At 44.7% G+C, this 72089-nt stretch overlaps 2 protein-coding genes and 1 pseudogene across 6 annotated transcripts; 1 reads left to right on the top strand and 2 right to left on the bottom strand.

Moving 5' to 3' along the window:
- Positions 1 to 6295, bottom strand: part of LOC149324539 (uncharacterized) — a 25512-nt pseudogene extending 19217 nt beyond the window's left edge.
- A 14365-nt stretch (positions 6296 to 20660) lies between these two features.
- Positions 20661 to 37972, top strand: LOC149324538 (uncharacterized). Its single transcript, XM_089565435.1, has 3 exons — positions 20661 to 20810; positions 26514 to 26834; positions 36509 to 37972. Exons 1-3 carry the CDS (start codon positions 20735 to 20737, stop codon positions 36802 to 36804), a joined length of 693 nt encoding a protein of 230 aa, XP_089421561.1. The 5' UTR covers positions 20661 to 20734; the 3' UTR covers positions 36805 to 37972.
- A 9140-nt stretch (positions 37973 to 47112) lies between these two features.
- On the bottom strand, positions 47113 to 65439 carry LOC149324537 (uncharacterized). Of its 5 annotated transcripts, none has more exons than XM_089565436.1 (6): positions 65061 to 65439; positions 64222 to 64303; positions 63577 to 63651; positions 56770 to 56900; positions 51063 to 51171; positions 47113 to 47180 (listed from the first exon to the last, which is right to left on the bottom strand). In XM_089565436.1, exons 1-6 carry the CDS (start codon positions 65074 to 65076, stop codon positions 47135 to 47137), a joined length of 459 nt encoding a protein of 152 aa, XP_089421562.1. In that variant the 5' UTR covers positions 65077 to 65439; the 3' UTR covers positions 47113 to 47134. The 5 variants fall into 5 exon arrangements, with proteins under 5 accessions (XP_089421562.1, XP_089421564.1, XP_089421565.1 ...); XM_089565438.1 differs by having other exon boundaries at positions 64222 to 64300; XM_089565439.1 differs by having other exon boundaries at positions 47113 to 47185; positions 65061 to 65437.
- Positions 65440 to 72089: the final 6650 nt, after the last annotated feature.

Raw genomic sequence — 72089 nt, 5'->3', positions numbered from 1 at the left:
GGCTACGGTAAAGTTTTGAGGCGCCACTTCTTCAAGGCGCAAGTAGGTTGCATCAGGAGGCCCTGGAGGAGAATATTAATGCTTCGTGAACAAAGACGCAGGCAGTGTTTGAAAAACCATGACCCTTTGTGGCTGTTCTGCAATATATGAAGTTTCTTTTTGTCAGCGCGTGAAACGAACAGAGACAGTGATGGCAGGACAGAGCTCGCCAAGAGGCCACGGTGTACTTAAATGGACATGGACATCTCTCAGTGAAAAAGTGTACAGGATATCAAAAATTGCGCGTGCTTTTCTGGATTACAAAACGTTCCGCATGACCAAAAGCTAGGAGCAGTGTTGTTGTGACGAACTATAACTAAATGGTTGATATGCGATATTTTATGAGCTATGTCATGTAAGTTCAACTTTGCTAAGTGGGCCGCCTCAAAAGGAGGCAGTAAGCAAAGATGAGAATTTATTTATTGGGGATTATAGCTTTTGTTATCAGGATGATAAGTACCACTTACTTTACAATGGGCGTTCGCATTTGAAGCATTGGCCATGATGGTTGCACCTACGCATGAATGGGTAACAATTTTTTTTTTGGTTTGGCAAACTTATAACAATTTTTTTTTATGTGGAAGAAGTATGTTAGAATGGAACTAAGCATCCTGTGGTGCGGTGCGTTTGCTGTCCACATACGAACAGCATTCGCCCTGTGTTCGAACCACAGCACATGTGGTTATTTTCTCCTTATGTGTCGCCTTCGCAGCCGGCCGCTTTATTTATTTATTTACAATACCCCTAAGGGCCCTCTCGCGAGGGTATTACACAGGAAGGGGGGGGGGGGATCAAGCACGAAAATACGGCACAGGCACTTGTAATGAAATACATGTAATAACGAAGTATGAAATAAATCTAGTAATGTACACAAGTAAAACAACAAACAACGCAGAACACAATAGTTAGGAGCAACTACTCAGATATCGCTCCCGGTGCGCGAGTGAGGGGATGTTGTGATACCCAGCTGCCTGTGGCTTTACCACTGCAGCCTGGTCTATTGCTACGCAGGCGCGCAAGATGTCGCGCCATGCACTTATTTCAGTATGCCGTCATAAGCTGTGTTCCAAAAAGTTTGTCGCCGTGTTGTTGCTGCGACCATGCGCCCTACCTGATCACGAAGAAGTTGGGGCGCTCGACTGCTGAGCCCGATGAAGCTGCGGCCTCGTTTCGATGAATGCGAAATCATGGCGTCCAAGGGATGGTTTGTTGGTCATTGATCACCATGTAGTTGAAATTGTTCTGGGACTCTGAACTACGGCACCTCTTTCTCAAGTAACTAATTTCGTCCTCTTTTCCAAAACAGTCCGGTTATACACGCACAAAAAACGAGACTACAGCGCCGTTTTAAAAAAAAACCGGTGCGTTTTTTAACCAAAGCCATAGCTGCTGAAAGCATATGGTCACGTGATTGAGGAGTTTTTATAGAGAAGTAGCACCCGCGTTAGCCGCTAACCTTTGCCTTGGGAGCTGTCGTTGTAAAAGCGGTCGGTTTTTGAGCAATCGCTGCACTTAGTATCTGTCTCTTCAGGCCGCCATTGTCGCTATTTCGCCACAGCGGGGCGACACAAGTCTGTTCAATCTATCTCTCTGGTTTTCGGTTCGCTCGGTTCTATTATCACTAGGAGGGGACAGTTGCAGGCTAGGAACGAGTTCACAAGCCCGTGCGCATTCTCTTCATCTCTTGCACATTTACATGAATTTCCCTGAATTTCCAAGGTAGCGGGATTTGCTTACCAGCTGTATAGTGTACTGCTTACTGTACCACTAAAAAAAAACACCTCTATAATGTGAAGAGAAGGGTTCTTCATACCGTACTCTGAATTCGAACTTTGGGCACCATAATTGCTGCGTTCCAAACGGATGGACCAACCCCGGTGCTTGGTTACTTACAGAAAAACAGTGCATACACGCATAGTAGACGTCGTGTGGGACACTGTGTCTTAGGACGCCGCCAAGGGAATATAAACGCACCTCGAAAGCCTTGTGAACATGTCAGTGTTATAAGCAGCCAGCAAAGCCTCGAAAACAATATGTCTTATAGTGCGTGCTCACTGGTGAAGGGCGCTGTTTACTAACATATGAAAGGCGCAGAGCTGCAATGGGAACGGTGTGCCACCAATAGACAGCAGCCGTTCCCGTCGGGTGAGTGGCCACGGTTTTTCTACTAAGGCCGTTCAAACATGGCGCTTCCTAGAGTGAGCTATAATGAGTGTCTCGTGAGCCGATATAACCGCCTGTTTCAAAGACGGGTGGGGTGTCCAGGCGGCCGTGGACAGTCTGTCACTGTCTTGTGACCGCCGCCCCTCACCATTTCAAGCAGAAGTACGTTCTCTCTTTGCTGGCGTTCGTCACGACCGTTATTTTAATAGTCAAATGTCACCTGCCTTACTGGCAGTGTTGTAGGCGTTACCGAAAAAAAGTAACTAAATACGTTACTCGTTGCACTAAAAAAAAGGAACTCGTTACCGCCCTACGTTACCTACAAAAAAAAGGTAATGCGTTACCGTTACCGTTACTCAAAAAAAAAAGTATCGCACGTTACTTTGCCGTTACTCTATGGCCATAAATTTCAATCAGTGCGTATTCGCTGTAAGAACTCAAGACAACAATTTTATCAAGCTCATAATTTATATAATTCCAACTTCACTAAGAAAACATAGCTGAACTAAACAAATTTACAGTGATTCTGGTGTGCTTCTGCTTACGAAATTACGCGGAAATTGTGTAGCAATAAAGAAATGCTTAAATGTCATAGTTCCGGAGAAAATATATTTGCGCACGTAAAGAACTTTTTTTTTTACTTAAACCTGCATAATTATCGCAAAAATACGAGTGTTTACGTCAAGGTGTTCTTCACTCGCTTAGGAACTCAATAACTAGAAACGTAGCCGCAGTTGCAGATAGAAAAAGCCGGTTGGCTGCAATCCCCTTTCCTATGCGGTACCATTGTACTCTTTCGACGGCTCTCTTGGAGCCGTCTTGACGTGAAGTGGCGACATTCCTGAGTTTACTCAGAAGAGGGAACTGCCTCCACCAAGAATGCGCGAGTGTGGCCTGGGAACGAGACCTTTTGTTTGGAAAACAAGCTTACGCAGCAACTGACTTATAGATTTCTGCAAATGGTCCATTGGTGGCTCGGCGTGTGTCCACTCTTTAGAGACTTGTGTGTGTGTGAGTGGTTTCGGGGTGAAGACGAGTGTGTGACTGCGTGTTTGTGCTTTTTTTTTAGCTGAGTGCGTTGTCAAGGGCAGGTGTTTTTTCGCATGCATGCGAGCCGCAACAAGGGTCGTCGAGAACACCGATAGATTTAGTTTATTTGCAATATGATTTTCGGCGTTTACTTTTTTTAAAAAAGAGGCGGAGGGGGACAATTAAAGTAAAAAGTAACTAGTAACGTGACACCTCACGTTACCGAAAAATGTTAACGCAAGTACGTTACCCGTTACAGTTCCAAAATGGTAACGAGTACGTTACGAAGTTACCGAAAAACGTAACGCTTTACCGGTAGCGCCGTTACTTGTAACGCGTTACCGACAACACTGCTTACTGGGTACCTTCGAAGTAACTGTCAGCACTCTAAAACGGAAGCAGCGAGTTAGCGCAAGAGTTCCGATGTATTAGTGGATCCGTAACAGTGCCGGCTGAAGTATTGAAAATTGCCAATATTCTTAACATTTAAAAAATTAACCGATAGTTATGTGCTGAATAGACGGTTAGCTTGTACTTCCGTTTACATTGTTCTGTAGAGAATGCAAACAATCTCTATACTACCCTTCGATGAGACTTTACGCCGTTCAAACCTGTGTGTTTAACATGGGCTGCGCTCACGCTGTATGCTTTCACCACGGATGCGAAGGATTGTTTTAGCAACTAAGGTTCAACAACGGCCGAAAAAAAAATTTATCAAGAATGAGTTATTGCCTCTTTTCCGTGCGTTGCCTCTGTTTCACGTTAGAGCAAACTAATGCTGTGCCATTTCGTTGTTTCGACGTCGTGGTGGGTTCCGAGCAGCGCCGGGCGTAAAAACACGCATATGAAAGTACAAGCACAGCTTTTGACTGTGAAGGTGCCATTTAGAGAATACAGTTCTTTACCGGCCTCAAAAGACAGCAGTGCTGCATTTTCATCCCAAGGCATGTCTCGGAGGAGAAAAGTTTATCTGGAAGGTGCTGTCTCCAATATGGTTTTATGTGTGCACTGGGTGACGGATATATCCCAGCAGCTGGTCACTACTAGTCTTTTAAAGTCAATAAATAAAGCTGCGTAAGTTGTTCTTTCCTAGAAACGTAGCTAGCTGCCCTTTAGGACGGAATACTTGAAAAAGTTTCATATTAAGTGCATGACTTTTCAGACCAAAAAAACGCCGCAGACTAGGCCACACGACCTGCAATAGAACTCGGTTTCATAGGGCTAGGGCACTTGTCTGCTTTAGGTGTCCTGCCTAACGCTTGTCTGCTTTAGGTGGCACACTAGGTATACACGAAACGCCTACACGATCAAGCATAAAAAACGGCGTTCTGTCAAGGTTAGAAAATGATGTTTTACTGTCATGGGTGTCACTTTACACGTGAGCATCATGTCATGATGATTGCTCCACATATGTTGTGCATTGCATGACGGCGAATATGACGTCCAAAAGTACTCACCTTGAAGTGCAGCACATTTGATGTCATGACGAAGTACGTATGTTGCTTAGAGACTGCACGCAGATCTGACCACAGCCGTCGATATATTCGAGGTCACTGTCCTAATAATACGCCTTCGGCTAAGACAAACGTCGAACTGGATTTGGAGAATAAACCCGGCACGTGGTGAGTGAGCGAGTGGAGAGAAGAAACGCAACTTTGATTAGAAGGAATAAATTTACTAATTAAAATGATTTACTGCGACCAGTATAGGAAAGAGAACCAGGATTCGGAGGAAGCATTGTGGGCAGCTTTTGTATGACTACTTCTCTTTGTCTGACTCTGCTCGCCGTCCGTGGCTACGTACACCAAGTATCAACGTCAGGGCAACGTCAAGTTCATTTCCGACCTGGCCACTTCCACAATGATCGCTCGGCAACTCTCTCGGTTGAAGTTGACTATACTTCGCAACTAAACATTCTGACAGGTCCTAATGCATGCTGCAACCATTGCACAGATTGCACAGATTTAGCAGGGAACGATATCAGATTGGTGTCCGCATTAGTCCCTGAAAATTTCTTTGCAAGAACGGTGTTTGAATGCATCTGGCGTGAATGCTTGTTCAGATAATGCTTGTGCTTCCTTCTGAACACTAAGTGGTTAAAAAAATGATCGCAGCTTCTTTGGAAGATTGAACATGATAACTGCAATGAGTACGCTTTCAACGCATGAAAACATATTGTTAACTCGCAAAGCATTTTCTTGCCGTTCCAGTCGCCTCGCGATTTTAATCATGAAGTGTGTCTTTAGAAATCTGGATTTTTTTATGTGTCACAACTGCAATATTTGGAATGAGAGCAGAAGAGCGGTTGGAGAATTTAATTTACTTAAGTACATCATCTGCGGAGAAGGTGAGGAGCCGTATTGGCCGACAAGGCTGGAAGCAGCACTGATTTATATGCTCTTGAGCGGGCTAGCTTAAGACTTTGAGAACATACGAAAAGAAGTTTTCCTTGTATAAACTGGGTGTTACGGATAGCTTGTCGTTGGGTACCAGGGTCGGAAAGAATTCCGGCATTGATGTAGAATGATTTACCTGCTTACTTATTTCTGTCTTTACTGCATGATTGAGAAAACGCACGCTTTTTCAAGTTATATTGCACGCTACGTTTCGAATCACCTTGGATGCTACTCTTCACCACATGCTCTTTTAATATACATGATATGCTCGAGCCTGCGCTGGGCGCCAATTAAGATTTGAGTCTGATTTCCCACCCAAGAGGGTTTGTGATATTAAAAAAGATGTATAACCGCCGCTGTTTGCAGCTGGAGATTTCTCCTGAAATCAAAATATTTTGCTTCCGTGCTTCTCTTGGTTTTTACTTCGCAGGATTTCAGGAGCGGACGGGAGCTCATTATCATGCTATGTCCTTTCTTTCAATCAAGAAGAAATCCTTGTGAACCGCATCTAGTATTTTATTTTCAAGAGATTAATTCATTTGAGCCTGAGGAAACGCGTAATTCTAGACAAAATAAGTGCTACCCAGCTCACCATGTTGAAGCCCTGAAGTCAACGGAGATGGTCCCGTAAAGACAACGCACGCAAGTACAAGAATCTTTGATGCCATTATTGGCGTCGGACGGCGAATGATTGTCTTCGGCTGTTATTTCGTTCCTGTTTTTTCGTCTTGCAAGACTGCCAGCAAAGTGACCGGTGCGATCGTGTCGGCATGCTTGAACTGCGATAGTGGCCTCCTTTATCATGAGTCGGCACCTATAACAGCCTCTTGCTGTAGTATCTGCATCGTGAACGGGAAGAGGTATTTTCTGACGAATGTTTACAATGCACTTGAGAAAAACAGGAGGGTACTGCGTACTTCAGTCATATGCACAATGACCTCGTATTGATGAAATGTGATTGGGATACGATCGCAGCAGAACATGCTTGTAGACCGAATTTCAGTGCAGCATCATACTCAGAGTGGCAGATAAATAAAGTTCCTCGTGCTAACTGTGCGAAACTTTCTTCGTAAAAAGTGTTTGCGAAATGTGTCCGAGTGTAAGTAGTGTTGATTTAAACGCTGACTGCGCGTCAAGACTCAGTTTTTGTTAATGCCGGTTGGATCACATCTCAAGTAAGAATAGTCTACACAGTTTTCGATCCCTCAGTGACAAGTCTTCTTTATTTTGGTCAGGAATTCTGTCCACATTTGTGTATTCTACCTGAACCTTATTATAATCTCTTACACCAGCCGTATTAAATTGGTACCGAGGTGCTGAAAGTTGTAAGGAAATATTTCTATCCAGGGCCGGTAATGACCGCAGATACGGATCACAAGAGTGAAATATCTAGCAGAATAAGAATAGGATAGAGCGCGTATGTCAGGTTCTTTCAGATCATGAATAGCTATATATAATATCCGTCAATATTAAAGTCTACAACAGCTGTGTCTTGCCGGTACTCACGTATGGGGCAGAAACGTGGAGGCTAACGAAAAGGGTACAGCTTAAGTTAAGGACAACGCAGCGAGCGATCGAAAGCAAACTGATAGGTGTAACGTAAAGAGATAGGAAGCGGGCGGAGTGGGTGAGGGAACAAACGCGGGTCAGTGACTTCCTAGTCGAAATCAAGAAGAAGAAGTGGGCTTGGGCAGGGCAAGTAGTCCGAAGGCAAGATACCCACTCGTCCTTAAGGATAAGGGACTGGATTGCAAGAAAAATAAAGCGTAGCAGGGGGCGGCAGAAAGACGTGTGGCCGTATGAGATCAGTACGTTAGCGGGGACAGGTTGGCCGCGACTGGCGCAGGACAGGGTTAATTGGAGAGATACGGGGGATGTGTTTGTCCTGCAGGGGGTTTTGTCACATTGTTGGTGAGGAATATTATGGAGGTTGAATTTCGCAGCAGGAGTTGCACGCAGCAGCGATTTAGACCATGCCTGTCATGTCTCTGGTACGCAGATAGAGCGAAATGTACTTCGAAAAGAAAAGCAGAGATAGACATTCGCGTATTTACTGGCGAAACAAATAAGAAGCTTTTATTTATTGCGCTGTGCTTTCAACTAGGTGTTTGTAATGCACTTTAACATGCAAATTTCGCAGCTAAAGTAATGTGCCAATTACCATTGAATATTTATTGTTATCAACAAAAAAGTGCTGCCGTGGAATTTCAAATTTTTGCGCCAACAAATGTGGTCATCCCATCTTATTGCGCGAAATCTTTGACGGTCATTTCTTTGTCCAGATAAGCGGGGTTTTCAAACAGTGCATTACTCTATGTCTTTATTAAATTTTGCTGCCGGGAGTTTAAGCGTTTTTCATATATATTGTGAATGGAAAAGGCTCTTACGTTGACCTTTGGCGGAGTGAAATGGGTCAGCATTCGATAGAGTCGGAATATCATGGCTAATGGTTTGTATGGCTTTTGAATAAAGAGGAAAAAGAACTAAATAGAGGAAGAGGAGGAAGCTCTCATGACAGTATTTCTGCTGCTGCGTTTACTGAGGGAGAAAAAGCACAAGGAACATTTCATGGAGAGAAGAAGAAGAAATTTCTGGAAATGAATACCTTCTTCTTTTCTCGCAAGTAATGGTGGTGCCAACATTCAGCCTATACCCTATTAATTCTCCTTTTCCTCTAAAGCTCCTAATCATTCCAACAGTTCACCGCCTGTGTCTTGGCCACTTCCCCGTAGTGGGTATGTGCCATTCTACTCGAGGCCTACCAACATGGCTTCAATTGCTTGGTAGTGGCTGAAGCTGGTAGAATTCAATGGTGTAGTTTGATTTGGTTAGAGGGTTTAACATTCCAAAGTGAATCAGGCTGTGAGGGACGCTTTAGTGAAGGGTTCCGGAAAGTCCGACCACCTGGAGTTCTTTAGCGTCACTGACATCGCACAGTGAAAATGTGTGGTGCAGCTGCAAATGCTTACGGCGACATTTGAAACCCTGAAGATAGTGTATAATACAACTCAATTATAATTTGTTGCTGGCCTGGTGGGTTCATGGATTTTGGTCACAAGAAGGTGCAACAGAAAACGGACATTAGAAACGTGGACTGGATTGCTTGATGAGGGGCGCAGACTAGCTGTCTTTTGTTATTGTCGCTCTATCTACTGCGCACAAAAAGAAGCGAATTTCTGATTCTGGTAACGAAGCAATTAAATTTTCTTTGCTGTTCCAACACTGAGTTGAAAACATTTGACGTGCCAAGAGGAGGCGCATAAAAAAGTTCATTAGATTTGCTCACCATACAACCTCATATTTCTAATAGAATATTCGCCTGCAAAAGAAAAGCATCTCCTAAAAAGCACAGCCGAGCTAGGAGTCAAAGAGTGCAGATAGCTCCACAGACGCGTCGTAGTGCTGAAACCGTGCCTGAAAACTAATGAGCGGTACTGGTTATAATGAATGGCGACCGTATGTGCGCCCGCCAAACTCGCACCGATGAAAATCTGCAGGCTGCAGGACACTCAGCCGTAATCCTCGTGGCACAATTTGAAAGATTTACTTTGTATCCTCAAAAAACAGCAGTGTTATTTTTTTTTCAAAGGTAGCGCACTAGTGAACAATGTTGTGAAGAAGTCTGTGGTATATGGGGATTATTCAGTGCGCAACACTGCATAAGCAAACAGAAGAACATGTTCCCTTATTTTTGTACACGCAACAGCTGTATCATTTGAGGATCGAGGTCTTCATATGTAGAAGCAACTAGCAAGTGCGAGGATGTGAAAGTTTTTCTTTGACTGTTCTTCCTTTGTGTTATAATACATGCACTGTGCACGGCTTATGCTATCATTAACTTTTTCTCCCGGCAGAGAGGTACTCCAACAAAGAAAAGCATTCTCACTAATGAACGCACTAATGATTTGCTGGCAATTAATTCAGTGTCATGCCTTTCATGCTCTAACATTTACACAAAAAGTATACACTTCTTAAGCTATCAAGGACACATTGATGATAAGAATATGTCAATGTAAATTATGAGTTTGATTTCTTCCTTCGAATTTTATAAACGAAACCAGCACATGGTCATCTTTAATAATATTCGTAATAGTCTATTTGATTTCTATTTCCCCTTTCTTCGGTCCAAAGATGCAAAGAATGAAGGACCGATTGTTCTGATTTGGTCCTCAGCTTTTCGTACTCCAGAATAAATAGTCGTCAGCTAAAACCGAAAGTACTAAGGACAACTGGACAACACTGTTAATCTTGTTAAAAAGTTAGAACATTCAAGACGCGCATTAAAGGCATGACGTCATAGCGTATTGGGCTAATTGCTATGTATGCAGAAGGTCATCCTCTATTTGATACTTTCATCGATCCCTGGGTGTCCTCATACTCTTCCTAGCGCAATGGTACAGCGGTTAAGCGATGCGCCACTGACCTGGGATGGCAGGCGCATAGCGGTACGCTTGGTGCGGTGCATGTTGCTTTTCTCGAGCGACCAATCATCAATTTAGCGGTCACCTACTGAGGTGGGCAGTTTGCTTACTGTCCGAGGGGCAGGTTGTGATGGCCTTGCGATGTCACGTGACATAGGTGGTCAACCTGGGTTTCTCTCTTGGCGCCACCTGCCAGACATGCTCGTGATGTTGCACACACGGCGATACCCGGCTTCACCTAGCAGCGTTAAGCTGTCGCTTCAATATCGACAACGAACAATAACGGAGCTAAAACACACCCGTGTGGAAAACCAGAAAATATTCTTAACGAAGAGGACGAGCACACATCCAAATGCGCGATGTGCATGTGACAGTGGAGATAGGCTCCAGTCAGTTTCAGAACAGTGCCACTTATTGTTGGTAATTTACTGCCTGAAACTTTGTCGAAAGCTTTTGGGGAGTCGCTTCAAGCCACATCGACTTACTGTAGGGCATCTCCAGCAAAAGTTAATATGTTTGGTTTCGATGAGATCCATCGCAGTAGATAGGACTTTTCGGATGCTTTGATGGTGCTGGGAAAAGAAACCGTTGTCGTATAAATATGAGAAAGTGCTTTCTTACAATACCCTCTAGAGCTGTCAGCAGACACCAGTCAGAGAATCTGGACGATGGGTTTTGCCAGCGATTGTTTACCGCATTTAAAAACAGGTGTTAGGACAGCGCTATGCCAATCTTGTGGAAATGAATGGGTGTGCCATGACTTCGAAAATATTACATTTATGCAAAATGACACCCCCCACGCATACCACTTCACGAATTGCGATGGTATTTAACTGGACTGCCAGTTTTCTTGCAATCAAAAGTAGCAGTTTTTAAACACGCCAGTCTAAGTGAAGAGCAGATCTCTTATCCGTCACGAGAATGTAGGCAGACAGTCGTTAGTGCAACCTTTCTGTAACACTCGTATATCACTTCGTACGTCCGTTTGAAGTGAAAAGCGTGCAGGTTTTATTTCCTGCTGTTTCCCTTTAAATGAGCAACCTCTTGCTGTAGCTCTTCGTTTATCTTGGCTAGTTCCTTCAAGAAGGTTTAGAAAGAACGTTGTTACACTAACCTCCAAAAGCAACATGTATATTCAGACGCAGCTCTTCTTCGTCGTCGCCAACGCAAAGTGAGGGCCTCTGGCAATCGGTGGCGGGTTATGTAGCTTCAGCGTTGTGACGTCACAGCGGAATCCTTTGGTTTTCCGTTGGTAGCGTTGGTACACGCCTCCGTGTTTTTGATTGCTTCTTTCCGTCGGCTGTTTCGGCACGTGCAGGGGTTTCGTCCAGCGCAAAGTTAAGCTCGTGCAATGTGCAAAACGCAAGTGGTATATTCAGACGTTGCTCTTCTTCGTCGTCGCTAATGACAACTGCACATGAAGTTCTGTAGGCTTCACACGACGAACCAACAGCTGGGTATCTCGGGTTTACACGGACCCTACTCTGCATTCATAATAAATGATACTAGAGGTGGGGTTACGAAATGCCTAAAGGTGCACCCCCCGCCCCCCCTCCCCCCCCCCCCCCCCAGAAAGAATATGCACCGGAACACAACCAATCTACGAAGGAAAAGAGAGCAGAAGGATTTCAGATCCGCTTCGAGGAAAAACCTGAGGGAGATGTCGCGTATGTAGATGCCGCGGAAGATTGCCACGGAAACGCCATTGCGGCTGCCACTCCAGGTAGCAGCTCTTCGGAGACGGCAGAAAAGACTGCTGTAGTACTGGCCTGCGTTGAGACAGACGCGATATATGTTATAAGCAACACCACTTATTGGTAAATAGGTAAACTGTTTTTTTTTAAGAAAAGGAAATGGCGGAGTATATGTGTCAAATCACGGTGGACGCTTGAACCGCGCCGTAAGAGAAGGGAAAAAGGTTGGAGTGAAACAAGAATGAGAGAAAGAGGTGCCGCAGTGAAGGTCTCCGGAAAAACGCCGGAGGGCACGGCGGAAACCGCATTGGAGGTTGAAAGGGTTCTTTAACGACGCGATTTCGGAATTTCCCCATTCTACAAGGAAGGCATAATATATTGAAAATAAAGAAACCTGTGAGACCCTACTGCGCAGCCCGGACCCTAAGCTAGAGCCCTACCTTGTCCGGCCGGCTCAAGACGCCGCCAGGGAACAATGCCTCCCAGCCTGCGTCTATGCGGCGTCCGCACTCCCATGGCCTTAGTGCTAGAGGGGGGGGGGGCAGTTTGTGTATACATTCTCACTGTTTATTTTTTGCTCCTTACTGTTTTTTTTTGCAGTCCCTTGTTTTCTGTTGTACAGAATCGAGCCGCTGCTTCTGTGAAAGCGGTGTTATGTCACGAATGCGCTTTTTGTTCACGCTCAAAGACGCCGGCACCTGGCTTTATTAGTTTGGTTGTGACAAGAGTTGCGACCAGCGTTATTTTGAGTTATCACAACCACGAGTGACTGCGTCTAGACTTTTGGATTGGAGATTTTTGTGGCTGTTTTGCCGCCTTATCTCTTCGGTTCCTTGCCAGCTTTAAATTGAGAGTCGCCGAGAATGGCAGGCATTCTGTTCGATGACCGCCAAGCATGCTCGCTGCTACGCCGTTGCCGAGTCATTCAGGTGTTTGTGGGCTCAGGACCGCCCAAAAAGGTTTGTTTTGGATGTCCATTTCTCTGTCTCCCTGACTGCCGTACCACAGTCACCCCTCCGTAACAACATAATGCGAATAACTGAGACGACGTTAGGCCACTCTGCTGTACAGACGACTTAAGTGGAATCGGTTTCTTAAACTCTTCAATGCCGATCAACTTGACATCTTGCTTGATGCACATGGTTGATGTGAACCTGTGTCCAGTGCCACCAGCTGCAGACGGAGAAGACGGGTTTGCGCTAATATCTTGTAGAACATGTAACACAGTGATATGGAACGTTAGCCTTCACTAGTCCTCATCCGGTTATTGTCTGTGCTTTTCGGAATAAGCACTGCATGCCAGCCATAAAATTTGGGTGAGGGGGGGGGGGAGGGTAAAAAGCCTGCATAATAAACTACTATGAAAACCTCGAACAAGACGGGCATCAGTGAAAGCGCCAGTTTTTTGTATAACTAGATGTAGAAGTTATCCGACCAGAAGATGTCAGGCCCTTCAGAGCCGATATACCAAATTTGACGTCGTGCTAGGAGAGAAAAACCTCTCATACACTAGTCACGCTACACCGCCTCAAAAGAGATGCTCATAATGGCCAGAGATAGACCCGAGAATTTCCTGGGTGTTGCGACGACTTCCGAAGTAGAGACCACGGCATCCGACCTGTGTACAGCATAGCTATTGCTATTGCTTTTGAAATTTGGTCACCATGCATCAATATGTTTTTACAAAATCAACAATATATTTCTAATTTTCTTGCCGTTTTCTCGCGGCTTTTGCGGCACCCTCATTGACTGCTGGTCCAGGATGTTGTCATTGATGTGAGGAGACATTATTAAATTGAGAACCTAAAATTACTCAGCTGGTGCCGACAATTATAAACAATCAAACAGTGTCTCATCGTTGGCTAACTGATATAAGCGAGCACATGATTCAACTGAATGCATAGACAGACTGATCGAGCCGCTCAATTTATTTGGATGATGGAGAAAACGAACAGAGAAAAGTCAGTATATTGAAACGACACTCGGGCAGCAGGCCGAGAAATTAGTCGTCCAAGAAAACCAAAGCCGGCGCAACAATCTGTTGGTTTTTAGTATTTTAGAGGAAAATGATGAGTCAGAACTTGGCTTGAAGGTTGCTGTCATAGGCTAATTGTCTCGGGAAAAGCTCCTAGTTGAAGTCAGAAATCGTATAAAAAGTTCACTGCTTTCGTGAGAAGAACAAGCAAAGATCAGACACATATAATAAAATATTGTGACGACAGCGACAACAGCAGGTAATGAAACTGAGCATAAAAATCAGTGAAAAATCTGTCAGTATCAGCAATATGTATGTAATGTATGCGTTAGCGTACAAAAAAGTAATGGGCAAATGCTTCCGCTGACAAAGAAAGAGCGAGAAGGTCTTGTGCAGCGACGGAAACATCAAAGTGGGTGACATATTTTAGGTCTTGGACCCCAAGCGCTGCGGGAGTTTGCTTTTGAGCTACCGAGATGTGTAATTCAGTTGAAACATTAAGATTATCGTGATTTAATTCTTCCATTATTGCTGATAAAGTAACTAAGATGTGTATTGCTGACGGAAAGTAGTCATGGGCTCAAATTACAGGGTCTGTTCTGAAAGTAGTAGGACTGGTTTTTTCCTGGGCGAACGGGCGGACGAGAGGTGGTCTGCGCGTGCAGGATCGTTGAAGGGGGTTATTGGGAATGCTGGGGAAAATCGCCAGTCGGCTCTCGGCCATTGAAGAGAGGAGGTCGCTTGTACTGTGAACCCCTGTCGAAACTTCTCGTCACGCAGAATAGTCGAGCGTTTACTCCATCAGCGATACGCGATCAAACTATGAGTAAATCTTGGTAAAACGGGCATGAAGACTCATAACATGATTAAGGAGGCCTACGGTGACGCTTCCATGGGTAGATCAGGTGTTTTTTGAGTGGCACAAGCTTTTCCGAGAAGGTAAGGAAAGAGTGGAGGAAGACGACCGCTCCAGATGCCCTTCGACCAGCAAGACCAACGAAAATGTGTAGCGAGTGAAACATTTACTTAACAGTGATCGTAGAATGAGTATCAGAGAATTGCTGATGACTTGAGCATTCCTCAAACCGAAGTTTTTGAGATCGTGACAAAAAACTTATCCATGAGGAAATCGTGCGCGAAGTTGGTGCCGGGAGTGTTATCAGAGGAGGAAAAGGCCAACCGGTAGGACCTTCTTCATAATGTGAATGAGGACCCCGATTTCTTGCCCAGCAAAAGGCGGTAACGCTGCCTCAGCCCCCCTACAGCCTCGAGTTGACCCCGCCAGACTTTTTTTTATTCCCGAGAATAAAATCGACGCTCGAGGGGAAGCATCACGGATCGGTAGAGGTGGTTCAACAGGCCGTGACGAGGGAGCTAAACAGCATTCCGGTCCAGGCGTTCCTGGAGGCGTACGAAAACTGTAAAACTCATTGGCAGCAGCGTGTGGGTGCGGAAGGGTGCTACCTTGAAAAATTGTAATCGTGTGTCCTATTCTCTTGAATAAATTTTTTTTTAAAAATCAGTCCTACTACTTTCAGAACAGACCATGTATATTCTCTGCAAAACAAGGCAGAGCAACGGTCTGCCAATTCACTGTATAGCGCCCCCAAACCACCAAATGTTTAGACGGCATAGAGACACTATTTGCTCCCGTAACGATTGAATATGATCTCCCGTGTACAGGGTGGTGCATAATTACTTAAAAGAATGCTGTACATCTTGTTGTAGCAGTGACACTGGACTTATCACCTCAATTATTAGACGAACTGAGTATTCTCTGATGCACTGATTTTGGGCACAGTGCAATACAAAAACATGATCGAAGATTTTAATCTGCTAAATATTTACTTGTACAGTTTGCTACCTGGGTAGAAATTTCTATTCGTGAAATACTGCTACAAAGAATGTTCTCACACAGTCTCGAGCAAATCGTTAAAAAAGACGGGGGTTACACCTGAACCTAGGTTTGAGTTGAATTCGTTGTTTATTTCACACATACTAGGTGACTATTCAGTCGTTGCCTAAAATGGGTTATTGGTTCATAAGATGGCTTCCGTGGAGATTGCTTAGTGTAACTAGCCGCGCTCAACTGTTTATAAATATTCAAGTTAAAGAAGAGGAACGGCGGCCAGCATTTCCATTGTGGATTCACAAGCCTGCGCTTGTGAATCGGTTGACAATCTGTGGCGGCACTTGCAGCATCTTATAAGATTTTTCTGGTAGATTTGTCCGCACTCGATTAGAGAACATAAAACCGCGCAAATCTTCAGATAATTCTACCTATCACACAATCTAAAGGCAGAATAAAGCGGTTACGTGAGATTCCGGGTAGCCAGGAACAGGTATCCAAATTACGAAGATCATTAAAGACGTCTTTAAAGAAATCAAGAGAAAGGTTTGTAAACGTAATATTATGTAACCTTATTAACATGTCGCCGAACATGATTTTTTGTTGCTCAGTGACAAGAAAGCCGCACAGTTGATCGAAGTTAACAGTGTAAAATTGGCGCAAAAACAGAGACCATATCAATTCGACTATCTCTTTGAGTCTATTTTTCAAACCTAGTAGGAAAGGTTGCACTAACGACTGTCTTCCTACATTCTAGAGACGGATCATAGATCTGCTAGTCACTTGGACTGGCGTGTTTAACAACTGATACTTTTGATTGCAAGAAGGCTGGCAGTCGTGTTGAAATACCATCGCAATTCATGAAATGATAGGCGTGGTGGTTATCATTTTGCATAAATGTAATATTTTCGAAGTAATGGCACATACATTCATTTCCACAAGATTGGCATAGCGCTGTCGTAACACCTGTTTTTAAATGCGGTAAATGATCGCAGGCAAACACCTATCGCCCAGTTTCTTTGACTAGTGTCTGCTGTGAGCTCTAGAGGATATCGTAAGAAAGCGCTTTCCCGTGTTTTTTAAGACAGCTGTCTTTTTTTTCAGCACCAGCAAAGCATCCGAAAAGTCCTCTCTACTGTGATTGAACTCATGGAAAGTACTCATATTTACTTTTGCTGTAGATGCTCTAGGGCAAGTTGATGTGGCCTCAAGAGACTTCCCAAAAGCTTTCGACAAAGTTTCAAGCAGTAAATTACCAACAATTAGTGACACTATTCTGAAACTGACAGAAGCCTATCTCCACAGTCACATGCAGATCGCGCATTTGGATGTGTGCTCGTCCCCTTCGTTAGGAGTATTTTCTGGTTTCCCACAAAGGTGGGTTTTAGCTCCGTTATTGTTCGTTGTATATATTGAAGAGATAGCTTCACTCTGCTAGGTAAACTGGGTATAGCCGTGTGTGCAACATCACGAGCATCTGATGTTGCACAGACGGAGAGGCAGGTTGGCCATCTAGGTCACGTGACCTCGCAAGGCCATGACAACATGCCCCTCGGGTAGTAAGAAAACTGCCCACTGATGATTGGTCGGTCGGGAAAAGCAACATGGGCCACACAAAGCATACCGCCTTGCGCCTGCCATCCCAGGGCAGTGGAGCATCGCTTAACTGCTGCACCATTGCACTAGGAATTGTATGAGGACTCTCAGGGATCTATGAAAGTATAAAATAGAGAATGACCTTCTGCCTACATGGAAATTACCCCAATACACTAAAACGTCATGCCCTTTAGGCTTAGCTTAAAAGTTTCCTCTTTTTAACGAGATTACCAGTGTTGTCCAGTTGTCCTTGGTACTTACTGTTTTAGCTGGTGGTTGTTTATACTCGAGTACAAAAACCTGGCGACCAAATAAGAACAATCGGTCTTTCATTCCCTGCATCTCTGTGGCGAAGAAATTGGAAATAGAAATCAAATCTTCCATTACGAATGTTACTAAAATGAGAATGTGCTAGTATTATTTCATATATTTCGAAATAACAAATCGAAGACATTATTTACAATGACATATTCTTAACACCAATGTGTGCTAGATAGCTTCAGAAATCTATGCTTGCTGTGTAAATGTTAGACCATGGAAGGCATGATACTCATTTAATTGCCCGCAAACCTTTTATGCGTTCATTAGACAGAATGCTTGTGTTTTCTAGAGTACCTCTCTGCCGGGAGAAAAAGTTAATTATAGCATAAACCGTGAACAGAGGATGTATTAGAACACAAACGCAAAACAGTCAAAGAAAAAGTTTCACACTCTCGCACATGCTAGTTGCTTTTACATATGAAGACCTCGATCCTCAAATGATACAGCTGTTGCATGTAGAAAAATAAGGCAACATGTTCTTTTCTTTGCTTGTGCAGTGTTGCGCTCTGGGCATACACAGTAACTCATTCAAAATTCGCCGTACTGATTACGGCTGAGGGTCGTGCACCCTTCAGATATTCATCAGTGCCAGTTTGGCATGGGCACATACGGCCGCCATGCATTGCAACCAGTACAGCTTATTAGTTTTCCGACACTGGTTCAGTACTGAGGCGGTTCTGTGGAGCCATCTGCAGTCTTTGACTCCTACGTCGGCTGTGCTTTTTAGAAGATGCTTTCTTCTGCAGGCGATTATTCTATTAGAAATATGAGGTTTGATGGTGAGCAAATGTAAAGAACTTTTTTTTTGCAATTCCTCTTGGCACATCACAGGCTTTCAAATAAGTGTTGGAAGAAGGTAGAAAATTTATTTGGTACGTTACCACAATAAAAAATTCGCTTCTTTTTGTGCGCATTGGATACAGCAACAGTAAAAAAAAAAGCTTGTCGGCGCCTCTCATGAAGCAATCCTGTCCACCTTTCACTTGTCCGTTTTGTGTTGCGCCTTCTTATGACCAAAAACCATGAACTCATCAGGCCAGCAACGAGTTCTAATTGAGTAGCATTATACGCTATCTTCACGGTTTCAAATGTCGTAAGCATTTGTAGGTTCACCCCACATTCGCACTGTGCGATGTCAGTGCACGCTAAATAACTCCAGATAGTTGGACTTGCGGAATCCTTCACTAAGACGCCCCTCATAGCCTGATCCGCTTTAGAATGTTAAACCCTCTAAACCAAAACAAACTCCACCTTTGAATGTTACCAGGTTCAGCTACGACCAATGCAATGGACGACATGTTGGCAGAACCATTACTTGTCAGAAGACTAGAAGGTATTCAGTTCCAGAAATGTTTGTTGTTCTTCCCCCTCAGTAAAGATAGCAGCGGAAATACTGTCTTCTTCTTTTTCTTCTCATAAGAGCTTCCTCCTCTTCTTCTATTTACTTCTTTTTCCTCTTTATTCAAAACTCATACAAGCGATTAGTGATGATATTCAAACTCGCTAGATTTCTGACCTAGTACCCTCCGGCTTATGTCAACGTCAGCGTTTTTTGCATTCAGAATATCAACGAAAAACGCTTCAAATCCCAGCAGGAAGAGGTAATAAAAACATACAGTAATGTACTGGTTCAAAAGCTCGGTTATCTGTACAAGGAAATCAAGGTCAAGGTTTCACGCAATAACTTAAGATGGCGACATTTGTTTGGACAAAAATATTACATTCCACGGCAGCACTTTTTTGTCAATAAAAATAAAACTTGAATGTTGATTTGCACATAACTTTAACTGCAAACTTCGCATGTTAAATTGCCTCAAAAGCACCTAGTTGAAAGCACAGCACATTAAATAGAAGCTTCTTATTTGTTCCGTGAATAAATTCTTGCGTGTCTATATTTGCTTTTCTTTTCAAAGTACATTTCGCTCTATCTGTGTACAAGAGACATGAAAGGCAGGTTCTAAATCACTGGCGCGTACAGTTCCAGCTGGGAAATTCAGCCTCTATAACAACCCTCACCAACAACCTGACTAAACCCACTGGAGGGCAACGATATCTGCCATATCTGTCCTATTTACACTGTCCGGCGCCAGCCGCGGCCACCCTGTCCCCGCTAAGGTACTGATCTCTTACGGCCACCTGACATTCTGTCGCCCCCTACTACGCTTCATTTCTCGTGCAATCCTATTCATTACTCTTAAGGACCAGTGGTAATATCGACTCCGCATTACATGCCCTGCCAAAGCCCATTTCTTCTTCATTTCGACAGGATATCACTGACCCGCGTTTGTTCCCTCAGCCGACTTCCTGTCTCTTAACGTTACACCGATTAGTTTGCTTTCAATAGCTCGTTCCGTTGCCCTTAACTTAAGCTGTACCCATTTCGTTATTCTCCACGTTTCTGCCCCATACGTGAGTACCGGTAAGACACAGCTGTTGTAGACTTCAATCTTGACGGATACTTTTAAACAACTTTTCTGAGAGAGCCTGCCATATGCACTATCTTCCACTCTTATTCTTCTAGTTATTTCACTATTGTGATCCGTATCTGCGGTCATTACCTGCCCTACCCCTCCTGCCCCTCACAACTTTCAGCACCTCGCTACCGATTGAATACGGCCTGTGTAAGAGATTATAACTAGGTTCAGGTAGAATACACATAAGTGGACTGAAGAAGGGAAAGAACAGTTCTCCCTGCGGGATGGGAAACTGTGTAGACTATACGTACCTGAGATGCGATGCGACCAGCATTAAAAAAACTGGGTCTTGATGCGCAGTCCTCCTTTAAATCAACACTACTGACACTCGAACACATTTCGCAAACTCATTTTACGAAAAAATTTCCGCACAGTCAGCACGAGGAACTTTATCTGCCACTCTGAATATGATGCTGGATTGAAATCTGAATATGATGCTGCAATGAAATTAGGTCTGCAAGCGAGGTCTGCTGTGATCGTATAGCAATCGCTTTTCGCCAATATAAGGTCATTGCGCATATGTCAGAAGTACGCAGTACCTTCCTGTTTTTCTCAAGTACACTGTAAACATTTGTCAGAAAATACCTCTTCCCGTTCTCGATGCAGATAATAAAGCAAGAGGCTGTTATAGGTGCCGACTCATGATAAAGGAGGCCACTATCGCAGTTCAAGCATGCCGACACGATCGCATCGGTGACTTTGCTGGCAGTCTTGCAATACGAAGAAACAGGAACGAAAGAACAGCAGAAGACGCACATTCGTCGTCGGACGCCAATAATGACATGGAAGATTCTTCTTCTTGCCTGCGTTGCCTTTACCGGACCATCTCCGTCGACTTCGGGGCTTCAACATGGTGAGCTGGGCAGCACTTATTTTGTTTAGAGTTAGACGCCGCCTCCGGCTCAAATCTTTTCAGTTCTTCCGAAAGAAAAAAAGATATGAAGCGCGGTTCACAAGGAACTCATCTTGATTGAAAGAAAGGACACATAACAATAATGAGCTCCCGTCCGCTTCTGAAATCGCGCGAAGTAAAACAACCAACAAAAGAACGGAAGTAAAATATTTTGATTTCAGGAGAAACCTTCAGCTCGAAACAGTGGCGGTTATATATATTTTGTAAAATCATCAGCCCTCTTGGGTGCGAAGTGAGACTCAAACTCTAGTTGGTGCCTGGCGCAGGCTCGAGCATATCAGGAGTGTGTGAAATGAGCGTGTGGTCAGGAATAGCATCAGAGGTGATGCAAAACGTAGCGTGCAATATAACTTGAAACAGCGCGTGTTTTGTCAAACATGCAGAGAGGACAAAAATAAATAAACAGCTAAATTATGCTATATCTATGCCGGAATTCTTTTAAGACCCTGGTACACAAGGCGAAGTTCTCCGTAACAGCCAGTGTATATGAGGAAAACTTCTTTTCGTATACTCTCAAAGACTTAAACGAGCCCGCTCAAGAGCATATAAATCGGCGCATCCTTGCCAGCCAATACGGCTCCTCGCCTTCTCCGCAGATGATTTACTCGAGCAAATTAAATTCTCCACCCGTCCTCCTGCTTTCATGCCGAATATTATCGTAGTGATACGCAAATAAATCCAAATTTCTAAAGACACACTTCACGATTAAAAACGCGAGGTTATTTAAAGTGCAAGAAAATTCTTTGCGGATTAACAATCGGTTTTCATGTGTTGAAAGCGTACTTATTGCGGTTATCATGTTCAATCTCCCAAAGAAGCTGCAATCATTTTTTTAACCACTTCATGTTAAGAAGGAAGCTCAAGCATTATCTGATGAAGCATTCACATCAGATACATTGAAACACCGGTCTTGAATAGAAAATTCGCTGGGATTAATTGAGGCACAATCTGATATCACTTCCTGCAAAATCGATACACCTATCTGTGCAATGGTTACAGCAAGCATTATTACCTGTCGGAATGTTTATTTGTGAAGTATAGCCAACTTTAACTTAGAGAGTTGCCGAGCGATCGTTGTGGAAGTGGCCAGGCTGCAAATGAACTTGACGTTGCCCTGACGTTGAAGCTTGGCATTCGGTGTCACGAACGGCGAGCAGAGTCAAAGAGAAGTTGTCATAGAAAAGCTGCCCACAATGCTTTCTCCGAATCCTGGTCCTCTTTCCTAATCTGGGCACAGTAAATCATTTAGATGAATAAATTTATTCCTTCATTTTTCGAAGTTGAATTTCTTCTCTCTCTCACTCACCACGTGCCGCGTTTTTTCTACAAATCTAGTGCGACGTTTGTCTTAGCCGAAGGCGTAATATTACGACAGTGACGTCGATTATATCGACTTCCTTGGTCAGATCTCTGTGCAGTTTATAAGCAATATAGGTACTCGGTCATGACGTCAAATGTTCTGTACTTCAAGGTGCATATGTTGTTTACTTTTGAACGACATATTCGCCTTCAAGCAATGCACAACACATGTGGTGTAATCATCAGGACATGTTCGCGTGTCACGTAACACCCATGACAGTTAAACTTCAATTTCGAACCTTGACAGAACGCCGTTTTTTTATGATTGATCGTGCACATGTTTCGTGTATAGTACGCAGGACAGGAGTCCTGACAAGGGTTTCCTACCTCGAGGAAACCAACAGAGTTCTATTGTAGTTCGTGTGGCCCAGTCTGGGGCGTTTTTTTTTTGTCGGAAAAGTTATGCACTTAGTAAATAATTTTCAATTATTGGCTTGGCGAACTAAATGCCAATTCATAAGTTGTACAGTGTCGTGAAGGACAGTTAGCTACTTTAGTACCGCTTACGCAGGTTTAGTTATTGCCCTTAAAGGACCAGTGATCAGCTGCTGGGGTATATCTGTCAACCAGTGCACCCTTAAAGCCCGATTGGAGACAGCATCATAGAGAAAAACTTTTCTTCGCAGAGATAGGTCTTAGAATGAAAAGCAGCACTGCTGTCTTTTAAGGCTGGTAAAGAACTATATTCTGTAAAAGGTACCCTCCCAAGCTTTGCATGTACTATCATATGCGTGTTTTGGAGGTCCGCTAGGTGGCGCCGCCCTCGTTAGCTGGCTGCGTATCGTGCTCTGCATGGAGGAAGGAAAGAACTAAGGAGAGGCCCTGACGTCACTTTTTGTGAAGCCGCCCCGCAACCGGAAGTTGGCTCGGCTCTCCTCACTATCTTCTTTCTACACCGAGCTATGGGGCGGGGATCGCGCGCGGCTCGCAAGCGCTTCGTAAAAGAAATTAAGGTATCAAAAAAAACCGCGCCGCTCGCCGCTACACTCCTACACCTCCCTCCCCGCAAACAAGCACCTAGACACAGACCGGCGCACAGGTGCGGTGAACCTTTCCGACGCCAGGCGAAGAAAGACGACATTGCGCGCCGCTTATAACGCAGCTCACCATCCTCCTCAGGCTACCGTACACCCGCCGTGTGGCCTTCAAAACGCAGCTCAGCATCAGCGAGAGCGACTTCACGTCTCGGTGCTGTTTGGTGAGGTGCAAAAGTTCGCTGATCAAAACAATCAACGCTTCTTCGCGCGTCGAAGCTCGGTTCCGGAGTGCCACCTTTTCGCGAGATTCATTCCAATGCATCGATCGCTCCGCGTAACGACACCAAGTTTGACGAACAAAATATCGAATGAGCGCCATTTAAAAGCAATCTTAGATGCGTGCGTAACGTCACGACGCCAGGCATGTAGACTTTAGCACGCAAGGCCGAACACACCGTGCCGAAAGCTCGTCCACCGCCACCGAGAAACACTCGGGCCCCTAGCAACAACGACGCTAACGACGTCGTACGCCGTTGCTAGTGGCCCGAGTTTTCTTAGCAACAACGACAACGTTGCTAGTGGCCCGACTTTTTAAGCCTAAATTTTGACGTCACTTCCGCCACATTCTTGTCAATGCATTGGGAATACGAAGAGCCTCTCCTTAGTTTTCTTTCCTCCATGGTGCTCTGTTTTCACCTGCCCCTGGCCTGGTCCAGGGCCTTGCCCGCCCCTCGATTTGCTCTCCATCGCGTCAGGAAAGCTTCCACAACACGTGGGCACCATTGGCATCACGGCCCGCAGTCGCGCTGGCCCTCCAAGCGCCTCCAAAACTCAGAAGCGACACGGCGCCTCGCTAACCATAGCCCGCCGCGCCTGCACCTCTGGCATGCAACGTCTAAGGGCCGTTGTACGATCGCTTTTGAGCGGATCCGCCAGGCAGGCGGACTGGCGGACCGCCCGAACAGACAATAGGCATCCGCCCCGTCCGGCGGGCGGAAGGAAATTTGGTCAACTTCAACTTTCGGGCAGATGAGCAGATCCGCCTGGCGACCGGATTGCATCGATTGGCTGCTTTTTACGTGACGTCTGCCTCCGCTTCTGCCGGTGCAAGATGGCCGTCCATCGACTGAACTAGAATCGAGGCATAGCTGGTGGCAGCTATGCCGCGAAGCATGTTATATTGGCCACATGTTGATAATACGAGTGTTCAGAGCGACTGTGAACTTCTCCGCGTGCAGCAGCGGCGAGCGACAGTTTCCCGAGTTGAATGTTGTGATCATCGACGCTGATGGAGTTGACAAAGCGCCTCTTCAAACCTACGCAAGTCCTACGCGTTGGCGGTGTCACGAAGTGTTTATACGGAGCTGTTTGTGGTTGTTGCAAGCGTTCCTAATGTGGTTGTGAACCGCATAGAAACAGAGCGAGTGAACGCCATGATTCGTCTAGCAACCAAGGCAGCCTTAAACCTACCCCGCAGCACTAGCACAGCCAAGCTCCTTGAATTAGGCATGCATAACACCATTCAGGAACTAGTAGACGCGCACCTTCAGACACAGTATCTAAGACTTGCCGCGAGCGCAACTGGCAGGCATATCCTCGCTTCCCTTCGCATCAACATTCCCGCTAATCAGACATCCCTTATAGCCATTCTTCGACACATTCATACCCCCCTCGTTGTGAAACCCCTTCCCCGGAACATTCATCCCCAGTACCACATCCCTCGCCGCATGGCTCGCGCTAAGGCCCTACACAAGTATTACGGACAAGCCCAGGACGCCATTTGGGTAGACGCCGCGTGCACAACTCATGAAGCTGTAGCAGTTGGTTACAATCCAGCCCTAGCACAGCCCCTCACACACCGCCTTCCCTCTGGCTGTACGTCTGAGGAGGCAGAGGAAACCGCCATCGCCCTAGCCCTTGTACATTCCAATGCAAACTACATCTTTAGCGACTCCAAAACGGCTCTGTGCAACTTCGCGAGAGGCGGGATTCACGCCCCTGCTTGGAAGTTGTTGAACACCCCCTCCAAAAACTTACCACGCAGGGTAGAGCTCCAGTGGGTGCCGGCTCACTCTGGGAATCCAGGAAACGAGGCTGCCGATAAATTGGCCCGAGGTTTGATTTGCCGGGCTCAGGACGGCCTCGGTCCAGGTTTCTCGAGAGAGCGGGCGCACACCTTTGCAGAGCTCACGCAAATGCCCCGCTTGGACCGTCGGACTTACCCTCCTCCACACCCCTCCCTTACCCATTCCCAACAGATCCTCTGGAGACGCCTCCAGACCCGCTCTCTCTCATCCCCTCAGCTGCTATCTCTTTACTGTGGCACCTCCCCTGCATGCACCCTGTGCGGCGACCCTCACGCCACACTCTCCCACATCATTTTCGGCTGCCCTGCTGATCCTCCCCCGCAGGGACAGCCCGCGTTATCAAGTTGGGAGGACTGGGAGGTCGTGCTCTCGTCTCCGGACCCGCCATCGCAGCTTGCTGCGGTGCTTCGGGGTGCCGACGTCATGGACAAACACCGCATGAACGTTACGACGTAGAGTGGGACCGTGCGGTGGTCCAGGGACCCAAGGGGGGTCTAAACACACTTGCCATCATAAAGTTTTTCTCTCTCTCTCTTGTGGTCTGTTTGTGGTTGTTGCAAGCATTCCCAGTTGCCCCTTTATCATCGCTAAACAACGCGAGTATGCCAAAGCTGCATACCTCCGACGCCTAGCTTTGCGCCGGGCCACTCAACTTGCCAACGCCACAAAAAAATGGTTACATATTCATGCGCAGGTGCACGAATCAAGGCTAATGCATCAACTGCGAACGCTCATTGTAAAATAAGTGGCACTGATCATCCTTAGAACAAAAGCTGTAATCTCCAATAAATAATTTCTCAGATACGCTAACTGTTTCGTGGTGAGGCGGCAGACTTGGCAAAGCTGAACTTATATGACATAGATCATAACATCTCACATATCAACAATTTAGTAATAGTTGTCCACACATACACTGCTCCCCCTTTTCGCACGCCAATATTTTGTAAGCGAGAAAAGCACGCGCATTTGTATTACCTTGTCTACTTTTTCACTGCTAGATGTCGACGTTCAAATAAGAACAGCGTTCCCTGTTCGAAAACTCCGCCTTGCGATCAGTGTTTCTGGTTGATTCACGCGCTGACAATGAAAGCTGATTGTCAAAGCTGAAATCAAAGCTGACAAAAAGAAAATCCATGTATTGCAAAACAGCCACAAAAGATCACAGTTCTTCAAATACTGCCTGTGTCTCTGTTAATGAACATTTTAAAATTATCTTCCAGGACCTCCTGATGCAACCTACCTGCGCCTTCAAGAAGTGGAGCCTCGCAGCTTCACCGTAGCCTGGAAGCGGCCGGAGGGGAACTATGACTTTTATTGGATAGAAATGGATTACGAAGAAAGCGGCACGTATGGCTCGAAACATTACCAGTGGGGCTCCTGCGCCAATGGTATCCTACTTTCTGCCAATCAGTCACAAGTTACTTGCAACAACTTTAATACTTGCACGAAAGCCAGGTTCACACTGCACACGCTCCTCAAGGGGCCTGCGCGGAGTGCTTCCAGAGGAGTCTCCATTGAAGGCATTTACATACCAGGAAAAGGTAAAGAATTTTATGTAACTTGAATGGAACTTTCTTGATAAGCATCAACGAACATAGCCACAACTGATTGTGTAGACTAGCTCCTCATTCCCGAGATATTTTTTCGCCAAGATGGGAGAAATGTCCTACGCTGCTGTCGCTTTCACCATAAAATTCTCTATCAGAGCACAGGCTATAAAGACTGTAAATGCTTTACAGGGCGTCAGCCTTAGGCGCTTCGCGTTTGGCCTCCATGTATGCGCACCGCAAGCAAAAAGTACCATTTGCAAAGGCGTAAAAGCGCCGGCACACTGGCTATGAAACGTCTCTCCAGGGAGGCCTTTGTGGTTCTTTGTCGCTATCGCAATGGTAGCTTTGGTTCTTTTTTTGGAGTAAAAGCTCCACTTTTTTGCGCAGAAACTTTGAAGGCCGTGATGCGCTACAGGTATTGCCCAGAATGGGCCTCAGATAATAAAAAAAGCAAAAACTGTGGTGTACGTAGGAATCGAAATGTGCTAAAGTAGAAGCCTGGACGAGTTGGCAGGCACTCTGGCAACAGGTTTTGCCACACCTGCAAACATTACTACTGAAGAAGACAGGCACGACTCCTAGCGCCATCTACTGTACCGGTGGGGTTACCCTTTCGCATGATGTGCGCCGTGTGCTCGAACTGGGACCTAAGTTCGCTGTCAGCGGTCGTGTTGTACCTTTCATTCCGTCTTCCTTGTCTTGTTTGCGCTGTTTTAGAATGAGGAATCGTAAGCTGGCCTCCTGCATGCCAGACGAGGACGCTTACAATCCACCACGACGTTTTTTTGTTCTAACACAATATTTACTATACAAATCATGTATGTACAAAAAGCGGGTATATAAAGATTATTTAAACGCACGCAGCTATTCAATGAACTGCATTTGCTTGACAGAAAGCAACAAAAATAAAGGAGCGCCAGGCATAGACACCGCATCAACAGCGGAAAGCAGTCTGACAGAAAGTCTCATTTATCATAAATTTCCCTTAGTGGGAGCATTAGTCGAGTGAAATGTCTTCTGGCTGAGACAAGAGGCTCAGCGTTGTGGTTCAGCCTGCGCGTTTTCCACAGGCTATGAAGTCCAATCAAGAAAAACGTCATGTGGTTCGCAATAAAGCTGAGTAGCCGCAGGTAACCAAAACTGTAGGATTTTAAAACAAAGTCTTTCTTGACCGTTCTGTGCAAAGCATTGCGAAATAAATCCGATGCTTGCAGGTAATCAAGCAGTGTTCAATTGTTTCCGATATAATGCACAGACGGCAGTTAAAAGAAAGCACAAAAAAAATACCGACGATTACGTTACTTCCTAATGCGAAATTTGAGCGCAGCAAATAAGCTGTTTCACCTTTTCGATAGTGAGTCAACCCCAGCTGCGGAGTTGGTTTCAGGGACAACGCCGCCGATGCCGACACAAACAATATGATACCCTCGCTTCCGCAGCGCTAAGAACCAGGTCTAGCCGTGGGAAGGTGGTCACGTATTCGTCGACGTGCCGGGGCCTACGTGAAATAACCGGCGCGTCGGCAACTGAAGAGCACCCTATCCGCGACACAAGAACAGGGGGGGGGGACCCTTTCCTCCTCTTTCTGCATGGCGGCGACGGTGTTCTATGCAGTCACGTTATCTTGACTCTCTAGCGGCGTCAGCGGCATCCAGCGGTATCAGTCGGTCGCTGCTAGCGCTGGGGGGATGAAAGGGGGGCGGAGCTGGTTACGAGGCCGACGACAACGCCGACGACGACGCGAAACCCAGGAACGGACGCCAAAGAGCTGCGCTCTAAAATGTTTTTGCTATAGAGCCACGTGTTGACAGGTAGAATTTCGGTGTGTAATTTGTAGAAAAACTTTTTGGTGCAAAGAGGGATCGGCATCTTGCACACTCGCGTTACCCCGTCATAACCCTTTTGGCCAAAGTACACAGATTGATAGAATGGCTGCGGAAAGAGCTTCGTTATCAAACCCCTTTACCGTCTCTTACGCAAAACACAAAATAAGTTCTTTTTAGAAAATCTAACTGCCAGAAATTAATCAGAAGCACATACTTCACCCATAAATTACAGTAAAGAGGGGAGCACAGTAAAATTTGAAGAAACCGCTAAGTTTGGAAACAGGGATATGAAATGAACCTGCAAGAACGCTCTAATATTCGGATAGCAGCAATCACTAAAAAAGAAGAAACGGGCAACTAACTGTCTCACATACAGCTGAACTAAGCCCAATGCCCCTGCACAGACAGGCCTGAAAAGATTATCACGTTGCATCGCCTCGACACTGGATGCCCAAATAACAGTCGGAAATATTCGGTGAAAAAGCTGGTTATGATGTTTAGCTCAGTGCGATACCGGGAGTGCGCAATAAATGTTTCCGGCCAGAAAGGTGTTGCAGGCCTGAGCAGGACCGAAGACTCTGAGAAAAACGTTTGACGACTTGAACCGGCTCCTTCCAGCAATGCGCACTTCGCTTAAATGCATGGAGTGGAACCCCGATATATTTAGGCGGCACACACGAGAATTCTATTTCGGCATAACAAAATGGTTTTGGGCGCCTTGAACGGAACCACACGTAGAACTTTTGGGGCTGAGATGAGTCACCCCGCCACTGCTGTTTGACTGTTCGAAGTGAATCAAGGCGCGTCTAGTGTGTTCAGAGAAGTCTAAGAATCGTATCTTCGAGATATTTACTGCAGCGTGCATGAATAATTTAACTATGAGCTTGTCAATTGCAGATATTGTAATTAATCGAGTAGCGAAGTGCGTTTTCGGTGTATTTCCTGCGTGCATGGCATGCAGTCGTAGCGCCCTCATGCGGCACCCACTGAAACTCTAACAAACAATGTACGGCGATTGCCCAGCGGATGACTTACAAAACTACCTTCGAGTTATGTACTTAGGCGTTCATGAATAATTTTATTATGAGCGCGTAAATTACAGATGTCCGAATTAGGCGCGTATCGAAGAACGTTTCTGGTGAAAGTTTCCGGTGCCATGGCTAACCAAGCCTAACCGACCTTTTGCTCCAACTAACCAGGTTCTGCCGAGTGGAATCAGAGCAGAATTTTTATTTGGAAGGCGCCCTGGCAAGTATGCACAATAGCTAAAGTTATGCGGTGCACAAGAGCCGAAAAACAGAACAGAACACGACAGGGAGACGCTGCCTTTTAAGAAATATGTAGTATACTTTACGCAACAACGAATGATTGTTTAAACAGAAACTGTGTCACACCTTCACAAATAGAAGCGCCCCATCTGCACAGGCAGGGTAATTTAGGAAACGGAGTTCTCGCTTGCTTGTACTTCCAGCCTTTTCAAGTCACACCTTGAATTTTGACCAACAGCTTACGAGATGAAATTCAGTGCTCTGCATTGAAATGTGGTCTAGAGCACAATTTCCTTTTTTTCTGTCCTGGTTCGGTCTTGAAAACCTTCGTCATAATCCTTTTTTTTCTTAATTTGGTTTAATATTTCGTCATTTTTTTCGCTAAACCTGGAGCCGGTAGGGAAGGCGGTTGATGATAATAGTTATTCTTTCCTGTGTGCTTTTTGCGTGACTGGCTGACCGATAATTACGCTAGCTAACTTCTGAGCGCACTGTTTTTCTTTAAGGCATGCATAATTCTCCGTTATACTATTTAAAGTCAATAAGCAAAACACAAAGAGTGAAATTTGAAAATTTGTTCAGAAGTAATTGCAAATTCTATGTTTATACAGAAGGTTACAAAAAGAGGACCCAGAGTTTGACACTGTAGCGGCATCTGTATGCCCAAATGCAAAAATAACAAATAGCACCATAGAGCAGCACTGCATATTGCCACCTAGCATTGCCAGGTGGCGCATAGCTGGCGATGACGAAGTAGGGCTCGCGCCGTGTGGAATCTGTCGCCTTTGCTGCCCCAGCTCGCGTGGTCTTGTCTGTCTTCGCACTTGGTATTAAAGCCCCCTTCGTCAACAAGTACGTTACAGTATCAACAGAAAATTGTTAGCGATATTTAAAAATACAGCATAATAAGGTTCATTAAACAGGAGCAAAAAGAGTGAAGTTTCGATAAGAAATAGATATAATGTGGAATAAAAAAGCTTCATAATAAAGAATAACTAACGAAGGAACAGAGTTTACATGTAAGTGAATACACAGGAGGCAGAGTTTTTATACTGTAAGGCAATGAATTCCATACTTTTATTAAACAAAAACCGGCAGTCTGAATTACATAGTTCGAACTTTTATTAGCGCAAAATCATTGTGGGATGCAAATTAAGTGGGGTCTAGGTTGATCAGTTCTTGGATGTGTATGTACAATAGGATGTAACGTTTATTAATGCGAAGGCATAACTAGCCTATGACGCAGCTTTCTTTCATCAAAACTGTGTCCGCAGCGATTGTGGGAAACTATAAAGAGATATCGTTTAAAAAGTGTTGTAATCGAAGGAGGATGATGTGAGAACGCGGCGCAAAAATTTTGGTGCCGATCGGATCATTAGGTAATAAAATAGAACCAAGAAAGAGACCATAAGTGGCCGTTGTCGGCTAGGAGGGGCGCAAAATTTGAATCGCTGGAAGTGCACTATCACGTTACACACCATGTGATGTACCACGTTGTTGGTCCACGTGACCTAAACATCGGGGAGCCAATGTGCGGCGCGAAATTTGAATGTCCCATGTAAATACCGAGGTGAAACGAAAGGGGCTTTTAGTTATTCGAAATCTAATCAATAATTAACAAATGATAGAAACGCCAGTACTAGATGAATGAGAATTAGGGTGCATTACAGTGAATAAATGCCAATTAATTATCAAGTGAGGTAGATTAATGTGGGTATAGTGTGACCTAACGACAGATTGCAATCAATTAAAAGGGAATTAGAGTAAATAAATTGTTAATTAATTTTTAATTACGTGTGAATTTGTATATTCAATTCCGAAGTAAATGAATTAAGTGTGAAGCAAATGAATTAATAAAGGGGAGCAACTAGAGGCGAAGAGGAGCAATTAGAGGCGGCACGGAGGCGTCAATGCTTTCGCATTACTCCAATGCGGTTTCCGCAGTGCCCTCTCATTTTTTATTGCTGAACCAATACTGCGCCAGGTTTTGAGCCTTCAGCGTCGTCCCGGCGGATCCACGTTTGACCTTTAGCTTGACCTTTGTTGTGGCGTTCATGGAAAGGCGCCTTACCAACTCTGTGGTTTACTGGACACCTCAATAGCACTTTAAGCTAATTCTGGTATTCATTGATGCGCTCTGAAATAGCGTTGTAGACTGCGTTGATTTGGAGGAAAGGAAAGGCGCCTTACCAACTGTGTGGTTTAGTGGACACCTCAATAGCATTTTGAGCTGATTCCGGCGTTCCGTGCAGAACTCAGGCTTTCGCGTTTCACTACTATAGTCGCTAAACTTGCTTGTAATTTGCTTTCGCAGCCTTCCGGGCTTAACCAGGCTAAGCCTCTGCCAATTTTTTTTAAAAACAAGATAAGCAAATATGCCAAGGTTATATTTTTATGACTTCTTAAATACGAACGACGCTCTGCTGAGAGTATAAAGCGTTAATGGAGGGACCCTTATTTGACTAAGTAAATATCCATACCGCTTGGTACTGCATAACATGAAGGGCAGAAAGATGACAATATGTCTGACCCCAAGAGAATCAGTAATACGATGACAATGAATGAAAGTATAGTAGACTTGAGTTAATGTATGTAAACTAAATCAGTGTCGTGCGTTTAGAATAATTCTGATCCTGTGTGACGTTTGTTTCGAAATTGTTGAATGTGTTTGTGGTAAATTTCAATTTCTGCACCAAGAAATGTACAACGATCCAATGGATATATGGGATAGAAGTTGACTAAAAGAAAAGTTGAAATTGTAGTAGGCTTTAAAGGTAAACACTATGAACTTGGATTTAGCACGATTTTTAGTACACCAAATAGCAATATCAATGAGATCATAATTGAGCTTGGATGTTAACATATCTAAGGATTATGTGGAGAGATGAAAGTGGTCTCATCTGCATAAACGATGCAATTGGTGTTAAGAGATAGAGAGGACGATGATTCATGCAGATTAGAAATAGAAGCAGAACTAGAATGGAAGCTTGTGGGACATCCATGTAAATTTTTTTTTGCTAAAAAAGAAACCTAATATACACAATATTTGGTCACAGTTAAAAAGGGAAGTACGAAAAACTTTAAAGCAATCCTCTTAATACCATAAGACGCAAGTTCAGCAATAAGAACATCACGATTAATTGTGTCCAAAGGTTTAGTAAAATCAACGAAGAGAGAACCGACGTAGTTATATTTATCCATTACTAGTTTGCGTTTTTCGATGAAGTGAAGGCAAGGTTATTGGAGAATCCGTGCCAGAATATCAATTGCTTCGCATGCGGCAGGTTAAATATTTCTAGACAAATAGACAGTCCTCATTGAATCAATTTCTCTATCATTTTACTGAAATATGAATGGATAGAGATGGGCCTGTAATTATTCATCAGATTTGCATCCCCTTTCTTGAAAACTAGCACAACTTCTCTTTAGCTCTTGGGGAAAAACGCCATAGTCAAATATTAAGTTAATTATAGGTATGAGGACATCAACAATGTCATCTGCAATCGCTTTCACATTTTTTCCACGTATATTGTCTAAACCAGTGGACGAGGGTTCCATATTTAATATCATGGTTTTAGCCTCAGCAGGTGACGTAAGTACGATGAAGGACGAATGCGCTGAGAAAGCGGGGCAGTCAGGGTAGGTCGATGTAGGAGCTGTAGGGGGACGGAAAAATAATTCGCTGATAGCATTAGTAATGTCTACAGGGCAATGAATAGCTATACCGTCATGAATGACAGTTAGTATAGATGAGTTTCAGTTCCGGTTGAGAAAAGAGTTGACGAAGCGCCACTCATCACTGGAACTCGAGCCGGACCTAAGGAATTCATTTTCGTAATAACTTTTGCTGCCATTTTTCAAAAGTGTTGTCACAGCTTTTTGCAACGTTCATGTAGACGAGTGTTAAACAGTTCTTCTTTAGTTTTCCTTTGTAAATTTACCTTCTTCCGTAGACTCGTAAGAAGACATTTCGTAAGCCATGGGTTGTTAGAAGGGGAATAGTTCTTGCGGAATATGACGGTTGATGTACAGGAATCCAAGCACTTATTAATTATGGATGATAAAGTACTATATGCCATGTAAGCGTCAGTTATCGAAGGTTTATTCGACCAGACGAGAGAAGCTAGGCATGAAGGAAGTGTCAACAATCAAAAATTTTGTCATGGCGCGAAGACAACTTTGAAAAGTTATCAGCTACTGGATAATGATTAGTGACGTCCGCCCTAATAATAAAAGCCGATGGAGGATAGAGAAGGTTGAGTGATGCATGACCACTGAGAGAGCAAGACAAGATTGAAGTGCATCGAGTTGAAAGGCCTATTAATGATTAAACTCCATAGCCCTGAGAGCAGCTGATATACTAGTCACTGTGAGCATTGGTCTACTAAATGTATGTTTATGTCATCATAATAACTGCAAACTTATTTTCTTTAGATAAGATAGCAAGTACGGTATCTAGAGATTCATTGAAGGCCAGAATATCAGAACTAGGCGCCAAATATAGAATGATCTGTATGCCAAATACAGAATGATCCAGTTCACTCGAAACAGACACATCAGTCAAATTTAAGCACAAATGAGTGCAAAGCTAAGGCCGAAGAAGTGACTCTTGTTCACAAATACCTGCAGACAATCAAACAAACGCTTCATTCATTATTAAATCATCAAAAATTTTCTATATTTTTTATAGTTACTTTGTCAAGGCAAATAAAACCCAATAAAGTTTGGTTACGCAAAGCAGCGGAAATAGCGAACCTCAAAGACTGTAGGTGCAAACTCTCGCACCTCTTTTTTGAGAAAATCTTCGGGGCCTTAACAAAAACCCTAAACAAAATGGAATCTTGTTTGGAAATAAAGAACACATCATGAACTGGTGGGCTGTCCAGCCCAATGAGAACAGCGCAAACTTCACGAAGGACGCAGAGAGGGAAGATGAGACGCAGGCGCCCACTTACAACTTAGTTGTCGGCGCACGTGTCTCGTCTTGTTAGTCAGCGTCTTTATCGTCCCTTTCTGCATCCTTCGTGAAATTTGCGCTGTTCTCGATGTGTCGCTTGGAAGTCGATCTACCACCACATTTTATAGACGACCCAAAATATTTTGGAAGTAAACCCACCCCATGAGATTAATTAGCGGTATTAGTTGGAATTTTAGGGAATAGTGGTGTATTCGTAAGAACTATCGAGAGTTTTAGGGCGAGGTTGCGGAGACTAGTTGGCGAATAAAGGAGAAATAGTGTTTACGGTTAGCCTAAATTTGTATCACATTCAAATGGCGGTAATAGAAAATTCGGGCCCTCCGATTTTGATGACGCCATAGCCCTCTCGGCCAGTCAGGGCTTTCCTTTGTAAAGAAGCCTTGTGATTTTGAGGAGACGAAAATTTATTTTTTATCGCATTAATAAGTAACTTTTCCATCTTTCCTGCCTTCCTTATTCCGTTCTTACTCGGTCGGGCCCATGAGTAAACCAGTTGTAAGAGTTATACCTCGACTACATTTCAACTACTTCAACCCCAACACGGGGCAGCACAAGCCGTACTAAGGCGATACGGGACCGGAGGCACGCCCAATGAAAATGGACTTTTGCACGAAGCGCGTGACACGCGTTTCGCTGGAACTGATCGCTGGAAGTGAGACGCGTGCTCAGCGAGAGCTACACGTGGTCGACGGGGGAAGGTGTCCAATACGGCCAAGTGCTGAGGCGGAAATTCACCATTATTCTGTGACTTCCTGAAAAATAACGTGTTGAAAACAACTTGAAACACTTAGATTTGTTTTTTTTTCAGCAATTTTTTATTGTTCAGATCCCGGTTGTCCGTTTCTTCTCTATAATATTTGAAGTTAAACCATTCATTTTCATTCCTTGTTTTCCCAAAGCTACTATATTGCTAGAACATTTCTTCTTTCGTTACACACTTTTATGATAACGCTTACTCCCCTTTTGTTGTTTTATTATAGCAGCACCCAGACAACTAAGAGATTTTTTATGCATTTACTAACATGAGGTCCGCCTGTCAGCGGAAAATATTTGTGATTACATTTATTTGTTAGAAAGTAGTAACAAAGCATTCTCCTGTACACAAAAGCATTCAGACCTCCTGCTGCAACATTCTGTACTTTGTGCTACCTATCGTAATGAAAATAACAAACTGAAACTGAGAGTAGAGTGTCAGATATAAAAAATAAATGCAGCACTTAGCTTCCGTGAAATGAAAGATAGTAACAGCATCTCATATGGAGTAAATTAGCTCCTTACCTTTGCAGAACAGCGTCGTTTACGTAGCTTCAGGTAGGTAATATATTCCGTCGTATAATCAGCCCCCAGTGTGGCCACCCAGAAAAGGACACAGCTGTGAAGTGAGCGCAGGGTGCGTTGCGAGATGTCGCTGTGGTATCTTCTCACGATGATGTCGGTGCTGGCCAATCTGCAGTATTGTGTTTCCCAACCGATGGCTTAGATGTTTGACTTTTCCTCAATCCTTATGTGTCCCCTACTCTAGTGTCTACAGCACAGTTATTAATGTTTCTGCTGCGTTGTTCATTTAAACTCTTCCGTCTATGTTTCCTCCAGTCCCAGAGCCACCTTCGAATATCACTGCGACCATCAGGACCGTTAAGAGGGCATCGTCTGTGAGGCTCGATTGGAAAGGACCTCCAGAATCCACCTCAAAGTGCTTCGCTGGTTACTGGGTGAAGGTCTGCGAATCATGTGCTTCGACAGACAGCGATCGCTGCTGCTGGGCTGAAAAAACGTTCCGCCCCTTCCTGGTATTCAACACCACCAGCCCAACGCAATACCGGGTGGAAGTCTCTTCCGGCGTACTGTACGGCCGTTTCTCCATGTGGAGTTTACCGGAATATTTTTAACTTTCGTACGTTAAAAATTTGCGATTTTATTTCTCTCCATGCCGAATATTGTTTTTTGATGTGATGAGTGATTTTCAAAATAACAAGCTGAATTTGAAATAAAGCGAGGTTTTTGATATGATGAGTGATTATCAAAGTAGCACGCTCAATTTGAAAGAAAGTCAGCCACTTGCATAGCTACCGGAGCATGCTCGTTTCCTTATGATGTAGCGCTACCCGCTGTTCAAAAGTGCTGAAATTTAAGTTTTTGTTACACTCCAAATTTCGAATTCCAGCAAGCGCAAAGAAGGCATTTCCATTAGTCACATACAGCGCTCTGGGACCTTCGCCGTCTTGAAAAGATGTTCGCTGCAATCCCTATCTAATTTACTTCGAAGGGATACGCACATACAGAGTGTACCCTTGGAGCACTAAAATTGCATTAGGTGCACCATGAGCAGGCCGCCAGTTGGAGGTCCAATATTTATAAATTGTTATCCGAAATGTAAAATACTGAGTGTCGCGTAGGTCTGCGCAAGCCTCCAAAAGCAGGAAGCGAGCGCGACCAGTTGAAGTCGTGGTATGTCTTAGGAGGAAACTGCCAGCGTTTCTTAAACTTTTTTTTTCTGTACGATTGCATAGTGATTTATGGCGTGCGCGTTATTCGCTGTAGCAAATGACTCCGCAGGCGCAGTTTTAATTACTCGCGTCCATGCCTCTAATACCGATTTCTACATGCATCTGTAATCGATGCATGAATAAAATACCCAAGAGTACAATGCAAACTTTTCTTCACTTAGAAGGAAGCGGGTAGAGCCGTGGGAACAGCGTTTTTGCATGCATTTCACGTGAAAATACACGAATTGTTCGCAGGAAATACCTAGTTTGCTTATTACAAAAATTCCATCCCTACTATTTGTTTTTTCAGGAAATTCATCTGCTGCTTTTGCTGAATTATTTTTAAATACTCTTAGGATGAACCATAAAAGAACTGTTTTTCTGCCCTTCTAAGAAATATGAGAGATGGAAAGCCTTTTAGCCCCAATGTGAGTTAAAAAAACTCCAGGCATTTCACAAGATGCTTCATAAAATATGAACAATACAGCTGTCGGTGAACTATTCACTTGGTTCTGAGTTTGGCTTGCAAAGCAATCGTCAGAATGCTGTCTACATGACGGCAGTCCTAAGCGTGCAAGAAACGCGGGAAGTTTCGTGATTGTAAAGCTAGTTCTAACTCGGCGGCAAAACGCCCTTATATTTTTTTATGGTTGCGCTATAGGCTGCACATTTATTTTTTCATTTAAGATTTTCTGGAACGCTGCACACTCATAGTGCACGTAGAGCTCAAATAAAAAAATTGCGAACATATGAAACTGTAGAAATAGCAGCTTGCCCTGATTTCCGGTCACACAACGCACCGCACATAAAATACACCATTGCTGTACAACGAAGAATCGTGTGTATTATGTAGAATGATTGAGGACATGTTGCTTATATAGACACCAAAAAACTGTTTTTGTTGCATGACATGCTTTCGGCACTCAAATCAAAATCTAAAGAATAATGGGACATGTTGCCGCTGCAAGGATATGCAAAATGTTGATACGACAGCTAAGCACAAATACTATTTTAAGTACGAAAAAGAATTGGGTGATCCCAACTACATATCGTAAAGAGAAAATCCCATATGAAGTTATACAGGCACTTGTAATTATGTTCGATGTGATAAATTCTTAAGGTATTAAATTAGCCTGAAGTTTTATTTTAAAAATGCATGAGGTTTGTAGAGTGTTCACTCATTTTTTTATATTTTGGGAATGATTTTGTTTACTGCTTGCTTTTATGCATGAAACGTGTACTGCTCAGTTGTTAATTTTGCATTCCCTGCAATGTATTCTGTAATTCTTATGTTAGTCCTCATATTCTGTCATTGATTTATGTGTGAAGTGGGTCCGGGCAGTGCTGAGTGTTTCTCTTCTGATATTGGTTGCATTCCTACAATTTTTTTTTCTATTCTTGTTCCTACTGATGACTGAAATATATTGAAAGCGCTCCTTGAAGTAACAGGGGCAGGCGCGTTACATCTCACGCTTTATTAGCCTTTTTTTTGCTATCCTCGCCGAAAATTTCCGAAAGTAAAATTACTTCCTTTCTTAGGTTATTAAAAGGTACATCTGTAATATTTTCAGATCTCAAGCAGTACAATTTTTTTTGGAAGGGAAATGATGATCTCCCGCTGCGGTGGTTCAGTGGTTATGACGCTCGGCTCCATACCCAAAAGGCACGCGTTCGGTCAAGGCTGTGGCGGTCACATTTTTGTGGGGACATAATGCTAGAGTGCCATGTACTGTACGAAGCAGATGTGGAAAAAAAAACCAGGTGGTCGAAATTATCCAGGGCGTTCTACCCCTTACGAAAATGGCAGATATGGGCCAGATATATTTTATATATGGCTGTATATACTCATATATGGGATCATATACAGTTAAATAGGTCCATATATGGTCGTATATACGGCCAGATATGACCATGGGAAACCTGATATGCCGCAATATACTGCTATATATGGGCGTATAAGACCACAAATACGGGCAGATACGGCCATAAGATACCTTATATAGTGCCATATACTGCTATATATAGTCGTATTTGAGTCCTTATATAGATGCTCTTTCTTTATATGGGGACCTTGAAATCCTTATATGGAAACAATCTCGCAGATATGGAACATATCCTACCTCATATGTGGGGTGCTTGTGCCATATACTTCCGAACTTAAATAATTAACTTTGTGTCAAACATGATAATATTGGTTAATTAAGATGGTGAAACACACCGCACAACAAGGTACTAAGCTTTGTATGATTGAGGCTTCAATCAAGTTAGACTGCTATTACATAGCGGTGTTTATCTAAGGTGAATTAAAGTACAGTGCTATAAATCACCTTCAACTTTGCTATGATTTAAATGTACTAATACATGCATATACGCGCTTTCTATCTTGGGTGGACTTCGAACCTTCCTGACGAACTGAACCTTCCTGACTGGGTCTAAATAAGTGGATTACAAGTCCAGAGAGTTGGTTGCGATCGAAATCATAGTTTTTAGGATTATTGATAGATTATAGAGTCCCGAACGTACAACAAGTGCTTGGGGATCGAACTCAGCCCCTTCGCAAACGTGATGAATACTCAAACCATCAAGCCGGTGGTGCGGTGTACGTTCCTTCTCTGGGCGCTGTTCCCCAAAACTATGTCGTTCTGAAGGACTAGGAAACCTGCATTGTTTGCGGTAATGCCAGACAACAAACGTTTGCAAAACCGCTGCAGCATACAGCCATTTCTTGTCCAGGAGCGTAAATAACACATCGCTCCTTGCTGCACAGTGATGAAGATTAAAATGCTCTAGTATAATTGTCAGAGAAAAAATACAAAATGTTTGGAAATTCATTTATCTAGAGTTGCCAGCAAAACGTTTACAATGCAGACGAGAAAAACTCCACAGCTACACGCAAATCTTTTACCCATCGCCTTTTCTGCGCCGCCGAGTCTCCGTGGTGTACTGACCAAGCTCGCCATTCTACTCCGACTGTTGTGCCAAGCTGAACAGTTTGTAAAAAATCTTCTGCAAATAGTTCTTGATACTATGCGCGTTGGTCTGTTTCTTTTCGCCTCAACTTTTTCTTCTATTCATAATCCAACCTCCCCTGCCGGCCGATATTCAGATGCCAGTTCTGAGACCGGCCTCCACGGGGAAGCAAGACAACCTTTATTTGCGTATTAAATGAGTCGCCGCTGTGTGCACGGTCAGCCACCATATAGTGCCTGGAATATAGCCACCACTCACGGCAAAATGTTCCTTACCCTACTGAGCGAGAGATAGCGTTGCTGAGGCGGTGAAAAAGCGGACCCTCGAGACCCCCCCAGAACAGCAGAAAAGCGACACATTGCCGCCTTCGGAGGTGCTCAGCAGATAGCTGGAGGGCGGATAGTCCAGGTCCGCGTCACTTTCCCCCTTTCTTTCGCTCCGAAAGGCATGCGGAGAGAACCAGAGCTTTGCAGAGGGGCGTTGCAAGCGCGAGTGAAAAGCACCATAGCACCGTCTCCCGTGACTCCCCACAATTGACCGGACAGACCTGTCACCCATACCATTGAGAAGTTGCGCCTAACGCCCTTTCTCTTGAAAAAAAAACAGTTCCGCAGATGCTTTGCACGTGTTGGACTGCCTGGAAATCTGTTTGCGCTGACGCTTGCTTTTTCCTTCGAGCTAGAACGCTGACGAGATTAAGGGGATTAGGAAAATGTACAAGGGCGATAGAAAATAATGTGAACAGCATGTTGCCTACGCACTGCGAAATTGGAATTCATGTCTGTAGCGTACTTGTGTTCGAATTAGGCGCTGCGCTGTTCGCATTTCTTTCTATCGCAAAAGTACCCTCTCAGGTGCAGGTTCCATGAAAGAGTGGTCAGCGATTTTTTTTTCTGCGCCGAACCTGAAAAAAAAAAGAGAACTGACAGTGCATCAGGTCCACTTCGTGGAGCAGATATTTGACGAAACCGCCGTCACCGTTGCGCCGACATGTATGTCGCAAGTAAATGGCAAGTTCATTTAAGACGTGGAATTCGAGCTTAATACCTTTTTTTTATGGCACGGTCATTTTCGCAAAATACTTAATTTTATTGAATAGCTGAGCACTTCGATGTACGCAACTTTTTTGGCCAAATAGTTGGAATTTCTTTATGTTTTTCGCCGAATAAGAACGAGTATGTGTTTATTTAGACGTAAAATAAAGATAGGCGAGGCTGAAAACAAAAACGAAAATACGCGCGAAATGTGCTTACCAGCTGCTCGCTTACGGCTAAGAGAAAAAATGCTATAGTTTGGTCAGTCACTATTCAGTGGTTGGCACATTTAATTTAATGCCGATTGCAGCGCACGTGCATTCCCAAAACAATTTATTTGCAGAGCCATCTCTTATATTCAAATGCTCACTCATGTGCAAGCTAATATCTTTACTACTTTTACTTTTAGACATTTTTTACATCTAGCAAAAGAACTTGGAAATTGAGCCGGGCGTCACACAAAGGAACAATGAGGCGATCACTGACCTTGCCTCACACGCGTCTGCCTAACGTAGCTGCTGATGACAGCCTCCAAAATACTTGTTCGCGTTACCTGACCGGCGGAGGGCTTTACAGGAAAAAAAAAATAGTTTCGTTAGCGTGAGCTCTACGACTAAACACTGCATGCTTAGTGAATTACAATGAAAATTCGTCAGAAATAATATACACGCGCAACATACCAAACCAATTTAGCAAGAGAAAACCGCCTACTTCAGCTTGCGCACAGAAGTTATCCAGGCTTGCCGTCTCTCGTTCTCAATCATTTCACAGACAACAATTCCCTGGAAAACCATTTTTGAATGGGAAAAAGTGTATGAACGGATTTTTTTTTTATACACTGGAAGATTTCACTATACCAACCTCCCGTCGACATGCGTGCATGGTTTTGTTTTTTTTTGTCTTGCTATTAATGTTTTTGTTATCGCTCGATGCGAGCGATGGAAGAGTTCTGCAAGATTTTGCTACACATCGAAAAGATTCCCCATTACCTCCAAAATTTCCTCAGCAGTAGATTACAAATTTCGAATATTGATTTTTTTTTCCAGGAATGTGGGACATATGTCCAGGAAATCTATAGAGTTACACTGGCTGCTCTTGGCCGTTGATGTTGTGAGAACTATTTTGGCAGCAAACGACACAACAATACGTTTCTCCACTCTCTCAACGTCGCGGCATTCCAGTCATGACTCACAACGAGCGGCAACCCCTCTTTTGTGCACCCACGAGCAGGACGGCACGCGCTCACAATGAAAGAAAGAGTGTCAGCAGCGCGAGCAGTACAGGTACCAGTCGAGGCGTTGCTGACTCAATGCGCTGCGCCGGCGACGTGCCCCCACATAATTTCGGTAATGACCAGCAGGCATGAAAAAAGTGCAATATAATCGCTGTTTTACATTCTTTACAAGTCCGGATAGTGAAGCTGGCTGACTGGCTCCAGCATTAGGTGAATTAAAACGAGGACGCAGCTATTATATCGCAGTTTTTCATGCCTCACTCATTGACGTCCCACTCATAGTGAAGTTATTGAAATTTAAACAGCAAGACAAAAAATCGATAATAAATTATTTAGCAGTTCTAGGAACACCACGTGGTACTCCATGTATAATAATGCCTCACGCATCATTACAAAGAAGAAAACACGCACCCAAAAGTTAGGTGTCCATACTCCTTTAAGAGCCCTTACAGTTTGAAGAACAGGTGTCTAATTGACTCACATAATGAAATCAGCCGCAACCTAACCTTCGCATACATAACATGGTCGGCTGGAATTGCGAAAAACGCATCGTTACTACACAAAGACAATGGTAGTGCTATGTACTGGATGTCTCAGGATGAACACTGCTTTGCTTTATGCACATGTATTCCGCTCAGAGAAGCATGGGTGTAAGTAAACAAAAAGACTAAGCATTTCTTGCTGAGTATGTTACAGTACTTTTGTGTTAGGTATTTCCTCAGGGCATTCATTTAATTAGGGACAGCAAAGGAATTTTGACGTGATGTATCGCATTGTGATGATAAACTTCAGGAAGGGTTTAGAGATGTGAAATGCAATAAATTACTTTACAAAATGTAATGGACTTTCTAGTTTTCTTTCTATTGATCCAGAAAAGGGTTTTAGATGGCGGGAATTCACCAATATCAATATAAAAGTTTTAAACCGCTCTATGCAACGTGATAGAAATCCATACAGAAAAACTTGTAAGCGAAACATCGTGAGAAACTACATAAGCACGCACAGAAAAACGACATCGTACCCACAACGCGCACGCATGCATGTAAAAAAAACCGCCCTAACCCGCTGAACCACACAGATGTATAAAAAACCGTAGTCTGAAACTACAGATGCCCGCTCCAAGAACGCCCCCCAAAACCACTGCCTATTACTCAGCGCATTCCTTCTCTTTACACAAAGAAACAAAGCAACTCCTAGGACTCCTACCAGTGATGGCACATTGAAAACACCCCAGACTATGTAAATCCGCTCCCAGTTTGCACTCATGAATTTAGTTCCAAAATATACTCTCTTCCACTGGACCCTTATGTGCATGCGCAAGCATGCATGATCTCCATGGAAAGAGATGTAGTTTTATCTTCGATATACAAACACAGCAGTAGGTCGAGCCACGCATAATTAGCGAAGTTTGTTTTCGCTTTCGGAGGGAATATTTTGGCGCTCTCCTAGCTGACTGCAAACTGAGCGAGAGAGCGACGTCCACCTTCCCCCCCTCCCCCTTCCCTGTTACCCAGATGACGTCACTCGTGCTCGCCAAACTGCAGCGCATGGAGCCTATACTTAACTTGGACACCACAGCCATCGTTCGGCTATTAAAACCCCATTCGAAACACCACGTGAGAAAAAAAATGCTATGTAAATTATTTACTGGTCAGATGTTAACAGCCCATTTTGTTCCGTCTACAGCAAGGCAAGCGAACAGCCCATGTGAAGAAAACAAAATATTTTGCCTGTATACTTTCAGCTGTTGTACAGAACTAGGCTGATTCCTGTGTCTGGGTGAAGGATCTACCTAAGTACATATTTTTTAACTGGCTCCAAGTGAATACTTCTCTGCAATGTAGAAAAAGAAGGCGATATGCGTGTTCGCGTTTCATTCTGCTGGATTGTATAGCCGATCCTAGTTATAATGAACCTGACGCTCACGCTCATTCTGTTTGCTTCTTAGTATGATGACTCCCCATATCTCCTCAAAAAAATACTAAATCATAGAAAGATAGCTTTTGTCTCTTGAATTGAAGTCCATTGTGCACGCAACCAGACCATATCACGGCGCTTTCCGAGCTCTCCAGCGCCGTCATGAGCTGCTTCGATGAGACCCTTGCTTTCGACGAATAAGCGCTAGTCCGCATTGTTCGCGTATGTGGTCTCGGCTTTTGTGGAGAGCGAATACACAAGTTTTGGCGAATGCAAATGGTCATAAGTGAAGGTTTGGAAACTGCAACCCTTAGCGGAGGATTGCTGATATCGCAGCACGAATGAGCGGGAAGCGCCGGTGTCACCCGGCATGCCGAGCATTGCTTTAGGGAGCTGTCAACAGTCGACCACTGGCGCCGCTCGTGGATAACAAATCAGATCATTTTCATTGATGCGATCAATCGTCGAACATGCTTCTGGATAAAGCAGTTCAGCACCGAGTATTTGTGGTATGGAAGAAAGCGGATCTACCACGACCGGGAAGCACCAGTTCTCCGGCTATCAGGTGTTTCGTCGCAATCATCCGGTCTTCTTGCAGGGATCATGCTGTGTAAAGAAGCATAGTTACAATCCGCGCATCAGAAAGAGAATATTCAACATAGCTTGCGTTTTATGCCATATACAAACGATAACAGGTATGCAGACAACGGTGGTACTGCAGTGCAGTCGACATTTGTGTATTCCCGCTGAAATTTCACGCGCACGCTGTAAATGCTGAATGGCGAGCCATTAACTTGAAGTACTAAATTAGTGACAACGCAAGCAGTGTGCTAAACAAAGAGGAGAAGAAACAAGTCAGCAGCAGATGTCGAAATCAAGAGGGCCGAAGCAGTTGCGGGACGCGGCTCTGAGGCAAGATAACGGCCACCGCCAATGACAGGGGCGGTCTCTGTTCGCATTTCGTAAGCATTTGAAACCGTCGAATGTCGACCGGACGCCGAAGAGCCTCTGAGTGCTCAACTTTCCGCTAAGATATCTTTTTCTCATTTTACCGCAAAGCTCTGTCGACTCGAGGGGCGATCGGTTCGACGGGATTTCAAGCAGCCATGTAGCACGCATTGGGCATGGCAAGGAAAATACTAGCGATAACGTCAAGGGGAGCGATTAGAGTATTACAGAACAAACTGGTGTCATCCATATCTTAGCACTAACAAAATGCGGAAAAAATGAGCTTAGGGTGGCCAAGTAACGAGCCGAACAAAGGTCGGCGTTTAGAGTGGCAGAGTGGACTCCAAGGGCAGCGAGTCACAGTCAAAGCTTATGGAATGTATGATGTGCAGATGTGACAAAAAACAAGGGTAGCCTGACCCTGCCCGACTGAATTCAACAACAGGTAATCGGTGGTCGATGGTAGGGTTCTTTTTCTTGAAAAATTGATCACGGATGACGATGATGACGATCCCCGTCTTCAACTTTGGAGTGAAAAGCGACCCTCAGATCCGGCAATTCGGTTCTTATAGCCGTTGCAGCCTTCTGCTTCTCCTTAAATAACTACAACATATTGTTGTGTGCTGCAATGGAGTACAGCGCACACAAATCCCCCCCCCCTCAAAAAAAATAAATTCCGACCCAATCCGTGCAATTATGCATGGAAAACAGTATATACCAGCGATCTAATTCTTCCAATGAACTATGGTAACTGCTGTTCCCTAGAAGAAGGCATTTGTTGCTGAGTTTTGTGTGTTCATGACGACGAGCACTAGATGAAGCTGAAAAGTGTTTTGTTTCTTTCTAGGCAAGAGAAATCGAAGAAACACCACGAGATGCACCTGGTCATCACACCAGGGAAAAGTTTGGCGCCCTTGGTCACTCTAGTCAGGTCGTAATCACGCCGATTTAACCGGACATTGAAGATACCTCAGAACGCCGTCGTTTTTTGAAAAATTCAGGCAAAGATAACGCCCTAACACAATGACTGCCTGTGTTTTCACAAAAACAAGCACTTAAGCCTCAACAAGTAATTAGAATTTTAAGAGGTTTGTTAGGAAATTAACAGCGATAATTCCACCACACTGTACGGCCGCTTGGCCGAATAACTTGCATACAGAAACCGCTGTGGTGTACCGCTAATCATTTCTTAATATAAATTGTGAAACCGCACCTTCACAATTGCATGCCCAGTCAAAACGCACTACAGGAATTTACGACAGAAAACTTCTGTAGTCTGTCGTATTTTGGGCATGTAGTATTTCTGTAGTCTGTCCTCTGTAGTCTGTAGTGTCATACTTCTGTAGTCTGTCTTCTGTAGTGTAGTATTTCTGTAGTCTGTCTTCTGTAGTGTAGTATTTCTGTAGTCTGTCTTCTGTAGTGACGTAATTCTGTAGTGTCGTATCTCTGTAGTCTGCCTTCTGTAGTGCATTTGTGTAGTGTGTTGTATTCCTGTAGTCATTAGCAAGTACGCTTTATTTGTCAATTAATATGCAGCTACAGAGCAGCAGTCTGACTCTGAACATTCGATGCATTCCTGCAGTACAGCCAGGTATAAAAACACCTCACTTGGAGCAAATCGACTATTTATTTACATATATACAGAATTTTTCTTCAGCAGGTCTCTCTTGTTCAGACTGTCCTAGGTGAAGAAAAAGAACAGTGATATATATAGTATGCATACACAACAAATGCATGCAAATGTTACAAAAGTCATACAGTGGAATCTTGATTATGCATTCCCCTTTCATGCAACGATCCACATTTAAAATCAAATTGGCACGGGCCCGACGTAAACCCATAGGAATAATGCATTAAAGCCTCAATTATACAACTGAAGAATATGCACACGCCGCTTCATACGATGGCTGGCGGGAACCGTCCGGAATGGGAGAGACATTGGCATGCAGAGCACTTTACTGACAGAAGTGACGTCAACCAAGCTGTTTCCAGATAGAAATCAAGATGCAGACGTTCATGCAACGTGTGACCAAGTGCATCATGGCCTGTAATGACTGTTCTGCCAACGGCTCAGAATGAGTCCGTGCATGCAACCCGCATCTATCAGTGCGAGGCGGTCCGCCTGACCCGTTTTTCCACGCGCTTCACTTACGAAGACGTTGCGGGAATAAAAACTGCACGTTCATACCACCATAAAGTTATTGTAGAGGCGGTAAAAAGAGTAGACATTTCTGTGATCGCTGGTGGCTAGTTCAAAAGCGCTTCTCGCTACACTTTGAGTAAAGCACATGTTAGGCCTACAACACCAAGCAAGCGGTGTACTGTCAGCCGGCAGAACGCACATCACTGCAGAAATCGTGCCAAAGGTGGACATTGCGCTTTCTTTTTTCCTTTAAGATACGAATTCTTAGTACAACATGAACTGGTGGGCGAGTTGGTCTGACATATCTTAGTGAAGCAGCGCAACGGCACAAGGCGAAGGGAAGAAGGGGACAAACAGCGCTGAACTGACAACAAATGTTTATTCCGGATGCTAACAGCATATATATACTCTTTTGCACCTTAGAAAAAACAAAGAAACAGAGAGCAGCAGAAAGTATCAATCCCAGTCATTGTGCGCATGCAGCTGTATCGCGTGTACATCGATCATTTGAAATCAGGAAGTTGTGCTCTTTCACCGAGATGGCAACGGAAGGAGTGCTGATACAATTCACACCCAGCTTCATGATCTCAGATGCCTCAATAATCTCTCGTGTAAGCTTATCCTTGTGTTTGGTAACAACTTGGCTGTTTCTGAATTCTGGGTAACATGAACAGTCACGACAGTGAGTACCTATGTGGCGGGCCACGTTCTTGACATTGTTTGCGTGCTCTTTAAGTCTTTCATTAAGACACCGGCCAGTTTGGCCGATGTATGACCCACCACACTTCAACGGGACTGAGTACACCACGTTGTCTTGGCATGGCACATACTTCACCCTGTGGTTTTTCTTGCAATTATGACCAGATTCCAATCTTTTATCCAGGCGATTAACTCTCGCACACAAGCCACTCAGTCTGACAGGAGCCGAAAAAACAACATCTACTCCAGCCTTTTTTCCTATTCTCTTCAAATTGTGGGACACAACATGAACATAAGGTATTACTGCCAGATTTTTTTGCTTGGAATGGGGGACAGCTTTGCCCTCCTCCAGCTTTTTCAATATCCCTTCTGCTACTGATGCCAGAATATGAAGGGGGTATTTTGCGTCTGTTAGCCTATCAACCTGATTGGAGAAACTAAATTCAAACTTGTGTGGGCAGGATTTTTGCATGGCATTTTGAAAGCATGACGCCACAATGCCTCTTTTAACAAGCTTGGAATGGGCTGAGCTGTATGGAAGTAAGGGCTTTTTACCCCTAGGATCAAATGCCCAGCATACATGGAAATCAGTAAAATATAAGGTCAGATCAAGGAACTTAATGCGATCATTCACAGCCACTTCATGCGTAATTTCCAGCGGCGAAAGCACTTCACAGAATATCGCGCACAGGTCATTCACTTCCGCAGCGAAGCTAGCCGGGTCACAATCTAGTAAAATTAGGTAATCATCTACATATCGGAACACTCTTGCAACTGTTGAGCTCATGAGTGATTGTTCGAGTGCCCTGTCAAGCTTAGCAAGGAATATGTCACTTAGCAATGGAGCGATGCAAGATCCTATGCAGATCCCATTCTTTTGAATAAAAACAGTTCAAAAGAATGGGATCTGCATAGGATCTTGCATCGCTCCATTGCTAAGTGACATGTTCCTTGCTAAGCCTGACAGGGCACTCGAACAATCACTCATGAGCTCAACAGTTGCAAGAGTGTTCCGATATGTAAATGATTACCTAATTTTACTAGATTGTGACCCGGCTAGCTTCGCTGCGGAAGTGAATGACCTGTGCGCGATATTCTGTGAAGTGCTTTCGCCGCTGGAAATTACGCATGAAGTGGCTGTGAATGATCGCATTAAGTTCCTTGATCTGACCTTATATTTTACTGATTTCCATGTATGCTGGGCATTTGATCCTAGGGGTAAAAAGCCCTTACTTCCAACAGCTCAGCCCATTCGAAGCTTGTTAAAAGAGGCATTGTGGCGTCATGCTTTCAAAATGCCATGCAAAAATCCTGCCCACACAAGTTTGAATTTAGTTTCTCCAATCAGGTTGATAGGCTAACAGACGCAAAATACCCCCTTCATATTCTGGCATCAGTAGCAGAAGGGATATTGAAAAAGCTGAAGGAGGGCAAAGCTGTCCCCCATTCCAAGCAAAAAAATCTGGCAGTAATACCTTATGTTCATGTTGTGTCCCACAATTTGAAGAGAATAGGCAAAAAGGCAGGAGTAGATGTTGTTTTTTCGGCTCCTGTCAGACTGAGTGGCTTGTGTGCGAGAGTTAATCGCCCGGATAAAAGATCGGAATCTGGTCATAATTGCAAGAAAAACCACAGGATGAAGTATGTGCCATGCCAAGACAACGTGGTGTACTCAGTCCCGTTGAAGTGTGGTGGGTCATACATCGGCCAAACTGGCCGGTGTCTTAATGAAAGACTTAAAGAGCACGCAAACAATGTCAAGAACGCGGCCCGCCACATAGGTACTCACTGTCGTGACTGTTCATGTTACCCAGAATCAAAAACAGCCAAGTTGTTACCAAACACAAGGATAAGCTTACACGAGAGATTATTGAGGCATCTGAGATCATGAAGCTGGGTGCGAATTGTATCAGCACTCCTTCCGTTGCCATCTCGGTGAAAGAGCACAACTTCCTGATTTCAAATGATCGATGTACACGCGATACAGCTGCATGCGCATAATGACTGGGATTGATACTTTCTGCTGCTCTCTGTTTCTTTGTTTTTTCTAAGGTGCAAAAGAGTATATATATGCTGTTAGCATCCGGAATAAACATTTGTTGTCAGTTCAGCGCTGTTTTTGTCCCCTTCTTCCCTTGGCCTTGTGCCGTTGCGCTGCTTCACTAAGAGATTCTTAGTACAGATACTGCTACCTGCTTCTGCGTAGTGACAGCGGTTTTAGAGAAAGTTTGAACAGAAAGACATGTCGCTGGCATGGCCGTATACTGTGCACTGCACATCTCCGAAGGGTTGTAGTAGTCATATTCCTGGCGCGTCGTTCATATTTTTTCGAGATTCATCCGACATCTACTTAATGTGCAGGAACAGAGCGCTCGCCTGCCTTGTCTAAAGCCGCCTCTTCCACGCTGAAAAGCCTGGCTGCGTGCGGTCTCAGAACAGTCTGCTAATGTGGTCCATAAGTGCTGTTAACAGTCTGGTTCATAAATATCTTCTGTGCGTCATCTCAGTAGCAGACTATCCTTAAGCAGAACTTGGGTAAAGCAGTATTTCACTATAGTAGGCAAATTCCAGTGCGATTTGCAGGTTATTCCAGTGCCTAAGTGTACCATACAGACAGTTAGGAAATACAGTCAAGTTACGAGTTTTGTAAGCACATGAGCTTACCCAATCTATTCATGCATATAACAAGAGACTATTGGCTTGAACAGATATTTACCGCCGCAGGCCACAGCACTTCTGTGCCAGGTAGCGCGTCACCTTCTTGTGGTACTTTTGGAGATCCTCAGCCGAGCAACCCTTCAGCTTCAAATAGTGCCAGAAGGAATCTGCACAGATGGGGTAATAAGTAATGTTAGTGTGGTTGAATATAAAAAATGAGCAGATCGAATAATGAGCATTAATACACCTAACATAGGTTGTCAGTTCGAATCCGTGCTGCAAGAAAGGCTCTAACTTAACTAGTAAGTTTATGCTGCACGACAGGCTGAATCGTATGACACCATCTGGTACATTCATGCCAAACGGTTCACCCACTAATTTTACAGGAATGTCGTGACTAAGCAGCCAGACTTTAATGCCTGCCAGACAGATATACATATACTGATCGATATAGTTTAGTTTCGCGCTGTGGTGCTCGAGCATCACACTGCCACCTGCTATTATTTTATTCCATTATCTAACCACCTCGGCTCCCATGGCAACTACTGGGATACACTGCTGCATTGGAGGCTGCCAACTTGGGTTCTATCCGTGGAATCAGCACAACTCAGGCTCAAAACGCAACCAGGCTGAGAACGCAACGCAATGCTCTAAAATTACTACCTCGGGCTAATAGCTCTGGGAGCAAAGCTTCACACACTGGTGCATAATATTATACTTCAGATACACCCAGCAAAGCAGTAGAGAGAAAAGCCCTTTGATGAATAACAAAATTTAGCTGGAGTTTAAAAACCCACTTGCACTCTGTGTAGGTTTGGGACTTGGGGGAAAAAGAGAGGTGCAGGAAATTGCAAAGGTTTTCAAGCAATTTCAACAAAATTTCAAAAATTATACAGCCCCTGAATTAGGGATGGCATACATCAAAGTGGTGACAAATGGAGTGACAAAGTTCCTTACACAGTGTGTGCACTGATGAGGAATGAGGAGGATTTGGTGTTTAACTGGAAGATTAACAGCAAATAAAGTTTATTGCGCATATCTGCTTGCCTATGAAAGGCTAACCGCCGAATTCAGAAGTGCGCCTCAACTCGATACTCCGTCTCCACTCTGTGGAGTGGAGAAAACTGCTCTTCCATTTGATGGGCAGTTAGGATTGAAGAATGCCACTCGGCATTTCTTCAGACAAGGAGCTGCTCTATAGACCTTCTTCCAACTGCCGTCCCTCGAGGAAGCATGAAAGGCAAATGATGATGAGAATAAGGCGAAAAATTGCCTTTGGCTACAAAAAAGCATGGCATGGCTATTAAGTGTCTGTTTTATCACGCTGCACCACCTTAAGAACACAAAGAACCTCACCGTTTATTAGCCTAGTAAAACATCTTTTGCAAGCTGCCTGACGAAAGCAACAGAGAAAAACTACCGGAAACGCTTGCACATCTGGCAACCTTTGCCACCAATGATGTAGCGTCTATGTAGGCATTTACGAATGGTGTAAAAACTGCCGTTCGTCAACTTGTGGGAGGTTTCGCTGACCTGCAGAGGCCAGCGGCGAAGCTGAGAAGTACCAAAATGGGTTTGGATTTATGGGGTTTAATGTCCCAAGTGACTCAGGCTATGAGGGATGCCATAGTGAAGGGCTCTGATAATTTCATCCACATGGGGTTCTTTCACGTGCACTGACATCGCACAGTACACAAGCTTCCAGCATTTTGTCTCCATCAGAATGCGACTGCCGCGGCCAGGATCGATCCTGTGTCTTTGAAGTCAACAGCTGAGCACCGCAACCCCTGAGACTGCTTCATCATCAAATTATGCATTACATAAATGACACTGCATCACAGAAAAGGACTAACAGTCATGGCCAAACTGTAGTTACAGCCAAAAGTTGGCACCGTGAACCTGCTCCCCACATCCAAAAGCTTAGACAGCTTCAGCCAACACACAGGAATCAGATTGTCTCCCAAACCCCATGACACTGCCTCCCAAAGAAGGTGGCAGCCAATAAGTGGGCAACAAAAAAGTAAACTGTGGGTAACAACTTGAACGTCTTGCATCACGCTACAAGGTGATGTGAAATTTGAGGAAAGGCCCCAAGAAGCACATAATTTTTAGATTTTCAGAGCACTCTTAGCCCTTTAAATGCCAAATGTTTTCCTAAAAAACATGCCAGAAATTTTAAGCAATCAATTTTTTTGTGTACATTATTCTTGAAGCCACTTCATTGCATACACATGGGTACCTGAAGAGCAGTCAGCTCAATGCACCGATTGTGGTTGACAGCACTCAGACATACAGACAAGGGACAGAAACAAAAAAGATGATGGCACAGGCACTGATCTTAAAACTTTTCCCAGAACTGCCGACATACTGCATAAATACCCACACCACAGGCACCAACACGCAGCGATTTATGCACTCGTGGTAACAAGAAGTGGTATGAGAAGTAGTGGAAAAACAACAAAAGCTAGAAGCAAAAACCAGAGGACACAGCACAGGATAAAACCAGAACAAGGTGAGAGAAAAATTTATAAGCAAGTCATTTTTAAAAGACTGCCAACAGTGGATAGGTTTGACCGAAAGAATATTTGAGAACTGGTCTGATAAAATGGAACTAAAAAACCTTATACACAAACACAGACCAAGCGCAGTGAAAAAAAAAATGAAGGAGAAATGGCAAGAAAAAACACGCAATAGAAGCAAAATGGCGATTGGGTAAGCAAACGAGAATTAAGCAACAAGCGAAGGTGAAGTGTGCTAAAAATTAAAAGGATAAAAGGGGAATAAAAACGCGCATGAGCAACAAAGGTGAAGCCAACAATTAAGATGGTTAAAAGTGGAAGATGACGTACAGTGAAGCCGAGAGATAAAATATAAAAAAGTGAAATTCAATAACCAGTATGAAGGCAAAAATCAAGGAAAAACACCAAAAGAGGGAAGTTGGCAGAAGAGGCAAGGCATGTAACACACATGTAGAACCAGGGCTAGATCAAGTACGTCCACAAAGAAAGGCAATCCTCCGAGTGAAACCAAGCGTGTTCTTTACATTCACCCCGGAGCCTGAAAATCTCTGCGGCTTCCACCATTGCATTGCGTCAGCTTATTACGGGGCTCTATTAACACAGTGGCTTTCTCGAACTTTGGGCAGCATGGCTTTTTTGCGTCCCATTATCAGCAGTGGACTTGCAGGTACCTAAGAGATGTACCGATAAATCAGTGTAATGCTCTCTTAGCCTTCCATTGATGCCAATGTATACCTTGCAGCAAGAAAAAGGGATTGAGAAAGTACTTCTTGTGCATGCCACTAAGGGTTTCTGTGCAATGCAGTGCAGCCTGTTTCTTTTTTCTTTTTCATTGATGATCCTAGAGAGGTGTGATAGGTGATGGGGGGGGGGGGGCAGCAGCAAAAAAAGCATCTACTCTATCTCTCGAATTTTCTAAAGGTAAATTTCACAGAACCTTAAGAAAATCGGAGACAAAGCAGGAGTACACATTGCCTTTTCTGACCCCCTAGCACCTATTGCAGTTGCGAAATCCTAAATGAAAAAAAAAAAAGACGCTGCACCACGCAGCACAGAAAACCCTTAGCGCCATGCGCGGAGGGCATTTAATCAATCCTTTTGTCTTGCGGCAAGGTATACATTGGCATCAATGAAAGGATAAGGGAGCATAAGATTGATTTATCGGGTACATTTCTCGGGAATCTGCCAGTCGGAAAGAGCAAAACCACAAAACTATCACACAGAGGCAGGTGACAACACAAGGCCGTACTGACAACTGAAAATTTATTGAACAGCAGTGCTTATATAGACAAGTCACGTGTGTAATCTGCAAACAATCGTAAAGAGGCAAAAAAATTCAATGGCAACCATAGAGCTGAGCAAATATGACAATCACCTGCTCAAAAATGAAACAAAAACAACCGGGGGAAACACAGACAGAAACGCTAATTTTCCTGAAAAATGAACACAGTAGGCGTGCTGACACACTTATCTGGCTCTGACCTCAAGATGGCAACAGCCTCGACAATTTCTCTTTCCAACTGCTTCTTTCTTCATCCAATAATCTGTGTGCAGTTCAGTTTGGGATAGCAGTCTACAATGAGACAGTGAGTGGGACGGCAAATGCCTCCGGGTCTACTCAAGGAACACGCATACTCTTGCAAACAAATGTGTAAACATCTACCACTTTGGACGATATAAAACTGGCCACAGCTGAGGGGAATCTCGTACAACATGCCCGTTGGCGGTACTTTTTGAATGCCTCATGCCATGTGCAACGGGGGTGGTGTACACGATTCCTCTCGGCTGTGGTCGATTTTATACCGGCCAAATTGGTAGATGGTGAAACACTCCCTTGCAAGAGTATTAGCATTCCTTGGGTAGGCCCGGACGACCTTGCCTGCCTGTCCACTGTCCCAGTTGTAAAGACTGTTAACCTAAACTGAACTGCACATTATTATTGGATGAATAAAGGGCCAGTTGGAAAGAAATTCTCAAGGCTGTTGCCATCCTGAGGTCGAAGCCAGATAGGTGGGATAGCACGCCTTCTGTGTCCATTTTTCAGAAAGAATTGGAATTTGTTTCCCTCCCTAGGTTGTTTTTGCAATGATTGTTTGCAGATTACATGCGCAACTGATCCATATGAGCACTCATTTCTTCAATAAATGTTCAGTTGTCGTACCGCCTTGTGTTTTGCCTGCCTTTGTCCCATTCTGTTTTGCGGTTTTTCTAACGATTTCCAACCAACTGGCCTACAAGCACGTCCTAAATCTGCAAGTCCATTGCCAAAACTGTGACCGAAAAAAGCCATGCCACCCATGTTCGAAAAAGTGCCATTGTGTTAAAAAAGCACCAGAATAAGCCGACATGACGAACTGGTGGGAGCCGCCGGGATTTTGAGGCTCGAGGATTAATGGGCAAGAACACCCTCAGAAAAAAAGATTGCCTTTCTTCAGGATGTTTGACCTAGCCCTGGTTTTAAAAACATCTTGCATGCCTTGACTTTTCTGCCAACTCCTCTATTTTCGCGTTTTTGTTTGCTTTTATCTTTAATACTAATTGAATTTCATATTTTGATATTTTATCTCTCTCGTTTTTACAGTAGCTCATCTTCCTCCTGTAGCCATGTTAATTCTTGGCTTCACCTTTGTTGCTCATGTGCATTTATTCGCCCTTTATTCTTTCAGTTTTTTAGCTCACTTCACCTTTGTAGACCAATTCTTGTTTGCTTGCCCAATCACCATTTTCTTTTCACGGCATGTTTTTTCTTGCCATTTTACTTTTATTTCACTGCCCTTGATCTGTGTTTGCGTGTAGTGTTTCAGTTCCGTGTTATCAGAGCAGTACTTGAAAATTTTGGTCAAACCGTTCCACTGTTTCACGTGCTGGTGGTCTTAAAAATGACTTGCTTAAAACTATTCCTTTAACCTTGTTATGGTTTCATCCTTCCCTGCTCTATAGTCTTGGTTTCTGTTTCTAGTTTGTGTTGTTTTCCCACTATTGGCCATATCACTTATTGTTGCCACGAGTGCATAAAATTGCCACCTGTTGGCGCCTGTGTTTTGGTTATATATGCAGTGTTTCGGTGATTCTGGAATAAATCTGTAGTCAGCACCTGTGCCCTCATATTTTTTCTTTCTGACCCCAGTCTGTGTTTCTAAGCTCTGTCAACCACAAAGGATCAGACCAACTAGACCGACAGCTTGTCCTATTCAAGCTCAATGCGTACTTTTCAAAGAAATACTATGGCGAAAACACTGTACTTACAGTAAAGCCTGCTTGACTGAGCGAATACCACTGGCAATTCGCAAATTCCCAGCCTGCTCCTGATTGCTGGCTCAAGCCGCACGCAACTTTGTGGCTTGCACGACTTCCACGCAACTCTTGGTCCCTTGAAACTGAAACATAGAGGGATGAGTGAGAGATATCAGATTTGATATGCTTGTATTGCTGCAATGACTAAGAAAAAACGATATTTTCCATAAGAACAATTATTATTTCACACTAGCTTCGCAGAGTAAACCTCGTTTATCACGACCTCGTTAACACTGACATACTGCACAGTCCCAGCCTGACTGCATCTAGTTCTATGGTGTCATATGCTTGTTAGCTATGAGCCCTTGGCCATGCACCGGTTAATACAGACAACCACGGAATGGGCAATCAGCTCCGACCTTTTGAGTCATAGATACTCACAAGCTCAGTGGTCCCAGGGGTTCTAGAAATATTGGCAGGGCGACACAGTAACAAACATTCCGCACCACTTGCTCTCGCTTCATTGCAAAAAAACTCTCACAGCAGACCTGTCCTCCATTTTGCAGTGTGAAAATAATCAAATTCAAAGCATGCACACAAAATGTGGACCTCTCTTCGAATAGACCTTCAGAAATACGGGTATAATTATTGTAATTAAACCTACCTGCAGTTTTCAATTTATCCTAAAATTTTATGCAACTCGACAAGCAATAAGCATTAAAAAGGAATTAAAATAGCCAGCACTGTTTAAACAATATAGCTATGAAGAAATACGAGACGTATCCACTACTCTCCAGTGGTTCTTTAGCTTCATGCATTATCAATCTACACTTTCTTACAGGCACATTTGCACGCGAAACTTGGGTTTAACCCAATCTTGATGAATCTTTCTGGAATGCAACAATCAGAAACCAGTTTTACTCAAAAACAAAGGGCCCTATACAATGCATCACAAGGCCGGCTAGGCGCACTCAAGACTACAGCCCCTTCCACAAGTCTCCAATTTGCCTGTCCTCTACAAGTTGCATGATCCCTGTCCACTGCTTGTCGAATTTCGCTATCCCGCCTTGCTAGTTCTCCCACTGCCCTTCTCAAACTCTTCGAATTCTGTTGCTCTAGCAGATCATCAGCTATTGTATTATTTTTTGTTTTAGCACTACACACTCCATGCCAACAATGCTGGATAATGTACTTTAAATAGGTTTGTAGAGCGTGCAAGTGGCTTGCAGCTTGACGAATAGGTGAGAAAAAAACGCGGAGCCTGACAAATAGGTGTGAAAAAAACGTGGGTTATTTGGAAGAAATGGGCTTGGGCAGGAGATGTAATGCAAAGGCAAGATAACCAGTGGTCCTTAAGAGTGATAGGGTGGATTCCAAGAGAAGGCAAACGTAGCAGGGGGCAGCAGAAAGTTAGGCGGGCGGATGAGATTAAGAAGTTTGTGGCGATACGGTGGCCACAACTGGCGAAGGACAGGGTTAATTGGAGAGACATGGGAGAGGCCTCTGCCCTGCATTGGGTGTTAGACTGATGATGATGACAACCTGGTGATTTGCCTCGCAACAACCGCTGCAGCCTGATATTTTGTAGAGCAGCACAATGGCCTTCATTTTTTGAGTGGTGAAGTATTCAGCATTTTGTTTCAACCATGAGTGTAAAGGGAAGACATTTTATGTTGCACAAAATGAAGGAATTACATGCATACTGGGCTTTGGAAGAATGCCCTGTGGACATTACAAAACACTGCCATCCTTGCTTTATCTCTGCCAGGTAACAAAATTCATTATTCTCCAAATACAGTACAACCTCGTTAATTCGAAGTCATCGGGACCGCGAGAAATCTTCGAATTAAGCGGGTTTTCGAATTAACAGAACACCAAGAAATAAGACTTAGGCAAAAAATTCGTTGCAGGAACGTGTTACCTTTATTCGGCATATTTTGAATTACTACTGAAAGTAATCAGAGATGCTGGTTTGCCGCGTCCGGTAGTTTGCGGCTCCTAAGGTCATGCTCTCGAGTTGGTCAAATAGACGAAACATCTCTGAACTTCCACCGCGGCACTCAACAAAACTGCGGATAACGTTCAGCGATCCGATAACTTCACCAAGAGCAGGTGCTCGGGGAGGCTCGTCGGTGTCGTCGTCGCTATTGTCACTGTCATCGCGCATGTTCGTACCAGCAGTGATCTCACTCTCCAAGTCAGAGTAGCCAGTCTGCTCTTCGCTCTCAAAGTTGATATACTCGGCGAAGCCGACTGCGTTGGATTCATCCTCTGCGCAGAGCGCATTGATGCGGTCGCAATACTCTGCTCCTTCTTCGTCAAGAGTAGTAGTACATGTGTGGTCTGCATCGGCATCAACAGTGCTTTCACTGGAAAAACCAGCGTGTTCAAAACACCGCCTGATCACTGTGGGCTCCACTTGTTTCCAAGCGTACACCATGAGGCATATGGCTCCGAGGAGGTCGATGGAGTACTCCTTGCCATTGTCGTAGCAAAGGAGCATGCGCTTGAGCAGGTGGTACCGATAAATCTTCCTAGTGTGGTGAATGACGCCTTGGTCCATCGGCTGTGAGATCGCAGTGGTGTTCGGAGGTAAAAATACCATCCTGATGGCCTGGAGATGTGGGATGTCGCCATGTGCCGGGCAGTTGTCGACGACAAATAATACATTCCAGCCCGTGGCCGCGAACTTGCGGTCAAGTTGCCGCACGTACTCTTCAAATATTGCACCTGTCATCCAGGCTTTCTTATTGTGCCTGTAGACGAGTTCATCCTTTGGCGGGTAGATGTGTAGGCCAGTTGGTGAGACATGAAGGAGCTAGACACCGCAGCGGACACGGGACAGAGAAAGAAGACGACACAGGCGACACCGCCCTGTGTCGTCTTCTTTCTCTGTCCCGTGTCCGCTGCGGTGTCTAGCTCCATCCTTTGGCGGCAGCCGCGCATTTTTGAAGCAGCGAGGCTTCCCCGTCTTCCCGACGACCAGTAGCGGCAGCTTGTGTTTACCGCACATGTTTGCGCCGAACAGCACAGTAATCCTGTCCTTGGCCTGTTTTCTACCCTTGATGGCGGTGTTCTTCACTGAGAATGTTTTTGTTGGCAGCATCTTATAAAAAAGTGCAGCCTCGTCAAGGTTGTAAACGTCGTCTGCACCGTACTCTCTAAGTAGCGGCGCCAGTGTGTGGTTTCTCCAATCCTCGACAACGCTCTCGTTAGTGCTGCCGCTCTCACCACAGACGGTCAGAAAGGTTAAATTATTGCGTTCTTTAAAACGGCAAAACCATCCATTACTGCACTTAAATTCCTCATGCCCAAGTTGTAGAGCTAGGTCGTTGGCCTTCTCCCGCAGTAGCGTTCCACTGACGGGAAGGTGGGCAGCGTTTGCTTTCTGCAGCCAGCGAAGCAGAGCAGCTTCCACATCTTGATACATGGGAGCCCGCACTCGTGACCGCTTCGAAGAATATGTCTTGCCGTAAGCCTCTAGTATTTTTGACTCGTTGCTCAATATTGTGGACAACGTCGAGAGGGGCACGCCATGCCTTTTGGCCAACTCAGTCTTCGAACAAGCGCTCTTGCCTGCTTCCTGGATCAAGCAGAACTTCTGCTGCAGCGTTAAAGTCTTGTACTTTGGCATTTCTTCACTGCTACGGTCACAAAGATAGCACTTCTGCACAGTCCCGCCCAAAAAAACGGCACAGTAGCCGACCCCTAACCACAGCGCACAAAACAAAGAAATGGCGCAGGCGAGACCTGCGCGGCGGTGGTGGCGGCGTACTTGCAGCGTCGGAGGCACGGGGGAAGAGTGGGCGAAGCACACCAAGGGATGGAATGGGGGCGAGGTCACGTGATAAAAACCGGTATGCCCGCCGCGTTGCAGTGAAGCACGTCTTCTCCTCTGCAGGCGCGTGTTTCGGCGGTGCGCGAGGCGCACTGTGGACCGATTTTTGTGCAGAGAGTGCTCCGGCTGGTGCGCTTCGCCTATAAATCATCACCATTACTATGTGGCTTTGCCTCGCGGCTCCGTAGGGCCGTCGTTTCGCCGGGTTTGCGGCGAAACATGGATCAGGCATTGCCGCATAGCAGTCCAAATTTTCGAATTAACCGGGCTGGCGCAGGCCGCCTGTTCGAATTATCCGGCCAAATTTACATTGGAAAATACGGGACCGCAGAAAACCTTCGAATTATCCGGGATTTCGAATTAACCGAGTTCGAATTATCGAGGTTGTACTGTACTTTGGACAAAGACAAGCTGCCGTGCACTCATTCGAGCTCAGTGGACTTTTCCTCCAACCAATCTTCAGTAAATAATATCAGGATTAGGCAAAAGTAACTGTAGTGTATTTCAGTGAGTCAGTGCCTTTTACAGAAAGTTTTGGAAACAGAAAAGTTTATGAGCTTTGTGAGCACATGATTGCACAATCTATTTACATAGTCAAATGGGAAATTTGCCTTCCTATTCAATTTATGCACATTCAAACAATATTTACCGCTGTAGGCCACATCAGTTCTGTACCAGGTAGCACATGCCAAAAAAAGCCTTGATAGCGTAATAAGTAATGTGTGGTTGACTATAGAACTTAAAATCTAGGCCATATCTCTTGGATCTAATCTTGACATATTTCTGCATAATACTATACTGCAGATACAAAAAGCAAAGCAATAGAGAGAGACAGAGAAACTTTGCTAATGAAATGAACAAAATATTTACTTAAAATCACTGACCTGTTACTCAGCATGAGGGAGGAAATAAGAGGGAAAGACGAAGGAAAACAGGTGCAGAAAATTGTTAATGTTTAGAAAATAATAAATTTAAACAATTTTTGGAAATGATGTATCCATTACTTTACTTGGTTTTAAAGGGTTTAATGCCACAATGCGGCGCAGGCTATACAGGGCGCTATTGTAGAGGACTGGAAAATTCTTTAGGTGTGCTGACATCACACGGTACCTGGGCCTCTAGCATTTCGTCTCCATTGAAATGAGACTAGTACAGCTGGAATCAAAACTGGCTGGAATCGAACCTGCCTCTTCCGGGTCAGCAGCCAAGCACAATAACCACTCAGCCACCATGACGGCTCCCATTTGGGGTGACATGCATCAATGTGGTGACTGACGGGGCTGACAAAGTTCACTTCAGAGAGGGTGTGCATTGATGAGGTTATATAGTTCAATTCTCCCTGTGCCACATAATTAGACACGTAAAAATTTATTATGAGCATATGCTGCCTATGGCAGGCCAAGAGATGTAAGACACAAAGCATATGTCCATAAAATGAAAGCAAGAAGAGCACAATTTCCTGCTGTGAGTAACCGCTCCACTATCCAAAAGGATAGCCAGCTTCTTTAAAAAATGTATGTCCTGCCTATGTCCATTTATGATTCCCGCTCAGATTTTAATTCACATTTATTTCCAACCAACTCAGTTCTCTCCCAATCTCTTATCATTAACCCTATGATTTTCCTGAGTGGTTCACCGCACTGTTCTCAATTTTAAGCCCTTTGTAAAGTACCCCACTTTTCCCGACAGCTTAGCAAAGGCAAAGCAGTTTAAAATTTCTTTTTGAGCATACTGCAAGGTGCTGCTCGTAACTTCTGAGTGCATGCCTAAGGCAATAAACCCCTTTCTTATTCTCCCAACCATTTCTTTCAAATGCTCTATATCTGTGCATGACCTGGCCGAGGTGTATTCTGTTTCGACTTCCAGTACCTTACTGCATTTCATAAAAAGGCCTCTTTCCTGATTATTAAGTATTGATTTAGCTCTCATTTTCACACTGAGTATTGATGTCCTCAATCATTTGCAAGAATTCATCACTTATACTACAACTCACCATTAATACTACATAACATGAAATCAAATATAACTGAGCGGTTCTCCATGAGTCTTCGCATTTCCTGAACCAACCTGCTGCTATGCAGAGAGGGTCACCTCGTCTAGCATCATCACATCTTGTTCAGGGTATGTGGGTTGTGCAAAGTAAACAACCGTTGATTTCAGGTCACTGCAGTCAAAACTACAAAGTAGCTGGTGCAATGAAATGTTAGTTCTAAGAAGGTCTGCTCGTTTTTTTTTATGCGGGCCCAAGTGAACACAGGCTAAACTGCATGCTGTTTGATGTCAGTGCAGGATAAAGATCCCCAGGTGGCCAAAATTATTCTGCAGCCCTCTGCTACGGCACCTCTTTTCTTCTTTAACTCCCTCCTTTATCCCTTCCCTTGCATCATTGTTCAGGTGCCTATCAAGATGTGAGACAGTTACTCTGTCACTTCCTTGGCTCAAAAACCAATTTTAAATTTTTCAAGGATACTTTCAAGAACGTAGAGGTACAAACTGTACAGTATAACCACATGCCACAGCAATAAACCAGCAATACATCTGCGCTGACAGGAGCTTGCCAAGTACGCTGCAAGGATGCTATGCCACGCAAGATTTGGTGTCATCATACAATGTTACTTTACTGACTGACATTTCAGTGTACAAGCAAGAAATACCATTAAAGTATTATTGTACAGCACAACGTTTTTAAAAGATAAACAAACATTTTGGCCCTTTTAGAGGACACACATGCATAAAAGGCAACAGGTGTGGAATAGTCACTGCACCTGAAGCAGGCTCAACTTTATAATAACAGCGCAGTGTCAAGAGCTACGTGAGCGGCTATATTTCGTACAAATTTGCAGTTCATGTAATAAGCTGAGGTACTGCTTTAAAGTGCATGTAGAGTTCTGCATGCATTTTTAAACACAGCAGTGAGCCTATGTTGAAAATATTTTTCAAAACAGGCAGGTAAGGTATGCGTAACTGAAAAAGAAAATTACCATGAATGGCTTGGAGGGATGGCACAGCTGAAGGCAGGAAGCACGCATCGCCCAGCAGATGCTGGCAGCTGGCAACTGCAGATAAATACGCCCGACCAACAGCTGTCAGTGCCAGTGACAATGTCATGAATGACAACAAAACAAACTGTCGACTGCTTCAGAAACTAAAATGAGGTATTAATATAGGAACACAAAAAGCAATGAGGTGGCCCATGACAAAATAAATAAGGAGATTGTATGTGAAACACCCATACACATTCTTTGAGTACATTTACATGACTGTCATAACCACACTGAAAGATGAGCTGGCTGGAATACCGCTTTATTCTTATGCATGATGAAAAGAGCCCAACTATTCGAATATAGCATGCGCAGGCTTTAGTTAATTACTATTAGGGTGCCTTGCACTAGCGTCTAATGTATTCTTAAACTGAACATAGCACCCAGTCGACCAGTTTACCTTGCATAAATGAGAAGAGAAAATGCAAAAGACATGCATTCAATACCAAGGAGCCCGATATCTCACGTCACAACTGAGCATGATACGAAAATTAGTAGTGCATTTAACAAATTGCACACAAATAAAAACAGCAAAACATTTGTCGAGTGGTAATGCAAGTAGGGGCAAAAGCAAAAAAAAAATACCGAAGAACACTGGTGAGTGAGGTGCAGGGAGGTCTGTGGGTAGGGTTCCGTGCCTGGGAACAGTTCCGAGCGCCGAGAACTGCTGCCGGCAGTCAACCAAGAATAAATAAGAGAAAGTGAAAATGAATAACAAACCATCACCAATTGCGAACGACCTGAAAGCGGGCCGCATAAGCGAGGCATACAGCAAAAAGCTTGAAATCCCAAATAAGTGTGCAGTTGCATCCCCAACAGTTCAGTGCCCTGAAGGAGAGGAAGCATGGACGCCTACAGTTCAGGGAAGACACAAGAACGACCTAACTGACATAATATTGCCAAATTCTGTTCCAATGGGGAAGCACAGATAAAAAGTTTACAAATGACTAGTACATATGCGCCAGCCTTCCACATGCGATCACTGTCTTCAAAATAATTTGCATGACGAATATTAAGAAGTAAGCACTGATCCGATGAGCACCAACACCGAGCAAAACCATCCGGCGTCTATTCGCAGTTCGCCTAGCGCGAGTGCTTCATCGCGCAGCACTGCCGCTCATAATAATCTTCTAAATAGCACAAATCCACCCGATGGGTACCAGCCGCGAGCAAAATCGCCCGTTGTCAGTTCCCTTGCCTGTTGTCAGCTGTCCACGCAAAAGCGCTCTCACCCGCGGCACTGATCGTCGTCTTCTACGCTGTACAAATCCATGCCAGTTGAATGTAGTAAACATTGCAGTTTTTCGCAGCGCTGCCAAGCGACCGCATAACGCAGACTGTCTCCACTGCCATCCCTATATAGCCGCACACTAATAACGCGTGCGAATACAGATCAGTAATAGAGAAGCGTTGACGGGACTCACCGATCATGCAGCTCATCCAGGCTTAGTAAAACCACGCCGTCGTCTTCATTGCCTTTCCAGGTGACAAGGCGTCGTAGCGCTGCCTTTCTTCATGGCTTTGCCCGTCCAAACACACCGATGTTGACTGGGCGTAATACTCGTCGTTGGCTTCCAAAACGCGCTTCTGTTCTTCACACATGTCCGCCGCACAAACACTCAAACAATGCCATGAAAAGCCAAATAACACAAAACGTGAAACAACGCACGCATGCCATGGCGCCGGCGGAAGCGGCTTTGCCCTTGTTTTTGCGTCGTTGAAAAACTGCAACTAAAATGCGCTTTTTTACTACTAATATTTAAATTATGTTTAGAACAAAAAGAACCTTGATTTTTTTATTAAGTGTGAACACTAAAGCACTTTTAAATACTTTTGTTGACTTGATTTTTGTAGAAGCTGCGATCCTGTGATCCCATCACCCACGGTGCCCCGGATGTCCTAGCAGACGACGGAGCAGACGACGGCGCAGACGACGCTGTTGACGGAATGAAATTTCGTTTGCTGCCAGCTAAAATCTCATAATTGCGACAAAAAGGGCAAAGAAATGCACCGTATCTCAAGCTGGTGCATATCAAGGATATGTTGGACGTGAGCGGTAGGACTGAGAGCAGCTGCGATGCATTACTTTGACTGACGCGGGCATGCTCGACGGAGATTTACATGATACTGAGAGCTTAACTGTGACCCGTACAAGCGGATTACTTTGATATCAACTGCGTTACGAAACTACGCCGATAGTTGCGTCACACTTTAGCTGATACGCAACAGCGGCTCGCACTCGCCGCATCTTGTTCGCGCGTGTACTTTCACAATTGAGCAAGAGCCCACATGGAAGCCGATAGAAGCAACTGTGTTTTCGAGTTCAGATTGTTTCGAGAAATACGAGCAGCTTGTTTTAGCACGCACTAGAATTGTAGTTCTCAGCCAGTGCGTCACGAGCGGTGACGATGGCGTCGATGACGACCGTAAGAATCACCTTAAGGTGGCCGCAACGAAGCCGGTATTCCAAGCGTATGTGCGCTAAAAGTTGTTTACCTGTGCTGCAAACGAGGGCTCAGTCGCAGTCCAGCCGCTAGCTGCTCAGTTTTCCAGCCTTACGAGCCCAAGTCGCATGTTGCTGAGCATTGAGGGAGCCGAGCTTTCAGCAATGACACTGCCCGCGAGCGCGCCGAGCGACGAAGTTTGCGCTGCTCCCTGGATGTCGTATTCGTCGCTAAAAAGCCTAGCAGGTTTCATATCGATGCTAGAGCTGAGAGTGCTTTCGAACTGGCTAGCGCTGAGGTGCTACTCTCTTCACCGTACGTTGTACTGTGAGCATGTCTCGTAGTGAAATAAAGATTTGCGCGGTTTCCGCGCTAACGGTGACGTCGAGGACGAGCTTAATAAACGCCGTAAGGCAGCATGCAGATATTCGATGCATATATGTGTGCTAAATTTGTTCACCTATGCTGCAAACGTGAGAATAAAGTCTCGCTCAGTCGCAGGACAGACGCTCGCTGCTCGATTTTCCAGCCTTGCCTGCTCAGTTCGCAAGCTACTGAGCCAATCATTGAGCGAGCCGAGCGTTCGGCAACGACGCCGCCCCGCCGGCCGACGAACTGCGCGCTGCTCTCTAGCTACCCTTGTCGTCGCTAAGCTTAGCCGATTGCACATCGACGCCTAAGCTGAGTGCGATTCGGAACTGGCTAGCACTGAGGTGTTACCCTCGCCACCGTTTTACTGTGAGCGCCGCGTCATAGTGAAATAAGCCCGCGGTTTCTGTGACCCCTTCAGGAGCTGAGCTAGCAGAGGCCAGGCGAGCTGCAATGGGCAGCAGAAGCGGCTGTGGGAGAAAATTTGTTTTGCTGTTATCGCTTCTACCAACAACTCGATATTGGCTAACGATACTCTATCCCATGGACGTGAACAAAAAATACCAGTGAATTTTTCTGACGCCGGCATCCAGGCTGGCAGGCCGGTCCCGAGAAGAGCGCCCTTACGCTTGCATGGCAGTGGCGCACGTCAAAACCGCCCCGACATTCTACTCTTCGCTCAGGTTGTCATAGCTCACTGTTAATAGTAAGGAACACTTTAGTGGACCGAGCGTGAGGGACCAGAACACTCTAGAGGACGAAGCGCGAGGGCGCAGGAGACTGAACCAAAGCGCGCGATCGACTGACGTCAGTTCCAAGACTTCTCATTTCACGTGAGATTCAAACGAGCAGGCGAGCTGCAGGTCACTCTTGTAGGTATGAGGAAGTGTCGTGGAGCTGCTGCCCGATCGCAAGCGACTGCTGGTCGCATGCCCTTTGCTATTGCAAGTGTGAATGTGCATTAAACGCACGTTTACAGTAGGGATCCAGTCGCAGAGTTTGCGCGAGTTAATTAAGCCCCTTGGTCACGGAGGGTGATCCCCGAACAAATACATCCTCATGGGGAAGTCACTCACTGACCGAATTCTTGCGGCGCGACTTCATGTCGCAGAACTCGCCACCCAATCCTTGGCGCCGCGGGGTAACGCCACGTCGACTGACAAATAATCGGGTTCTTGTTCCTCCAGGAAATTACAGCGAAGGCGCGACGCAACGGTCCACGCACGCGCCCTTTTTAGGCGTCCGTGTTCAAAGACGCTCAAGGCTGTACTGGGCCTTAGGCTTCGTACGCTGTTCTCTATATTTAGCGAGATGGTTGCGTCACAGTCATGAAATTTTCAGTGGAAGCAATGAGCGAAGTCGTAAAAATATATATTTTTTTTCATATTTTATGATGATCTTGCAGCATGCGCGGCTAAAAACTGAAACGTGGAAACTTGATATGGGAGTCGCCTTGATCATTTATACAGGCAACAGGTCATGCGTGCGTAACATACATGCTGCCTTTCTGATAGCAGGACGATTACTGCGAGTAATCTTCCAGCTTTTTCGCCATCAGGTTACTCTATTACGTGTCGTTAAGCGACGCGTATTTGTGACCTTAGCTTTTTCTCCGCATGTGGTAGTGGGTACAGTATGTTACACTGCGAGACGCACAGGTCACAGCAGCCTTCGGTAGCGCCATTCGTCAAGCTCGCGCCGACTCGAATGAAGACGCTCGCGTGGCTCGCAGCATGCCACTACCGCAAGCACTGCCTCATTCACAGGCGCCGCTAGCATTCTCGCTGGTGCATATGCTTCTCTTGAGCATGGTCTTCTTTCGCTCACACTGTCATGTGCGAACTGAAGGGAAGATTGATAGCGAGCGGCGCCTCTCCTCCCCGCCAATTTTCGTGCGGCCGGTAGCTAGGTCTAGGGAAGCGAGTTGCAAACTCGAGTCGCGTTTGTGAATTAACACTTCATTTAATTCCCTCGATGATCGTCGCCAATCGAACAAAGCAACTCGCATCGTCTTCGTGGCTCGCCAAAGTGGAAGCGATTTAACACGAAATTGGTGAATGTCTGCCTATCCCTATCACACGATGGCGCTACAGAATTTCGAGATTTCTGTAGAAAACCACAATTACCATCGACTGCAATCTGTAACACGACACTTGCCTCGACAGATATTTGTCCCAAGACAGAACCCGCGACAGGTATCTGTCGCAAGACAGTCCCACGACAGGTATCTGTCGCAAGACAGATACCTCGACAGGCTGTAGTGTCGCGCGACTAAACCCGCGACAGGCAACTCTGTCGAGGCACGCAGGCCCTGTCGCGCGGCACGACTCTCTCTGTCACACGACAGCACCCGCGACAGGAACCTGTCGCGCGACAAATCCTGCGACAGGCACCTTCTGCGCACTACAAAATTCAGGAATGATGACTGTCGTGCGGCAGAACCCACTACAAACACCTTTGTCGCGTGAAAGAACCCACGACACGAGCTCCTGTCGCACGACACAATGCACTACAAGAGAGCTTGTCGCGCGACATAAAAGTTTGTCGCGCGACAGATACGCGACAGTAAATTCTGTCGTGCGTTTTGATCGGTAACATCATTTATGTGTGCAAAAAACTCATGAAACCTATTTGTCCAAAACGGAAATTGCAGTTTGACTAGCTACATATTTGATAGAGAAGGCGCGCCGTTACCTTTGATAACCAGCTGAAACGTTCCCGTAATCCACCCTGTCCTAAAGCAACAAACATGTAAAATGACGTGATTATGTGCCACAACGGGCAGCTAGTGTAGGCATTCAAGAAGAGAAGACCGCTCACGCATGGGGTGCCGAATCTGCGGAACAAGCAGATGCTAAATCTGCGAGCGAATGCAAACGTCAAGCTGCGCATCGTATCAATCTCTACGAAAGGCGATTGGGACCTTTGTGATGTATCTGACGTGATGTATGGTCGAATGCATTGCGCAGTGTCCAGCACAAGGAGCAGAGAGCTAGCGATTTTCGAAATTCGCTTTAACAATCACTTCGAATATAACAGGTCTCAATCAAGCCTCTCTTTGGTTTATGTAGATAGGACGAAATATTTATTCGGTTCAGTTTACATAATACGTTCTACAGAGTGATCCGAAAACACGACGCAGCAGGGGTATCGTTAGTTATATTTATTTTGATAAAGATACACGCGATATAAAGCCCCATCTCGATGGACACTTCCAAGGCATACACGCGAAGCGCCTGCGCGCCCAGCACGTGCCGCGACGGGCGTCGAAAAGTGGCATGAACCTCCATGCTCCTGGTGCTGGCTCGCTCCCCCTCGGGAGCCGACTGAAAAAATGTCAAGCCGTGAACAAGAGATGGTCTGGGAGCTGCAATGATTCCAAGAAAATTTAGGGGAGGCTGAAAGAGCTTCAAGCCATGAAGAAAAAGAGTCCCAAGAGCCCCCGCGGTCCTCCCATTGTTGTAAACCGGACCCCGCTTCTGACGCCCGCGCGAGCGCCCGTGCGCAGGTGCCGATATCTGACATGCACAGATATGCACAGATATCTGCTAAGGAAGGCATTGGTGGCGCCACCCTTGACTGTCGTCTGTTGCACAGAGCTAGAAGCCGGACTCTGCAGTGTGCTACGCACTTTCCTGCCGGGCGAGCAATTTCCGGTTATACCCGTTGTTGCATCCACTTGTTTTCCCTTTGAAATCATGGTACAGCGCCACACTTGTGAGTTTTGAGGAAGAAGACACTTTTGACGTCGTTAAAATGACCTGCGCCAAGCATGCATGGGATGATGAGCCATCGGAAGGATCCAGGGTGCAAGTGAGCGGGAAATACCAAGGTTTCTGTGAACCTGCAATCATCAATATTTCAGGTAAGCGTGAACAACCATTTACTGTTTTTCCCGTATTGCTTTGTTGTTTGCCTTTGTCAATGCTGTCGGCAGTTTTCGATGATAGGGCTATAAATTAAGCTAAATGGTATCATAATGCATGATTTATTTGTAAGCTGGGCTATGTGCAGTCGAAGAGTAATCCCTCATTTTTCTGTAGCGAAATTTTTACCGCCACCGAGTTGCGTTCCTGCCAGCGGTCGTTCAAGCGCATGATATGAATTGTGTAACGCAAAAAACATAGACTAACCTCGCTAAGCACATTGCGGGGCTAGTTAGGGATGTATTTTCTAAGTAACGACACGTAGACAACAACCTGTCATGGATTCTGCCATATGCACGTATCAGGAACTGAACCCTTTTCATTGTCGTAAGTAATAGTGCTAATTCTATTTTAACACGGGATCAGCATTGCTGCGTTCTGCGTATCCAATTAGGCTACAATGGCCCTATTACATTTGCCACAAGGCTTGCGCTCTACAGCTAAGCAGGAGCAGTGGAATCAAGAGCTGGTACGCGTTTTATTTCGGGTGGTTAGTGCGAACGAACGTGTTTCAGAAACAATTGGCGTATACCTGTTTTCGTTTGCGGTTGTGCCAGGAAACTTTAATGGTAAAGCCCGAAACAAAAGCATGAGACTAATCTTTTAAAGGGGCATCGCGATGATTTGCTCTGTACCAGTTAATATTATTAACTAGACTTCCGGATGTTACGTTTGTTTTATTTTTCTAATAGTTCTTACAAGGTCTTTATTACAGAAACAGCGTCCTTAAAAACTAAACATACCTCAGCTAATACCCGCAGCACGGATACTTGGTTTGTTCCTCATTTTAGGACTAATTATAAACTACAAACACTGCAACACAATCTTCCGCATGTACTTAACAAATATAAACATACCACAGATTTCAGATTCAAAAAATTGCGACGGTATTTTGTTGATATGTGATGTTTTTGTTTTCTTGCACTCATTATGTATTTCTGATTCTCTAGATGCACTATGTTCTAAAATTTTTGATCATTTTATACAACTTGATGTGTGTACTCTGCTTTAATGTATGTATAATTCATTGTAAGTGTATTTTATTGTTTGTATTCAAATAGTGTGTACTTTTGTTCTCCTTTTGTTCTATGTTGTTTATGTTTATTTCAATCACCTTAAAAGTCTAAGCCACTGTATGTAACGGTTTTCCGGGTCCAGTCAAGCTGCGAAAGCAGCTTTTTGCCTGGAAATCCTTCCAGTTGTTCTGGAAATTCAATTCAATTCAGATAGATTCATCATGCGTTCCAGAGACCAGAGCAAAAAGAATTATTGAAATCGGAGCATGCAAGCGAAAGTTATTCCACTCTGAAAATTCGAAATGAAAAGCTCAGATGAAAACGCATTTCACTCTCCCATTTCACTCACCCAGTACCGAGATTGGGCGCTACCAATCAGAACCGCGCCTAACGCCCACGCAGCGGAAGCATGCATGCAGTTGTTGCTTTGTCGGGGCTGTAGACAGCCTCGCATTTTGACGGCGTCTTCCCCCCGTGTACGCGTCGCCGTAGTAAGGGCAGGGGTGACTAACGACAAAGGAAGCTCCCCGAAGTTTCTTTTTTAGTCGGACTGTAAGGCTGTCAGCGGTAGCCACCCACCCCCCCAAACTCGACTCCCGTCTCCTGTCCGGCCTTTCTCTTCACAAGTTCACATTTTGGGCAAGGTGTGTCGACTGGCTTTTTTTTCGCTGCCGTCTTGGTATGGTCACGGCCGGTCT

Source organism: Amblyomma mixtum, unplaced genomic scaffold (assembly GCF_055824585.1).
Source record: "Amblyomma mixtum isolate Tamu unplaced genomic scaffold, ASM5582458v1 scaffold_25, whole genome shotgun sequence".
In the NCBI taxonomy this organism is placed as follows: domain Eukaryota; kingdom Metazoa; phylum Arthropoda; class Arachnida; order Ixodida; family Ixodidae; genus Amblyomma; species Amblyomma mixtum.
The sequence above is the reverse complement of the archived record's forward strand: the minus strand, read 5'-3'. Positions and strand labels throughout refer to the sequence as shown.

What these genes read in the sequence shown, in the direction of transcription:
- LOC149324538 (XM_089565435.1), top strand. Translation starts at nt 20,735, where the DNA reads ATGACATGGAAGATTCTTCTTCTTGCCTGCGTTGCCTTTACCGGACCA. An exon ending in GACTTCGGGGCTTCAACATG is followed by an intron (nt 20,811 to 26,513) that starts GTGAGCTGGGCA and finishes ATTATCTTCCAG; the next exon opens with GACCTCCTGATGCAACCTAC. An exon ending in CATTTACATACCAGGAAAAG is followed by an intron (nt 26,835 to 36,508) that starts GTAAAGAATTTT and finishes TGTTTCCTCCAG; the next exon opens with TCCCAGAGCCACCTTCGAAT.
- LOC149324537 (XM_089565436.1), bottom strand. An exon ending in TCACTCACCAGTGTTCTTCG is followed by an intron (nt 63,652 to 64,221) that starts GTATTTTTTTTT and finishes ATTTATCTGCAG; the next exon opens with TTGCCAGCTGCCAGCATCTG. An exon ending in ATCCCTCCAAGCCATTCATG is followed by an intron (nt 56,901 to 63,576) that starts GTAATTTTCTTT and finishes TCTATGTTTCAG; the next exon opens with TTTCAAGGGACCAAGAGTTG.